The sequence below is a fragment of the Akebia trifoliata genome, chromosome 3, assembly GCF_017979445.1.
Source record: "Akebia trifoliata isolate Shusen 1 chromosome 3, ASM1797944v1, whole genome shotgun sequence".
Lineage (NCBI taxonomy): Eukaryota > Viridiplantae > Streptophyta > Magnoliopsida > Ranunculales > Lardizabalaceae > Akebia > Akebia trifoliata.
This window is the reverse complement of record NC_141377.1, coordinates 26,793,855-26,865,943: the sequence shown is the minus strand read 5'-3', so window position 1 is coordinate 26,865,943 and position 72,089 is coordinate 26,793,855. Positions and strand designations below refer to the sequence as shown.

The 72,089-nt window shown below is 35.9% G+C and overlaps 2 protein-coding genes across 2 annotated transcripts; one reads left to right on the top strand and one right to left on the bottom strand.

Moving 5' to 3' along the window:
• Positions 1-44,477: 44,477 nt before the first annotated feature.
• On the top strand, positions 44,478-56,741 carry LOC147406233 (uncharacterized). Its single transcript, XM_086434202.1, has 4 exons — positions 44,478-44,649; positions 44,817-44,910; positions 54,705-54,914; positions 55,908-56,741. Exons 1-4 carry the CDS (start codon positions 44,575-44,577, stop codon positions 56,621-56,623), a joined length of 1,095 nt encoding a protein of 364 aa, XP_086290328.1. The 5' UTR covers positions 44,478-44,574; the 3' UTR covers positions 56,624-56,741.
• Positions 56,742-57,708: 967 nt separating this feature from the next.
• LOC147406232 (sec-independent protein translocase protein TATC, chloroplastic-like) lies at positions 57,709-70,118 on the bottom strand. Its single transcript, XM_086434201.1, has 4 exons — positions 69,782-70,118; positions 65,814-66,121; positions 59,712-60,002; positions 57,709-58,144 (listed from the first exon to the last, which is right to left on the bottom strand). Exons 1-4 carry the CDS (start codon positions 70,023-70,025, stop codon positions 57,935-57,937), a joined length of 1,053 nt encoding a protein of 350 aa, XP_086290327.1. The 5' UTR covers positions 70,026-70,118; the 3' UTR covers positions 57,709-57,934.
• Between the last annotated feature and the right edge of the window lie 1,971 nt (positions 70,119-72,089).

Below are 72,089 nucleotides of genomic sequence, written 5' to 3'. Positions count from 1 at the left end.
GGGAGGGGCTATGCCCAACTCTGACAAAATTCAACCGGAGATCATGGTCATCTCTAAATCACCAAAAGAGCCACCATCTCACCTCATCTACCCCATCAAGGAAGGGGAGATTTTGAACAATTAGGAAGAATTCCCTCTAACCCTTGAGGCTACTGAGGCCTAAAAAGAAAAATGCCATTAGACAAAATCAATTCACCCGAGGATCATAACGAACCCTCATCCTCGGGTAAAGACTGTTTGGAGGGTTCCTTATCTTTACAAATACATGATTGCTCTTCTTATTTTAGATGTCTAGAAAATGGTACTCAAAAACTAAAAAATTCAAAAAAAATTCAAAAATCAAAAAAATAAAAAACATCTCAAAAATCAAAAAAATAGTATTTTCCAAAAATTAAAAAAAAAAGTTTTCTCAGAATTTAAGGGATTTGTCTCAATCGAATGGACCTTTGGACAGGACAGAATATGAAAGGGATAAGTATGACTTCGATCTCTAACTTGACTTCAATCTCATGGGAATCGAGGAAGAGTCTGAGGACGAAGTGGAATATCCCCCTAAAGAAATCAAAGACCTTCTAGAACGACATGAAAAAGGTGTTCAGCCAAACAGTGAGGATATAGACTCAGTTAATCTCGGCACTGAAGATGACCCCCATGTGGTAAAAATCAAAGCCTTGTTAAACCCTCAGCAGAAAGAAGAAATGATTAGACTACTACAAAACTACCAAGACATCTTCGCCTAGTCTTACTGAGATATGCCCGGCTTAGACACAGACCTCGTTGTTCACAAATTGTCGATCGTTCCTAGGAGCAAGCCGATGAAGTAAAAGTTGAGAAGACTCAAGCTAGAATGGACACTCAAAGTCAAAAATGAAGTAATGAAATAGTTTCAAGAAGGATTTTTCGCAGTCTCCACGTATCCTGAATGGCTAGCCAATGTCGTTCTAGTACCGAAAAAGGAAAGGAAAATGCGAATGTGCGTCGATTATCAAGATTTGAACAAAGCCAGCCCTAATGATGATTTTCCACTACCTCATATCGACACTTTGGGACATGGCATGTTTCCATTCATGGATGGTTTCTCAGGCTACAATCAGATAAAAATGGCAGAAGAAGACTAGGAAAAGACAGTATTCATCACACCCTAGGGTACTTTTCATTATAAAGTCATGCCATTCGGACTCAAGAACGTTGGGACAACCTATCAACATGCAATGACGACTTTATTCCACAATATGATATACAAAGAAATGGAGGTTTATGTGGATGACATGATCGCTAAGTCGAGTTAGAGGAAGACCATCTGATAAACTTGAGAAAGTTGTTCGATCGATTAAGGAAGTACAGTCTAAGGTTCAATCCAGCAAAATACATCTTTGGGGCAACCTCAGGCAAATTGTTAGGCTTTGTCGTCAGTAGAAGAGGCATTGAGATAAATCCAGCAAAGACCAAGTACATTCTTGAAATGAAAGCACCAGTTTCAGAAAGGGACATCAGAGCATTTTTGGGCAGAATACAGTATATTAACAGATTCATTGCGCAACTCACGCCTATCTGCGAACCAGTCTTCAAACTACTGAGAAAAGATGTACCAAAAGCGTGGAACGAGGACTGTCAAGAAGCCTTCGACAAGATAAAGAAATATCTGTTCAATCCGTCAATCTTGGTTCCTCCTACACTAGGACGACCCTTACTAATGTATATCTCGGTGCAAGAAACATCTATAGACTGTGTATTGGGGCAACACGACAAGTCAGGTCGAAAAGAGCAAGTCATTTACTATCTCAGCAAGAAGTTCACCGATTATGAGGCAAAATACTCGGTGCTCGAGAAGACTTGTTGTGCACTAATCTGGGCATCTCAACGATTGCGCCACTACCTCCTCAGCTACTCAACTATACTTATTACTCGAATGGACCCTCTCAAATATCTCTTCAAGAAGTCAGCGTTGACAGGTTGCACCGCAAAATGGCAATTACTATTATCTAAGTTCGACATCACCTATGTCACTCAAAAGACCATCAAGGGATAAGCCATTACCGACTACTTAGCTGAGCATCTCTTACCTGATTATGAGCTACTAAAGACAAATTTCCCAGATGAGGCCATCTTGTTGACAGAAGTTGAAGATAGTGACGAAGAGCAAGGTTGGAAGATGTATTTCGACGGAGTTACAAATTAGAAAGGAAATGGAATAGGGCCAGTTTGGATCAAACCAGATGGATCTCATGTTCCGATCGCTATCCGATTGAAATTCTAATGTTCCAATAACGAGGCAGAGTATGAAACATGTATCGTAGGGTTAAAAGCAGCAATCGATTTGGAAGTGGACGAAATCGATGTATTCAAAAATTCAAGTCTAGTGGTCTATCAGACAATTGGAGAATGGAAGACTCGAGAACAAAGATAGTCATCGATCCTATCAAAATTGGCGTCCAAGACGAACCAGCCTACTGTTTACCAGTGGATATAGCAGAGCCCGAGGAGAAATCGTAGTATTCAAACATCAAGGCATACTTAAAAGATCAAACCATCCCATCAGATATAACGGTAAATGAACGAAAGACCATCCAAAGATTGGCAGGTCAATTCTTCCTAAATAACGGGACTCTGTTCAAAAAATCACATCACAAGGTTCTTCTCTGTAGTGTCACAAAAATAGAGGCAAAACGATTGATCGAGACTGTACATGGTGGAGTTTGCTGACCTCACATGAATGGTCACATGCTTGCTAAGAAGATCATGAGAATGGGATATTATTGGACAACAATGGAAAGCGATTGTTATCAGTACGTTCGTAAATGCCATCTCTGCCAAATCTATGCCAATAAGATCAACGATCCACCTTCATAATTGCACAGCATGACTACTTATTGGCCCTTCACACTTTGGGGCATGGACGTTATTGGGCAGATTTCTCCAAAAGCTTCAAATGGACATCGTTTCATCCTGGTTGCTATCGATTACTTCACAAAATGGGTAGAAGCTGCATCATATGCCAATGTCACCAAAAGCAATGTATTGAAGTTCGTTAAGAACAATATCATTTGTCGATATGGTCTTCCCATCGGATTAGTAATAAACAATGCCAAGAACTTCAAGAACAAGGATATGATCAAGATGTGCGAAGACTTCCAGATCACTCATCACAACTTGGTACCCTACAGGCCTAAGATGAATGGAGCTGTCGAGGTAGCCAACAAAAACATTAAAAGAATCATCGAGAAAATGACTGTTACATACAAGGATTGGCACGACGTGTTGCATTTCGCCCTTCACGCCTATCGGACTTCATTTCGAACCTCAACTGGGCAACTCCGTACTTGTTGGTATATAGAATGGAAGCAGTCTTACCCGTCGAGGTTAAGATTCTCCCCTCCGGATCTTAAAACAAGTAGAGTTAGACGAAACAGAATGGGTTCAAGCACGGTTTGATCAACTAAATTTGATTGAAGAGAAGCGCCTCGTAGCCATTTGCCACGGACATATTTATCGACGACGAATAGCTCATGCCTACAACAAAAAAGTCAAGCCTAGAGATTTATCACCAGGGGGCTTTGTTTTGAGGAAAATCTTGCCAGTCCAAGAAGACGCTAGGGGAAAATTTCGACCAAACTATGAGGAACCATTTATCGTGAAAAAGGTAATGATAGGAGGAGCTCTGATTCTCACAGAAATTGAGGGACAAGTCTTTCCGCAACCGATCAATGCTGACACTATTAAGAAATATTACGCTTAAAATCCAACCCTGAGATGACAAAAGGCCATCTTTGTTATCCTAAAACAACTATCTAACCCTAATTAACCCTTTTAAGCCATCACATTCATTTCTTAACCTAAAACTGGGGCAAGTCAACAGTAAAAAAAAAAATAGAAAAATCAAAGCATCAAAGTACTCCTGACCCGTATGAGGATAAATTGTGAATGACTAAAAAATATAAAAAAAATCAAAAAAGTCAAAAATTGAACACTTGATCTTTAGCTCGACCCAAATCTTTAGCCTAAACAAGTTCGAGAAATACTGGGAGGAGACATAGATCACCTTTTCAAAACAAAATAATCCCCACGTCTAACCTACTCTAGATAGATCCAGATCTTAAACTTTTTGTATCTTTTCCACTACCCTTAACTTAAGCCAACGTTTCGTCCCACCAAAAGTCCTTTCAGATCAGAAAATGTTCTAAGGCTTCACAATGATAATGGTAGCACAATGATCTTGTAACTTGATCCGGATCTTAAGTCTTATTAGTCGTTGGAAGACTCACGAAGGGAGTTCAGATCAGATATTCGAAAAAAAAAGAGTACTCGAAGTTAGAGTAGTCGATCTCACGGCTCAACTTGAGTTGTCGAACCATGAATAGTCGTCAACAAACTCGAGAGGAGAATCTAGATCGATCACTCAAGAAAGACTGCCACTATAAGTGTATAGTCACTGATCTCGCACCAAGCCACAAAGACACAGAGGTTCCAAGCGAGAATTGTAATGTAAAAATTCAAAAATATACAAGCATACTCTGCAAGGGCATATTGAAAACCTGAAAGGGCACTATGAGTAAAAAAATCAGACTATGGAAAGATCAAAGCCATCGGCACGATGAAAACCCAAAAGGGCGTCGATGCGCAAAAATGTGGAAATCGGATTTGGTGAAAACCGTAACTGGCACCATAGGCAATAAGGTAAAGTAAAAAAAAAAGATTAACTCCTGGCCCGCATTAGTATAAACTGTGAACGGCAAAAAATTTTCAAAATCCCAAGTCCTACGCTCAATCGATATTCACCCAGTACTGGGACACTAGGGATGACTCTAAAAAGAGTCAAAGAGCTACTGACATCTATATCCTCAGTAGTTGGCAAAAACACATAAATCATAGAAGTAACAAAGGTTTTTCAAAAACTTTCATATTCTGCATTTTCAATATTTATTCGACAAAGACAAGTCACAAAAATTCAAACATTTTCAAAACTACTATTTTGGCCGATGATGAAAAATCTAGGATTGATTCAAACTTCATTTTTTCAAAGCAATAGATACACCTGAGGCCAAGTAAGTAGAAAAACCTATTTTCTTTTCATTTCAAAAGTTTCACATTACAAAAGGAAAATACAAAAATATATGGTGCCAATCACACGTCTCGATCGAATCTCTCTTTCAAAGTACGAATTTAGATAGCTTGCCCCATCATCACCACCTTGGCGTCCGAAGCATCACGACTCATTAGGTAAGACGCGAAGACATCGAAGCAGGGATCCTGAGCAAGCCCCTCCTGAGATCACTCGCCAAACCTATTGAGGCAGATAAACCATTGATCATCGAACTTGCAGTTGCAGTAATAGAAGGGCTTATAAGAATGGCCCAACTAGGGGAACCGTTGTGGGTGTATAGCCTTAATCATGCTTATGAGATTCTAAGTGAAGATGAGTACATGTAAACATTCTCCAAGAGAATAGGGCCAAAACCATTTGGATTGAAATTAGAAGTTTCTTGAGAAACAGCCGTTGTTATCATGAATCACATTAACCTTGTTGAGATCCTCATGGATATGAATCAATGGTCGAATATATTTTCTAACCTTATTTCAGGAGCCATGACTCTAGAAGTCTTATCAATCGGCGTAACAGGAAACTATAATGGAGCTCTTCAAGTGATGACAACAGAATTTCAAGTCCCTTCACCTATGATTCCGACTCAAGAGAGTTCCTTTGTAAGGTATTGTAAACAACATGCCGAGGGGATTTGTGTGGTGGTCGATGTTTCCTTGGATCATTTGCATCTTAGCCCGATATTAGATGTCGAAGAAGACCATTAGGTTGTTTAATCCAAAAAATGTCAAATGGTTACTCCAAGGTCATATGGGTCGAACATGTAGAAGTGGATGACAAAGCAGTTCACAGTATATATAAAACACGAGTTAACTCAGACCTCGAATTTGGAGCGAAGAGATGGGTTGCTGCCTTAGATCGACAGTGCGAACGCCCTGCAAGTGTTATGGCTAGTAACATGCTAGCTAGAGATATTGGTGTGATAATGAATCCAAAAGGGTGAAAGAGTATGTTGATATTGTAAGAAAGTAGCACCGATACAACAGGCTCTTTCGCAGTATTTTCCTGTTGATATTGTTGCAATGAATGTAGTTCTAAATGGGGATAACTCAAACCATATAGCCCTCTTGCCTTCAGATCTTGGTTGATTCAACTCCAACAGCAAAACTCTCTTGGATTTGTGGCAATTGTTAACAACCTTATTGCTTGCACCGTTGAAAGGATCAAAGGCGTCATTACAAGGGACAATGCATGAATTGAGACGGTTAACTTATGGTAGAAATAGAGTAAGATCAACGAAAAAAATCAAAAGAATTTCAAAAATCCTTTCAAGTTGCACTCAACTCTGATTTGTTAAAACACGACCAAAATTATCCAAATTTCAAAACTCATCAAAATTTCATCAAATCCGAAATCTCACACGAGCTCTTTGTCATCGAGATCAACAAATTAATAAGGCAAAACTTTGTTAGACCCCGTGCTTGAGGCGCCATTTTTCACAAAATTGATCAATTCAATCGGTAATCTGAAGTCGTGTTTTTACAAAGTTTTTATGGCCCGTACAAATAGGGGTTTAGTCTATTCTTTATAGTTCTTTGCACGTAATTCCTGCAAAGAAGGGCAGCTGTAGACATCCCAATTTGAACGGGCCCCCACTAGAAAGGGCCCAAAAATAACAATATTTCAATGAAATTGGCCAACGGCCCTTAAAAGTCCGAATCACTCAAATATGACATTTTGATCGAACCGAGGCCCTTGAGACCTCCTAGTAGTCTAGTGGGCCTACCAAAAAGAATTGTCACACCCCCACCTTCACCGCTCCACTCCCAAACCCAAAAATAACCGATTTTCAATAAAACTCACCAACGGGCCTAAAAAGTCTGACTTGCCAACACGTGGTATTTTGATCAAACCAATATTTTCAAAACCTAAAAAAATGAATAAAATAAAAAAAATGAGACGTGGGACACCTATCATTTCCTCTACCCTCACCGCTCCATCGCCGAAACCAAAAATACCCTAAGACCATCTACGGCCCACCAACCTTCAACTCTCTAAAATCAATCCCTCACCTTACCCCTTAACCTAAACCTAACTCCATATAACCTAAACCCCAAAATATCTCCAACATACCCAACCTTACCCTAAAACAAACCCTACCCCATCTCAAAATACTTACAACCTTCCAAAAACCTAAGCCCAATACCCTTAAATCCAAATCCATATTCAATTTATATCCAACCCACAATCCTAACCCATAAACCACTACCCACATCAAACCAATCATCACTTTTTCATCAAAAATAACATATGTCATCATCCCATCTAACCTCCTTCATCAAACCACCAACTCCCATCACCTTTCTCTAAAAAATTAACTATCACATTATTTTTTCTCTAAAAAAAATACATCAACCCACACCTCCCCTACTATCATCATTCCCTACTAACCAACCATCACATTCCCCTAATCTACCATCTCTACAACCTTAACCTACACCCCTCCTCTCAAATCAAACACCTCTCCTTAACCTACTATCATCACTCCCTACTAACCGACCACCACATTCTCCTAATCTACCATTTTTACAACTTAAACCTACACCCCTCCTCAAATACACATTCTTTCCCATCAATTAATATAAACCCCTAATCTCCACAAATCTTGCCACATGTCACCATCTTTCTCACCCTCCCAACCACCCTCTTACACCCTTCATTCTCTTAAACCAAACGCCATTCAATTACAACCACCATCTTAAACACCCATCATCTCACCTCACCAAACACTCCACCCAAATGGTTTGGGTAAGATCCAAACCATTTGGATCAAAACACAACCCATTTACCTCCATTACATAATTATCCATCTCCCAACTCCTAATTTCATACCTCCCACCCTCAAAACTCATGTCATTCTCTATTCTCCCAACATTTCACCCCATTTTACCCTTAAAAATAACTCTCAAACTCTATAAAACCCCCCTCATTCTTAACTCTCACTACCTAATGAAAATTTGAGAAAAATACTCTTTAAAAAAAATTCTCTACTCACCTCACTACTCTCAACTCTCAAATCACCTTCAACTCTCAACTCTTAACTTCTTCTCAAGCAAATCCGAGAAAGTCAAAGGGATTCATCAAGAAAAGTCAAAAAAAGTCAATAAATGAGCAAGGTGGATTTGGACAAAAAAATACCCCCTCCAAGTTCCTTCTTCTACTCATCCCTTTCTACACACCTTTACACACACCACCATGATTTGAACCATCAAAGTGTCTCTTTTTCAATAAGGGTGCCCTCAATGGGTTGAACCAACATCAAAGCCCCTCATATTTGAGAGCACATATCGGATTTTTCGATTCGTTTTCTTATTTTATTTTTTATTTTCAAAATAAACCGAATCTGAGGTTACCACCATAGTGGATGGAGTATGGTGCCTAACACCTTCCCTACTCCATAAAATGAGCCCCCTTACCTAAAATCAAAAATTGAATCAAATGAGCCATATCCGTACGAGAGTCACCAAAATGCCAAAAATGACATATTTTTCAAAAAAATGTAATCCGGGTGACCATTCATACCCATTTCAAATATAAATGGTGGCGACTCCAAAATCCCTCAAAGTGAATGATATATTCGAAATTGAAAAATCACGTGTCCACACCAGAAATCGTCATTAGTTTTCGGTGCAAAAATAGAAAGCAAAAAAGCTTTTTTTTCACCACAGCACGGGTTTTGCTTAGTGTGCCATGGCAAACATGTAGAAAAATATTTTTTAAAAACTTTTTCTTTTTCATGATTTTGCATATAGTACTAGGTTTTATTTTTAATTTTTCTAAAATCTTCTATAAAAATTTCTATCTACAAATGTTTGTTCAAAATTGTCGTCTTTTTACTTTTTAGTGATTGTTAGTGATCATTAACTAATCATCTTTGTCTATGCCTATCAGGCGTGCATGTGATTTCCAAAGTAAGCAACTCTATTCATATATGACCACCTTTATAATACACGTTCACTAGTAAAGATAGAGAGGAATGGATCCGGATTCCAATTGTGACTCCACTCTTATACGCATCTCATGCCACGTATGAGCTTGGTAGTCCCTACCGTACATCCCAAGATAGTACACCACTCCAGACGTACTTCCCTTCAAGCATTCACGAACTTTTTAACAGCTCACAAAATATATACATAGATATATTATTTTTTTTAAAATAAAAGAGAAATTAACAATACAAGGTTGAGAATGGATATCCAGTTCCTACCATGCAACTGTGGCCCCCCGACTTAAAATAAATAATTCAATTAAGCGTGAATTAAGCGTCTCTGTGCTAAAAAATTTAAATAAACATGCAACCAAATCATTATCCATGAATATCCCTTCACCAACCTACACAGAACATACAATGTCAAATGCAGACATCACCCCTCGGGTGTAATTTTGATATTTTACCATTCATCCCCTTTCTCATTCTTTCAATGTTTTCACTTCTCAACTTTTCAAACCAAACCTTTCTTTTTCAAACTTCCAAAATCACTTTGATCATTCAATCAACAAAATCATAAAATTTTAGTTAAAACAGGGTCTCAATGGGTACGCGAAGACAAACTGTCAAAATTGGAAAAGCTGGTGAAAATTTGACTAAGTGTCAGAAATTCAATTTTTCAAAGTTCTCGAAATTGAAAATGGATTTTTGAAAATGAAAGCCTTGATCATGCATTTGACACCATATAATTTTTATAGCCTAATTCAAAGTAACGTGAAAGATATTAACTTTTAAAAATTTGTCGAAAATGTCAAAATTTACGTTTTGTTCTTGAAACCAAAATTCAGATTTTGATCCTTTAAGATTTGGATCTTGAAATCATTTCCATTATTTTGAAATGGGGGGGTAAAACATTAATTTCATTAAAGAACTTAAAGTAAATGGACATTTACTTAAATGTTTTTAATGAAATGAATGGTGGGAAAGCATGTATAAGTCATGAAATGAATAAATCAAAAGCTAGAAGTAATTTTGATAAAATTATATCGGTGGCAGAAGCATGATTCTATCAGTGGGACCGACAGAATGGCCTTCAGTAGGTGTCGGTAGCACCGTCAGCTCCTGCCGACAGCACTGAACCATTTCATGAATTTTTGATTTATCGATCCATTTTTTTTATTTTTCTTCTGTTCTTCGAACCCTTCGACTCACCCACGAATTTGTTAAAACTTGATAAAAACATATTAAATCTTTAATTCTAACATGAATTTAAAATCAAACATAGGATTTTTACGATTTAAAAACAAACAATAAGTTTTGTTAAAAATCTAAATGCATACTTCAAAATCTAAGGTTACTAAGAATCGAAAGTCCCTTACAAGTTGTGGTTGTTGGACACGATGACCTAGCTTGGAAATCAAGGATCGGTGGTTCGAAGCTTCAATATTGGTTAAAATTGGGTGTCAAACAAATTGGGATGGTTGCGAAACCCTCGATGGAGGTGTCCTTCATACTTCCACGATGAGGAACGACTCTTCCCCTAGTTGGATGAGATTCCAAGTGACTAGAATCGAACGCACTCGCTATTTTTTATGAGGAACCAAGAAAAAGAAAAAGAAAACGAAGGTTGAATGGGGTGAGAACGTAGATCTTGTCGTGGCCGACAACTTTACTTTCTTTACCGATGATCAACTCGGACTCGCTCTCAATAGATCTTGAAGAAAATTAGTCGAAACCCTTAGGTTGGGAGTTGGCTGTCGTTTGGTTCTTTGGAGAAGAAGATAAATAAATAAAAGAAATCAACTTTCTTTTAAATAGAAAGGCTGAGGGTATATTTGTAATTTTCTTTCCATTGTTGTAGTCTTGGCAGTAACATGACTATTTGAACTCGAAAAATGATGAATGAGTATTTCATTTTTGAATATTTTTTCATTGCGAACCTAATGGTGAAGAAGATAAATAAATAAATAAAATCAACTTTCTTTTAAATAGAAAGGCTGAGGGTATATTTGTAATTTTCTTTCTATTGTTGTAGTCTTGGTAGTAACTTGACTATTTGAACTCGAAAAATGATGAATGAGTATTTCATTTTGAATATTTTTTCATTGCGAACCTAATGGTGGAGTCAAATTTTCCTGATTCTCGTTCTAACAAAATTTCATTATTTTGGGTCCCACTTAATGCGAAATTCAATAATTTTATAACTTTTTCATCCGAACTCAAAGTTGAACTTGCTTACAGGCTAAAGTATATATTCTGACCTTTTTGAATATAATGGGGAAGTCAGTTTTTCTTGAAAATGGACAAAATAATATCCGAGTATTTTATTCTAAGACGCTATTTTAGAATTTTTCACAAAATATCACTATTTGATTTCTTCGAGATACGAGTTAAAAATTTGATGTATTACAATTGATGTAAATCATCATCCTAATTTTCCTATATGACTTAAACTAATGGATAGATAAGAGCTCTAGAGGATGACAAATGTCGGATTTAGACATGGTTCAAAGTCTTGGGATCAACTCTATGATGTTAAAAGCCTATCAAGAGTAACCCGTTCTGATACAAATTGAAAATTTTGGGCTTCGTATCGTGTCTAGTCCTATAGGGGGTAAATAGGATAATTAAAATTTCTTTCAATTTATTCAATTTTAACTTAGATTGATTAATTTGACTATATGTTCTAAGTCATTCATCTAACCTCGATTTTGCACTCATGTCTCTAATTTGCATTTAATGAAAATACCTTTGGAATTTAAACGTTCATTTTGTCATGCCATTCAATGGTCCATTCATATAAAATTTATTAATTTAGCATTTATGACATCTTATGACATTCAAAACGTTCAAGTGTAAATTGCAAAATTTTGAAAATATGTACGAGACATTAGACATCTAATGGATCAATAATACGTCTATATCCATTATCACGACTTATTTTTAGTTAGCAATGCAATTGAGATGTACTTAGAGTATAAACATTCATGGCATGTCATAAATAACACAATAACCATTCATGGCATGCATTCATCTAAGTATAAATTGGTAGAGGAATTTTCACAAACACGAGAAAAATATTTTATAGTGGTTTGGCAATGTGCCTACATCCACTCCCAAGGTTCCTACTTGGGAACTTGGTATTCACAATTCTAAAACTTTAAGATCGAGATAAGACATCCTCTCGAAATTGTGAGTTTTGTTCATCGGAAACTTACGAACCTCTACTCTTGTCAATAATCATCAGTTCTAATGAGAGCTTGATTTTTGAGGGTTGAACCAAGTAACCACATACATAGATTTGAAAATGAAAAATCAAAATAATAAGGATTCACTCAATGTTTAACATTTGCTAATGGTGATCTTAAGTTCTTTGAATCCTTGAGCTCACAAGTTCGTCTCGACGATTGAATCTTCTAATTAAGCTTTCGAGTTCGTCAGATCCTTGTGATCACTCCTTCCATCTTCTCCCTTTGCTCTTTGCTTCATGAATGTACCAATGTGTATGCAAGAAAAGGATTTAATGGTAGAAATAGGATCAAGTGAGAGATCTACATAGGTTGAGGGTAGGCTCACCTAATGCTAAGCTCTCACGAAGGTTGTTTGAGTTGAGGGTGCATTCAACTAAGACATAATCCTCCAATAGTATATAGAATGCTCTATAAGAGCGAATCTTCTCTAGCCTATGATCGAACCCATAAATGAACTCAAGTGATGAGTTTTATACACATTTGGGGCTTTTCAAAACCTACCGATGGCACTGGGGTCATTATCGATAGCACCGGAGGTTCAACGGTTGAAAATGTGACTATTCGGTACTTGTTTCTGATGGTGCCAAGAGCCACCGTGAGTTCTACCAGTGGCACTGTGAAAATTATCAAAATATCATTCTTGACCATTTTGGCCATAACATTCTCCTGGAAGCTCCGATTCACAAACCATCCAGGGATATTGTAGATCTTACTTAGTAAAATGGTCCCAAAATTGACACCAAGGGGTGGTACATGGCTTAAATGGGTAAAATTATCAAAAATACCCTTTTTTCGTTTCAATCCAAAATGAGCTCTTAGGGAGTCCGGTGATGAAACGATTCAAAGGTGTAAATAGATATTGCCTACATAAGGCTTCCAAACAATCACCAATGGTGGAGGATGGTTTTAGGGTGGTCAAATTTCTAATATCCCCTTTTCGACTATTTTTAGTTCTAAAAATATTTGATGAGTGAAAGAGTCAATGAATGGGTTTACCAAAATAATATGGGTCGACTTAACAATCATATAAGTATTAAAGAATGGTCTAGGTGGTCTCATTACCTTTTAGGCTTTATGCACACACATTGAGGTTTTTTGTCAAGGTGCGTGACGTTGAGCGACTTTACCGAAGTCTTCATACATCTTCAAATGCAAATCGATTTGACAATTAACATTAGTCTCGGGATTGACAAAATATGGAAATAACAAGTTGAACATCTACATGTTTCCACTAGCATGCATGTTCCATCAATTGTTGAGCACCATAGTTGGAGTTCAAACCTCTACCTGATACTCTCACAAATTGCTACAGTGGCGATTCTAAAACCATGCCTGTAATCATAGCATTTGATCTAGATCCTGAACAAGAGGGTAAACTTATGGCAGTGCTACAAGAGTAACGAGAAGCTATCGACTAGACCATAACATACACAAAAGGAATTAACCCCTTTGTGGTGATGCACCAAATTCATCTAGATAACACGAAAGCATCATGAAAACCACAAAGAAGACTAAATTCTATGTTAAAAGAAGTTGTAAGATCTGAAGTGATCAAACTACTAGATGCGGGTATAATATACCCCATCTTAGATAGTCGTTAGGTCAACCCATTTCAGGTTGTACTCAAGAAATTCGGAGTCATTATCGTGGTAAATAAAGACAATGAGTTTGTCCCTACTTGCGTCCAGACGGATGGCGAGTGTGCATAACTACTGAAGTCATTACCATGACCCAAAAGGATCATTTTCTCCTTCCATATATAGATCAAATGTTGGAGTGCCTAGCTGGTCATTCCCACTATTGCTTTTTAGATAACTACTATGGCTACAATCAAATCCCAATCACTTCTGAATATCAGGAGAAAACCACCTTCACATGCCCATTCGGTAGGTTCGTCTATCGTTACATGCCTTTTGGTTTATGCAGTGCACCTACTATCTTTTAGCGATACATATTAAATATTTTTTCAGATATGGTCGAATGATTCCTAGAAGTCTTTGTGGATGACTTCTCCGTATTTGGGTCTAGCTTTGATGAATGCCTTCATCATTTGACACTCGTGCTCAAACAATGTACAAAAAAGAACCAGTGTTTAACTGAGAAAGTGTCATTTTATGATAAAATTTGAGATTGTGCTTGTCACACCCCGAAATCCCAACACGAATCCCTATGATTCATCGGTTAAAATCTCGAGGTGTGAGGTAATCAATCACACAATCTAACAGAACATTCATAAATAATAATACTTATGAAAAGAAAATACACGCAGCGGAATAAACATTTAACTAACATCTATACGAGAGTCTAGAGCAAACAGAAGAAATCGACAAACACTGACATAAGTCAAGATCTTTAATCTCATAATTCATCAGGTTACAAAAATTTCTAAACTACCATGTTTCTTATCTACAACCAAAAACTGCTAAGATCCTCTACTAGTCCTCAAAGACATGGCGGCGGCAAGACATCAATCTGATCCTCCTCGAGGACCTCCTCAAAGAACGGTTCTTCAAAAGTTGAATAATCTGAAAGGGGAAGGATAGGGTGAGTAACAGGGGAATGTTACTCAGCAGGATGAACGCCGTTCTAACAGCGAGTCATACATGCACGAGTAATCATCAGAACAATTTAATAATGCAAGTTTTCATAATGTAACATACGATAAATGTCTAAGCATACTCAGTAAACAGTTATAATAACTTTCAATCTATCATTTTCAATCATTTAAAGTAACATATGCATCTTTTAAATGAAAACATCTATCAATCATTACAAAATAAGAAAAAGATACATAATAAGAACACGGCGGTGTAATCGATAAGAGAGCAGAGGAACACGCCGATATAACCGCCTCGGCTATGGCAATACGATATTCCAAACTTAACCTCCGATGTGGAATCCCATCGTTATAATCTGATTTTGTGGCCGGTCTAGCATACCACGGTTGGATGACCATTTATCCGGCTCAGACTGGCCGTTGACCAAGAACCCAATACTGAGTTCAACTAACGGTGAGGTCGACCGTTTGACGACTACAGACTAATAGTGATCACTAACTAGCCCAGGAGACCCCTCGCGTCGAAGCCTATCAAGAGGCAATGCATGTGAACCCCGCCTATCTCTACACTATACAGAGACCGCCTTTACACACAACGTTCCCCAGAAAATAAGTAGGAAAAATTCCCGGATTTCATAAGCTGTAATATGCTCTAAGGTATCCCATACTACGAAGAGCATATGACATCTAGTGTTATCCTAGATTGACTCGCCGCTTCCGGATACACAGCAACGCGTCACTCTTTATGGGTTTTCTACAAACCTTTACTGGTAAACAAAATAATTTATTTTGTATATAATATATCATTTCTTTTTAATCGAAAATACAAACAAACTCTGATAGTGCCTTCCAGTGACAGTTATCTGTCATTTCCATCCATCAACCATCTCATCCCTCTATCTATCTATCACGTTTTACGCGGCATGGCCACTACGTAGAACTGGAGGCACTGTCCCATCAATCAGTCGAGAACATACGTTCTCTCTATCTATCCATCAATTAAATCGATTAATCTATCATCTAATTTCCTACATATCTATTAAAGTAATTTTGCTTTTAAAGTAATTCGAAATCCATAAAGCATCAACCAATTCCATTCGATGGTTTTGGTTGAGTCGAGAGACTTGAAAACAAAGATAAAACCATAAGACATAAAAGCTGAAAATCTATGAAAATTTAACTAAGTGTTAAAAAAAAATGATTTTTCAAAGTCGAAATTGAAAACGAACTATTTATTTATTTATTAAAGAACTTAAAGTAATACTTAATTAGTTTTAATGAAATAAATGTAGGAAATGGGTATACATACTATATGGAAGCAACACAAAATAAATTAGAACCAAACTCAACATTCGGATACTTTTCCGAATTGCTGATTTTTCGTTATTTTTCGTTGAAACTCAACCAAAATCGATTCAAATATTATACTAACTATAAAATGATTATATTATATCAAATGAACTAAAACCAATCATAAATAAGCATGCAAACATGATTCAAATCATTCAAATATGTATAAACTTAATTAAACAATCGATTTATCAACAATCATATGGATTTTCTATGAAATTATCGCATAACTAGAAGGTAGAAAGGAAGGCAACCTACCTCAAGCTAATTTCAACGGTTGAACGAACTTTAAAATCGCCTCCGGCCAATCTCTAAAATTTTCTTCCGGCGAAAATCGGATTTCTTTGCGTCCACGCGTAACCCTCGGCGAGAGGAACAACTTTCCTTCTTGCGCCTAAGTTCGGATCGTTCTCGTTTAGTGTAGATCTGAGTTTCAAATATTGAAGGAAAAGAGTTGAGATTTGTTTGGATAGGAGAATAAGAAAAATCTGATTTTTCTAATAGAATTTAGATATTTATATCACTTAAGTTGGGACATACTTGTCATTTTGGGAATTGTTTTTCCCAAATGCCGAATTGGACAAACTTATACTCTATTTCGGGTGATTTTTCGACACGAATCTAATGATATGATCGGTTTCCTCAAATTACGTCTCTAAGGTGTCATTTACCTATTGTAAAATATCTAACGCGAAACTCGAGGATTTGATAACTTTTAAATCAATTCACGGATCTAAAATTTTTTTCCTCGAGATACATTTTAAGATTTCAAGTCATTACAGTGCTAGGCCATATAATCTCCAAGAAGGAAATAGAAGTCGATAGGCCAAAATCGAGCTAATCGTAAATCTTCCACCTCTTAAAAATATTATAGAGGTGCAATTTTTTCTAGGACATGCTTTTGCAGATGATTCATCATAGATTTTAGCAGAATCTTGAATCCAACGAGTTATCTTTTGGCCAATGATCTTCCTTAGGAATTTGATTTCAAATGTTTATATGCTTTCAATGAACTGAAAACTGAGTTGACATCATCACCCATCATTAGACCACTATACTAGAGTATACCTTTCGAGGTGATGTGTGACGTCTCTGATTATGCTATAGGTATCGTGTTAGGATAACAAGTGGATAAATTGCCCCATATTATTCATTACACTAGCAAAACACTGAATGACACCGAACTCAATTACTCTACCACAGATAAGGAGTTGATAGCCTTAGTATTCACATTAGATAAATTTAGATCATATCTAATACGTTTCAAGGTATTGGTTTACACTGATCATGTAGCCCTTAAGTACCTTTTGACTAAGTAAGATGTTAAGGCTCGCTTTATCCACTAGGTCCTTCTCTTACAAGAATTTGATTTTGAAATTCGAGATAAAAAGAGATTTGAAAATGTGGTCGTTGACCACTTGTCTAGTTAAAAGATCGAGCATACTGGGTATTAAATACCTAACCTTTAACCTTGATGAGGCTTGAGAGAACAAGAAATTCATACTCAATGAATTGGACGAAATAAGGAATGATCCTACGACTGTGCTAGGAAATACATGAAAGAACAAAAATGGTACATGATAAGATCATCCTACAAAAATATTTTTATCAAAGGCAAAATGTTCTGTTCTACGATACAAAACTCCACATTTTTCCTGAGAAATTAAAAACTAGATGGTCAGGCCCATACATAGTCTACTTTGTACACCAACATGGATGCTATAGATGTCTAGAACCCTAAGGATTGGTTAATTTTTAAAACCAATAGACAATGACTAAGGCCATATGTAGAATATCCAATCCCAAAAGGCAAGGAGATCCAAATCAAGGAGCCTATTTACCAGGAATATGATTATCTTCGTCTGGCTACGTTAAACTTATCGCTTGAGGGTGTAGACACCTCATTTTTACACTTACCTGATTAATCAACTCGTCAACCTGATTGCGGCGATTCCCAATGATGGATGAATATTCCAATGTTTTTATTTGTTACTAAATATGTTTCAGAAATTCACATGAGGTATCTCAAACTAAAAAAACTGTAAAAGCCACCCTACGCTAGAAAAATATAACCCCAAAAACATAGAAATCATCATTTTTAAGACAAAAAGAAGTTTTACTATAAAAATCACTAAAAAAATGATTAAATTACCAAAATACCCCTAACATCAAAACATCCTTAGAACCCCCTTATGCTTAGGAAAATCCTTTCGAACACATAAAATAACAAAGTGAAACCAAATAAACTATTTCACCAATTTTCACCAGATTCGACAAAATTATGAAAATACCCCTCATAGGATTCGCGAGCATTTCATGCCAAAAAATTTATAAATGACACAAACCAATAATCCCATTAAATTCCTTATGAAAAATCGATTCCAAAACATCTCGGAACATCGAAAACCGACTTGAAACGCAAAAGTTCTCTTCGGGGGCAAAATAGTAAATTTTTAATTTTTAAAAATTTTTTAATTAAAAAATTAATAAATAAAATATTAATTAACGTAAATTATAATCTTAATAAAATTAATTTCAAAATCTAAATCAAGTCAATCTTATAAGACTTAGTCAAAACCCTCATTAAAACCATAATCTAAAGAATCCAAGTCAATCTCATAAGACTTAAGTCAAAACCCTAATTAAAACCCTAATCTAAAAGAAATCAAGTCAATCCCATAAGACTTAAGTCAAAATCCTAATTAAAATCCTAATCTAAATAAACCAAGTCAATCTCATAAGACTTAAGTCAAAATCCTAATTAAAATCTTAATCTAAAAAGACCAAGTCAATCTCATAAGATTAAAGTCAAAATCCTAATTTATCTTATATAAAAGAAACCTAAAAAAATGCTAACTGTACCCAAAAAATCTATAAATAGAGAGCCTCCACAACCTAATTTTGCAGGTCAAAGAAAACCCTAGAAAAAGTAGGTCAAAAAACCTCCCTAACCTTCCCAAAATCCTGATTTTGAAGTCCTAACCCCTTACCTATCATCCAAACCCTAATTTTTGTTCACAAACTCTCAAAAACTCTTCATAAAATACCTAGAAATCCATCAAAAAATTTAGGAAACTTTCATATCTAAGAAGGAGGTACTTCATCTTGGAGATCTGAAGTGGATCTAGTGATAGAAACAAAGCGAGGAGTATCTTACGAAGAACCATTCTACTAGTTCTGAGGGAACAAATCGTTGCGATCCTATAGGTATATTTTTTTATCCTTTTTTATTTTATTTATTTATTTAGGTTTTTTTAGGAATGTAATCTTCTTGGAAAATAGTAGAGACCAGCATTTGTCGGGCAGGATTGGTACCTAACACCTTCCAACCCCGTAACGTGATCGTCGGACTTAGTTTCTTTTTGTATTAGTTGTCTTTATCCATCTTAAGTCAATGCTCGGTTCCTACACTGTAATAACTAGGTGGCGACTCCCAAATCTCAAAAATCAAAAGCGGATCTACACGTCCTGCAGATTGAGGGAGCTTTCAGTGGCGACTCCACTAGAGATTATTGAGGATCAGACTTGAAAAGTCATAAGTATGGGAAGCATTGCCAGAACTACATAGTTTTTTATTTTATTTTTAGTTATTTATTTCTTTGTTTATTTTTATTTTTATTTTTTATCATTCTTTTTTGTTCAATTATTGATTATTTGTTTGAATGGTGAATATTTTGTTTTGGCACATTTTTTATGGTTCAATCTAGGGTAACTTAGAATTACCCTAAATAATACAGGATTTTAAGAGGGTAATGATATGAAATAATGATTGTTAACCCATTTTTTTTATCTAGTTTTTTTATATTTTTGAGTTGTAATATCTTCTCTTGGCATTATTTGGATTGATTTTGGGTATGTTAATTTGGAATATCACTTTCAATGATTCAATCTAGGGCCATTGTGGGATGACTCTAAACAATGAAAGATTCAAAGTGACATATGAATGATGGAATGATGATAGTTAGGGTGAGAGTCATAGAATTTTGTTTTTGTTTTAGAAAATTTTTGGATAAAAATTTTTAACACGTTACTATCATGGGTGCATGTGGTGTAAGTTGTGAAAATAAATGATTTGTGAGTGATGTGCTAAGAAATAAAAAAAAATATTTTTTTACGTGGTGTACCATTAGCAAAAAACATTTTTTATTGTTTCTATCTTCTTCTCCAATGGAAGAAAGAAGAAAGACAGAAAGAAAGGGGCGCCCTCCCTCTCTCTTCTTGTCTCTCTCTCTCTCTCTCTCTCTCTCTCTCTCTCTTCTTGATTACAAGTACAAATTTTTAAAATCAAAAATAAAGGAGAGTCGCATAAGTGAAGATCATTTTCTTCAAAATCAAGAATTTCAGATTTGTGGAAGCAAAATTAATCTTCAATTTCTTACTAGATTGAAAGAATTTCTCCTTAATTTTCATTATTTCTTATTAGGTCCTTGTTGGATCTCTGATTTCTAAAGGGAAGCTTCCATTTAAAAAAAAAAAGAAAAAAAAAAGAAGAGAAGAACTACCAAGTGAATCAACGTGAGGAGGCAAGCTCCATTGAAACTCACCTTGTTTCACCTCTCTCTCTCTCTCCATTGAAACTCATCTTCTGACCAGTGAATCACTTGTGAAGTTGACAATAGATGGGAATTTCATTCTCAAGGTTCAAATGTCCACTTGTTTTTTTCAAGCCTTAAGATCCTTAATCTTTTATCTTTGAAATGTTTGGGTGACTACTCAACCCAACAACTCTTTTCCAATTGCCCAGTTATTGAAGAATTGACGTTAGACCACTGTTCATAGGGGGATATTAAAATTTTCAATATTTTTGGGCTTACGCTAAAGAGATTAGCAATTCAAGGTTTCAAATATGGAGAGGAACAGATTTAGATAATTGTGTAATCAAGATTTATGCACCAAACCTCATATATCTCAGCTATTTCTGTTGTTCACCAAAAGATTTTGATCTAGGCGATTTTCCATCACTAATTCATGCTTCTATTTGTTTTGAAAATGAATATTGGGAAAGGAGTGATAAATAACTAGGTTATGTTGCTAGTAAGTTTCTTAGAAACCTCTTTCTTCTTTCTCTCTTTCTTGTGTCAGATATTAATGGATTTTTGGCAAACTTTAACCAACTTGTAGCCATTCAATCCCAACTATATTTACAAGTTGTTAGCTCCAATGGGATTGACCCTGGATCTTTCAAGATAACCCATCAACATCATATCGGTGGAAATCCAATTTATTCTTTTTTTCCTTAATTTTGTGATCTGTTGGGAGTTGGTGGTGTTGGTAGTGGTCTGTGCGGTGTTCAGATTTCTCTTGGCTCTTTGTGGATCTATTTGGTTTTCTATGCATACCTATACTCTGGTTTGGTAGTTTACAAGACTTCCTGTTTAAGAGAATTCCAAACTAGTAGGTATTAATATCACTCACAGAAATAATTCTAATCAAATTTCAAGACCTCTTCTAGAAAATCCTAGCATTTTTGTCTTAGGAAATCTATCTAAAGAAAGGTTTTTAATTTTTTTTTTAAAAAAACAAAGAAAAACGGGGTACACATCTATCTATTGATAGCCCTCTCTATGATTAAAGATAACCTTTTTTTGTTGTTTTTTTTTGGCACACCAATTTTTCCTTATGTTACCTCAATTATAGGCAATTATTTAGTGACTCACATAAAAATTGGGGTGGCATTAGTAAAAGATTGTATGGCAATATTGACTCACTTGTTGGTTACACAATTTTTTTAGGATTTTGTTTTTTTTTTTTTTTAGTTTTTTCTAGTAGTATTAAAAAAAAAAAAAATCATAACTGCCTATCTCAACAATTCTCATTCTATTTTTTAATTCAATGTTCATTGAAATATCAAATCATTTTGGGTCGCCCAAAGCAATCCTTGATTGGACCATATAAAAAAAAATTGTGCCTATTTCAATGTTGGATCTGATTGATGATTTTTTTGTGATATCTTGATTGATCGCCCATCTACTATGCCATGATCTCTACATATGTATATTTCAATGTGGTTGCTTTGATTTCAATATGATGGCTTGTATTCTTTGATTAATATAATATCCATATGTTGATGATTTGATCTGGCCCACGGGCCCATTCATTTGAAAAAGGCCACGGGCACACCCCACTCTATTTGGCACACACCACTAGCACATTTACTTTATTGCATTGCACGCTTGCATGTCCCTTCTAACCAACGTGGCACTAGTGTATGGTCCAATCTCCTCGTGAAATGCGACGTCATGCATGAAAACCCCAACTCCAGTCACGTACCTTTATGGTTTATAAAATTGGGGCATCAGTACCGTTCGATCAGATGACACTGAAAAGTATATCGATGCACCCAGGCTGGAGTGACCTGAGCCTTTGTCCTATTGTAAGCCACAAAGTCACATGTCCTGGTCGCCAACTCTAGACTCGTACCTATACAATATATCAAAGTTCACCAATTGCACTTCTTAGTCAAAATCAATACCTAAGCGAGATCTTCCCCCGTTGTACCCTATTGTACGAGGGGGATAGACAACGTCTATTCTAAACGAGAGGTATTTAAATGGGCCATTGCTCAGCAGCATGTGCCACCTCTCAACTGGAGATTAAACTAGTTGTTTTTTGACTTCAGAGATTTGAGTTAGAGTCTTAGATTATCACCTATACGGTATATCAAACTAAGTCATCACGTATCGAGAGGTATATAGGTGTACTTGGGCAAGGGTGGCCAGATAAATTGCATTACACATAGTAAACCTAAAGTTTAAGAGCCTCCCTATAGGTCACGACCCGTACCGACTATGGGTGTATCCGGGTTGCTCTATTCAATCCAACCAATAGGTAAGTGGGCGGACCGATCCAGGCCGTTCAAACTAAACCCGCAATATCGGTTCGACCCAATAAAATCAACTTAATTGATTGACTATGCCGGTCCATTGGGTTGAACTTATTTTACATCAAACCAACCAATTAGCCCAATTGAAAATTGGTCTTATTGAATTACATCGAATCAATTAGACCAATTGGTTCTTGGTCATAAAATACTTTATTCCTTCCAATGGATCTGAATAGTTCGTAGCTAATCAATTGGCCCATTTGGAACAAGCATTTTGATCAATTTTTACAAAATCAAATGGATCAATTGATTACAAGCAAGGAAAAGTCTAATTTAGTCCATTGGGTCAGATCGGTCTAAATAGAACTAACAAGTTGATTGGACGCATGGTTTCATTCATGGAACTAGTCAAATCAACGGGTTCCTATTATTTCATTATGTTTGATCTGATCAAATTAATTAAATTGGTCGCATCACTTTGCCCATCAGACTATAGGTCATTATATTAATTTTTCATTTTGGTAAACTTGGTAATGATAAAGAATGCATTCGAATTCAACAAAGAAGGAAATATTTTATTTACTCGAAATTGCTCTAAGACATTTTACATTATCCTATTTTGTGTCTAGTCTTCTAATACATCTTTACCCCGGTCATTCTCTCAAGTCATCTAACTGGTCGCCTAAGCATAGTCTCTATTATTTGGTCAAATTCATTTTCCTTATTGATCCTGATCTCTAATTTGTTTCCAAAGGATCATCAATCTTTAGCAAGACTAATATATGTCAAATCATGCAAGATTGTGTGAACCAGATGAATCATGCTTGCCAACGCCATCCTATGGGAGATGTCAAGATAATGAAGACAGACATGGAGAGGATTCAACGACTAGAATCGATACTTCAAAAAAATATGAATTACTAAGCATGCCTAAATACGATAGAACTTCTTGTCCAAAAACTCATCTATGCTCGTATGTCGGGGACATGCATCTTCGAGGTTTAGGGAGTGAACAAATGGCACAATTATTTTGTACCACTCTCAAAGGTCCCGCTCTTGAATGACTTATATTGCTAATACAGTCTCGACTTCATACTTGGGAAGAAATCATGGAAGAGTTTATGAAGCATTTTAGTCTGAAGGTCGCTAACTCAAATCCAATACAATAGATAGTTAATGTTGTTAAGTGAGCCAAGCCTAGAAGAAAGTTTGATAATCTCGGGATGACCTTGAGTATTGTCTTGAAGATGTTAACAAAGAAAGGACTATTACCCAATGCCCTTCAAAGTAATGACAAAAGTAACCAGTTCTGCGAGTTTCACCAAGTTACAAGTCATTACACCGACAAATGTATATCTCTCCACCATGCTATTCAAGACCTCATCGACGCAAGGAAGATAACCTTTAAGTGAAATGTTGAGTCTGTTGGATAAAATACCATCTAGTTATCCTAGTCTTTCTATTATTTCTTCTCTCTTTAATTTTCGAGTAGTGTCAAGTTTCAAAGAGTATTTCTTTTACAAGAGTCATTTTTCTAGGTTAATAATGGAATCCTTCTATTCCAATGAAATAAAAAGATTCTTTCGATTATCATGTGTTCAACAAGTCTTCAAATTTTTAAAAATGAATTTAATTAAAAATTGAATCTAAGGATAATTCTTGAGAAGTGCGAATCAAAACTATCCAATCCCTAGAGGAACATGAGAAAATAATTGACTTACTTAAGGAGTTTAAAGATGTTTTCGCATGATCCTATGAGGATATGCCTAATGTGAGCACTAATATTTTTCAACAATGAATCTTTGGTCTAATGATATGGGCACGACATATATCTCTAAAATCGAAGGTTATTCTAACAGTTCGAAGACACATCGCACCTCGAGGGAGTCATGATCAAGAGATAGAAAATTTAGAGCATGAATTACACTCACAAAAATTGAATGTCACCATACTCAAAGTAATCCATCAAATTGGATTAAACACTTAAAGATCACAGCGTTCAAAATTTATCATCCCAGGTATCAAGGAAAGGAACACTATATAATGGATGTCAAAAAAGAGGACATCAAGGAAAGGGCAAAGATTTTTCCTTTAGAAAAAATACTATCTCTAAAGCCAGAATTGAAAATCAACAATATAAGAGAAGGCCAGCTCAAGTACTCAATGTTAAAAATGAAAGCACTCGTTCAAAAGTTTGAGCCCAACTAAGGCAGATCAGTTATCATCAAAGAGACCTTACAAGGCAAAGCATTAACTAACCTCAATCAAATTATGTGATACCCCATTTAAGGAGGCCTTTCTTTGGTCGATGCACTTTTTCCAATCTCACCCTTTTTCAAAAAAATATTTTCCTTTGCTAGCCCCTTTATCCAATATGAAAAGATAACCATTTTTTTTTTCTAAACCACACCAACCAACCAACCTAGGGGAGGGTATTTCGAACAACATTTAGACCTGATCCCAAACTAAATTGGGGTACGTAGGCAACCTGAGAAGTTACTTCAGGCTCGGGCTATAAAAAAAAGATCTATACTCCCAATAAACACAAAGAAAAAAATGAATAAAGAAAGGAATATTTTTCAAAGAAAAATTTTTCATCCAAAGTATAGAAGAAAGAAAATCAAGAATGCCAAACTAGGGGCAATTAAAAAAAATAAAAAGTTACTTAGAAATGGAGAGTATATTAGACTAGGGGCATTTTTTTGGGGGATCTTGAACCATATATCCTGTCTTTCTTAACCCTCTTAAGCCCACCTAAAAAGTCCTCTTGGGTATTGTGCAAAATAGTCAAGGTAAGTTCAAGCTATCGCCAATAAGGATCTTTCATGCTAGGGTGAAAACCCGTAAGGACGACTTAGGCAAAAGTCAAGGCAAAAAAAAAATAAAAAAACAAAGCTCGTTAGGTTGAAAATCCGAAAGAGCGGTCTAAGCAAAAAGAAGAGCATATAAAAAATACCCCTGTCTCATGATTTGTTTGGCTAACATTTTTCCACTCATATGCATTCCGCAGTCTCCGGAATGCAACTCTTCCATTAACCGTTCAGCTTGATTTTTGTCAATATATGACAAATGAATTCTATCATAAGACCTCTTATATAAGTTTCATGCGCATAGGATGAATTGGGATGCGAATCTCTGTAGGGTTTGTCGTTCTTTCCTTGACGCTTCAACTAGGAACTCTTGTTTTTCCAATACTTTATGGATGTCAGTGTACCATGACTTTCCGTCAGGGAGTTGAGCAGCGATGTCGACCTGATGGCAATAAGCAGGTTTATCTTTGATTTTTACGGGGATGGGCCTTAATTCCATACTTGAAGGCAAATGGATCATCGAAGAAAGAGTAGCCAGAGCGTCAGCGAACCTATTCTCTTCCCTTGACAGATGTTGGAACAAGATGGCTTTGAACTTTCTTACTAAATTTAGCAGATACTCGTGATAGGATTTCAGTTTCACATCATTAGTTTTCCATTCTTCCAACGACTGATGTATAACCAAAGCTGAATCTCCAAATACTTCAATTTCTGTGATACCTAGATTCAAAGCAGCCTCGAGTCCGATGATGCATGCTTCATATTCAGCTGTATTATTAGTATTGGAGAAAGCTAGCTTAATAGCGATCGGGATGTGACATCCTTCAGGAGAGAACAAAACAACCCCTATTCTAAACCCGTTCTGATTTGTCGCTCCATCAAAGTATAATCGCCATATTCTATCTCGCGATTCTTCTTCAAGGTTCAGGATATTTTCATCTGGGAATTGATCGGTAGGTCTTGTTCCTTCTACCACTGGATAATCAGCCAAGTATTCTGCTACTGCTCTTCTCTTGATAGATTTATGTGTAACATGCGTAATATCGAATTCTGACAATAACAATAACCAACGTGCAATTCTACCTGTCAATACCGACTTCTCGAAGAGATATTTTAAAGGGTCCATCTGAGATAACAGAATGACTAAATAAGAGAGCATGTAGTACCGAAGCCTTTGAGTAGCCCATACTAGTGCCAGGCAAGTCTTTTCGAGAGCTGAATACTTCTGTTCATACTCTAACATGTTCTTGCTGATATAGTAGTTGGCCCTATTTTTGTAATTATTTTTATCGTACTGTGCCAGCATGCATCCCATAGCTTATTCCGTGACTGACAAGTAAAGGAGAAGAGGTTCACCTGGGGTAGGCAGAACCAAAATGGGCGGATTTGAGAGGTATTCCTTAACTTGGTCGAAAGCTTTTTGGCATTGCTCATTCCATACTGTCGGCTCGTTCTTCTTGAGAAGCTTCAATATAGGTTCGCACACATTGGTGAGCTGAGCGATGAATCTGCTGACATACTGAATTCTGCCTAAGAACCCCCGAATATGTTTTTCAGTCTTAGGAGGTGCCATTTCTTGTATAGCTTTGATTTTTCCAGGGTCTACTTCGATCCCCCTTTGACTGACTACGAATCCAAGTAATTTTTCAGAAGTCACTCCAAATACACATTTTTGAAGGTTAAGGCGTAACTAGTATTTTTGGATCCTTGTAAGAAACTTCTCTAATACAGTGATGTGTCCCGATCATTCTTTGGATTTCACTATCATGTCATCCACATAGACCTCGACCTCCTTGTGTATCATGTCATGTAATAAGGTCGTAGCTGCTCTCTGATAGGTAGCACTGGCATTCTTCAAGCTAAAAGACATGACTTTTTAGCAAAAGATTCCACATTGCGTGATGAATGACGTCTTTTGCATGTCGTGAGGGTCCATCTTTATTTGGTTATACCCCAAAAATCCATCTATAAATGAATGTAGACATGAAATGTTCACAATGAACCTCAATGCTACATTATTTGGAGTCGCCACCATTCTTTTTTAGAAATGGGTGTGAATGGGCACCCGAATCGATTTTTGAAAACTATTTTTTTCCATGGCATTGTAGTGACTCTCATTTGTTGGAAAGGGCAAGGTCTACCTAAGATCTAGGTAAGGAGATCCGATTAGAGGATGGGGAAGGTGTTAGGCACCCCATCCTCTCCACCAAAGGTAGTTACCTTGCTTGGCCATTTTATTTTGTAAAAACTCAAGAAAATAAATACTAAATGCATGATAAGGGTGGTGTGTGCATTGTAGTGAAATGTCCCCTTTTTAAAAGGGTCTTGATTTCAAAGTGACATTAAGGGCATTCTATGGAAGAGAATGACTTATGTAGTCACATTGCATTTATGAATATGAATGTAGTTTTGAGCTTTTAGAGCGACTCCATGATGGAGTTCCCTTGAGGCCACAACCTTGATGCATGTATGCATGGCTAGAAACTTAGTGTTTCACCCCATCAAGAGGGTGACACATTTCTTCATCATTGCCATGCATAGGTGGGTGTGTGCATTGTGTACAATATGATGCATGAAACTAAGGTTAAAAGGGCTTCAACCCCCATCCTTTCGATCGAACCTTAGTCCAATCTACCGGGGATGGGAAAGGGTATTCATCACATCCTATAAGATTTCTAAAAAGAAAATAAAATAAAGGGTTAGAAGAAGAATATGCAAGCTTTGAAATAAAATCTACATATTAAACCCCACATTGTCCCTTGATGAACTTGAACCTTGAAAAGAAAACTTGAGAGTTAAGTGAGATGGTTGAAAGTTGGGTTGAAGTTTAGAAGATGAGAGAATGAGTATGAATTTTTGTAGAGTTTTAGGTTGAGAGATGGGGGCTTGAGAGCATGAGTTGATCATAGAAAATGAGGGTATTTATAGAGTTTTTGGAGAACTTTTGGGGATAAAGTAGTCCAACCCTAAAAATAAAGAAAATAGACATGAGATTTATGTTGTTTCTTCTTGAATTTTCCATTTGTATGAGGGTAAAGATGACATTTGTGAAGAAACCCTAAAAGCATTCTTTGATCCTTAATTTTTTGGTAAATAGAGGTGAGAGAACAAAAGTACTTTTGGGAGGATGAATGGGGGAGTGACATGTGTAAAGGTGGAGTGGTAGGTAAAAAGTAGATCTTGGTTTATTTGTAAATAACTCATAAAGGAAGGGTGGAAGTGTAGTTTTGAAATGGACCAATGGGAAAATAAAAGCACATTTGGGAGGGTGAATAGGAGGATGACATGTGTAAAGGTGAAATGGTAGGTGAAAAGTAGACTTTGGTTCATTTGTAAATAACAAATAAAGCAAGGGTAGAAGTATATTTTTAAAATGGACCAATGGAAGAACTCCATGTATGCACTTGAAGATTCTCACCTTTTGAGGGCATAATGGGAAGTCCTCTCACCTTTATGGATTATTACCAAAGACCAAATAACCTTTTTGGTTTGACTAAACTTTTTGGTTTGACTAAACTTTTTGAGAAGGGCATTCTTGAGTTTTCACAAAGAGAAAGTTGACCCTCCAATTAGATGAAGCATTGGGTATTGGGGGCTTATGAGGTATCAACATGTGTCATCATATAAGGGGTGAGAGAATGGACTTGGGTTTGAGTTTGGGATATGGACTTAGATTTGGACTTAGGATGGACTTGGTTTTGGGTTAGGGATATGGACTTGGGTTTGGACTTAGGATGGACTTAGTTTTGGGTTAAGACATGGACTTGGATTTGGGTTTGGGATATGGATTTGGGTTAGGATATGGGTTATGAGCATAGGTTTAAGTGGATTAGGGACAAGGTATGGGCATGCAATGATATGAGATGATGCATGTATGCATGAAAATAATGCAAAATAGCAATGTGGGTCCGTCGAAAATCTTGAGCTCTAAATCGAAATTAATTCGAGAAAATTTGGATTTTCCTAACGGGTTCGTGCAAATTGGGGTGTCTACAATGAAAGCATAGCGTGCCCTGCTGTATTATCGACCAATATATATATGTGAGGCGACGGAAAGTTATCCTTTGGACTGGCCTTATTTAAATCTTTGAAATCCACGCACATTATCACTTTTCCATCTTTTTTGGGAACTGAGACTACATTAGCAATCCATTCTAGGTACTCCACCACTTCCAAGAATTCGGTATTGATCTGCTTAGTGATATCTTCCTTAATCTTCAAAGTCTATTATGGCTTCATACATCGGAGTTTCTGCTTTACTGGCCGAGTATCGGGATGCAATGGAATTCGATGTTGAACAATATCTGTACTTACTCCTGGCATGTCCTCATACGACCACGCGAATACGTCCTTAAACTTTCTGAGCAAATCTACTATCCCTTCGCGTTCCTTAGGAGATAAGGTGACTCCAATTTGAATCTCTTGAGGATTATCTTTAGTCCCGAGATTGGCTAGTTCTGTTTCTTCCACTACAGGTTGAGTCCGACGTTCATCTTCTTGTTCAAGTAGTTTAATTAATTCGATAGGAGTTTCTTCATTAAAAGATTCGTCCTTCGAAGTCAGATTATCAGTTAAATCATTATTGCACTCGGGGTAATCAGAAACTTCTTATATTTCATTAAAGATAGATGGGGTGACAGGACTTACTGCGGACTCGACAGATTTAACATGACTAGACCCGACATACAGCAAAGGACTCATTACATGATAATTGGAAAGAGACCCGACTGCAAGTTTGATTACAGATTGTGGATACCACTCTTGATTGAAAAGACTGGCACATTTCCTTCTTCGAGAAATATCTGAGCGATATTGAGTGAATCCACGGTCGTCTGCCAATCATCTGCTCCTTCGAATTCTTCAGATGCCCTGTCTTCTTCCTTGTCAGGCCAATTCATCCTAAAGAAAATCTCAAATCCCGAGTGGCAAGTACCTGTAAGGTAGTCGATAAAGGGTTCTGGAAAACCACAATAAGGAAAATCTTCCCATGCTTTCATGAAGCGCCCATTAAGGGTTTTGCGATAAGGCTTCATTTAGATCAGATCAGCGACATGACCTTATCTTATCACGTTTACCTTATCTTTTCTTGTCTTCCAATATCGAGCCCAATCTTCTTTGGTAGGTTCGTACCCCAATCTGAATGTCCCAACTACTTCTTGAATGATTGGTGCAGCTTTGATCCCCTGTTGTCTACGACCCAAACCCATGCCTGGGAAGAATCTCATGCTTTTAAACATACTGGCCATGCAACAACTGAACGTATTATCGATAGGTACTAGCTCTTTCGCAGAATCATCCCACTAAATAGCATGAATGTTTTCAAATTCAAACCCACTGAGTTGTATTTCTTCTGTTAGGGTTGAATTTCAGGTAGCGACTTGGTTTCGATTTCGTTCACAATCCCCATAATTTTGGCATCCCCATGAAGTATGATTACTATACCGTGTTTGATGAACTTAATCTTCTGATGCAAAGTAGAAAGTACGGCATTGATCTGATACAACCATGGTCTCCCTAATAATAGGTTGAATAATGAATGAATATCCAAGACTTGGAATTCCACAGGGAAGTCTGTTATGCCCATGGATATTCATAGCTGCAAAGTCCCTAGTACATCTATTTTCGTATTATCATAAGCTCTGACGCCTTAGCTAGTTGGTTTGAAGTCTTCTGTCTTGAACCCGAGGTAAGTCGCGATCTTCAAAGGACAGATATTTAATGCACTTCCATTATCTACCAAGACTAGAGGGACTCTCATTCTGTTGCAGTCAATTGTAATATGTAATGGCTTTGTGTGGCTTGACCCTTCTTTTGGGAGATCTGAATCTGAGAAGGACAGACTATTTTCAGCATGGGTTGCCCCTACTATACTGGCTAGTTGATCGGGAGATGTGTCAAAAAAAACTTGGGCTACGCTTAATTCTTTGAGAACAGCTTCCCTGTAAGCTATAGAGGTCATGAGTAAACCCCAAACTGAAATGTTGGCACCTGCCTTTTTTAGTTGTTTGATCACAACATCATCTTCTTCAATGGTTTCCTGAATGGGGTCCACTTTTTCCTTTCTTTCCAAAGTTGATGGATTGTCTGCACTGAGTTTCGATGGCTTAAAGACTCTCCCTCCTCATGTCATGTGCTTGTTTCATCACAAGAGAGTGTAAATGACTCATCTTCTTCGACCAAAGAATGGGTTTTTCATCTGTTCCAAAGAATGGGTTTTTCGAGATCATTTGTGCCAAGAGGTAGCTGGTATATGATGGGCTATCGTAGCAAGGTGGGGATATACAGTATGATTCATCTTCAGTTAGATCAAATGGCTCATGGTTTGTGGCATAGACCTCATCATTGAAAACTATTCCGATAAGGGGATAACTGGGTGGTTTGGCGTAGATTGGATGGATAAGAGAGACTGGGTTGAATGATAGTTGGGTGTCTGAAACCATATTCAGTGTTGACAGAAGCTGATATGTAGGTAGTAGATTGGTAGTGACATTTGGCAGTGTTGGGGTAGGAATGATGACTTTTTTTTATCATCAATGAGATTTTCAATGGCATGACGGAGAGAGATGCAACGGTCAGTATGATGACCGGGGTTTTGATGGAATTCACAAAAGACATTAGGGGTATGTGTAGCTAGTAGAGGGTTTGGCAAAGGTCAAGGTTGGAGAGGGATTAGAAGCCCTTTTTTCAACAGTTTCTGGAAGGCTACGGTAAGGGTCATCCCTAGATTGGTGAACTGTCGAGGGGGGGCTCTACCCAAATTTACCTGATTATTGGTTCAAGTTGGGGGTTGAACTGGGGTGGTAGAAGTGTTGGCTATATAGGCATGGTTGATGTTGGGTTTGGAATTAGTGAAGGGTTTTTTGGTTTTGTTGTCAGAAGAGTTGGAAAGGATCCCAGAGGCAAAAACATCCTCAAGTTGGCTTCCAGCTTGTAAAAGGGATTCAAATATTGGGAGATACTGGGAAACTAAATGCTGAGCAAACCCCTACGAGAGGTTCTTCATGATGATTGCCACTTGTTCCTTTTTTAATGGTCTATCCCACATCTGTGCAGCCTTAGCCCTCCAGCGGCTAATAAAATCAGTAAATATTTCCCCATTCTTCTTATTAGTGGATTTCAAATCCCTTCGAGAAGTTTCGATTTCAGTGCTGTACTTGTGCTGGTGCTAGAACATCCTTGACATATTTTCCCATATCCCTATTACAGCTGAATCTTGGGATATTAACCATCGTAGCGCTGATCTTGACAGAGTACGCTGGAACAACAGTGTCATCTGTTCGTCACTGAGGCCCATTGTGCGCATGTTTGTGACATATACCTTGAGATGCGTTTTTGCACAACCTACTCCATCGAATTTTTCCATTTCTGGCATTACAAACTGTTCTAGCAGACGGATCTTAAGAATTTGATTCAAAGCCTCTATCCCTGCTACAATTTCGTCAATCCCTTTTATGTTCTTCACGGTTGTTTCCAACTGAGTCATTCTGTTGGCCAACATTGGATTCTCATTATAATGCTCTTCATTTCCATCAAGTTCATAAATCTCATCAAGATTCTTAGCCATACTACCTTCCGGTCCCTTTCTTTTTTGATCGTTAGGATGGTCTCTTGTTAACTCAAAGATCTGTCCTAGCACTTCTACCTTGTTCTTTATGTTGTTCATATCCATTGCAAAGACAGCCAGGATCTTACGAATTTTTGCGAGTTCAGATTCAGAAGCCATATTTAATGGTTTGCTTAACGCAGATGTTCTTTCTAAATGACCTGACTCTCAACTCCAACTAGGTCGCGAACGCTTAAGTTTGGGCGCAATAGTATCCTGAAACCCCATTAAAGGTAAATTAATAATTTGTGGTAGGTACGTGATCCCTTTTGATAGCATTTGCTTGTATTATAATTGATAAGTTGTGCTGGTCAAGCTTATATCTGATGAGATGATTTATTGTTAATTAGGGCCTTATTAAAAGAGACTTCTCATTAAAAATTGTACCAATGAGACAAATGCGAACACAAAAGCAATGAGGAGACTCTCCTCTTAAAGTAAAAACGACTCGATCTAGGACCCTACATGCTCTTCTACTTCTCTATTCTCCTTCTTGAATGCTTGTTAATCTTCTGATTCAATAAGTAACCGATGGTCCCAAGCGATAGTTATGTGTTCTACCAAGTACACAGTCAGCTCCTTAATAGGATGTCGATTCCTCAGGAGTATTGGGATCCATGAAGGGAATCCTATCTATCTTGGTATCATCCTTGGGCAATAAAAAGATGTATTCAGCAGACCAGTGAGCATTACATGATCAGACCCTTTTGAAGCAAGCACGGTGCCTTCATCTATTCTTGATCCCAATCTATCCCAATTTACATCTTTTGTAGTCAAATTTGAGAGCCAGTCCTTCCAGTCTTCTATGGATACAAAGTCCACGAATGTTTCCTTTCTTATGAATTTTTCCCATTTACTTTCCTTGATTTGCGGGAACTCTACAATGCGAAGTCGGATACATAACCACAGATAAAGAAAATGTGGACTTCCTCGAAATCCTTCCCCTCCTGGTGCATTCTCATTTGATAATCCCTCAAAAGTCTCGACGAATATTATGGGGACTGGGTTAACCTTGTTTTTAAGTTGTCCAGCAATATCTGCGAAGAAGCCCGGCAACTGATGACCCATCCTAAATGAAACTAGAAAATATGTTAACAATACCTCTAGGCATAAAGTAAAATCCCTGGCCTTCCTGTGAGGTTCTGGAGCGAAATCCCCAGGATTTTTTTATTCAGGAGTTTGGTGTACTTCTAGGAATCTCCGCATGTTCAGTAAACCGTGATCTGTAAATCTTCTTGTTTTTTTCAACTTAACTCCTAATCCTTTTGAGAGTTCTTTTATGAATTTGGATTTCAATGGAAGACGAATCATTGGACCCAATGTGCTTATCCCCATAATATTGCAATAATCTTCATGAGTTGGACAAAGTATGACTGAACCAAAATGAAATACGTGGTAATTCGGGTCCTAGAAATTGGTTGTAGCACATAAGAGGTTCCAATTGACAGTCACTGAATTGAGAGAAAATACGCTTTGAAGTCCATATACACCAAAATTGTACTTGTCGACTGTGGTGAATGCTTCTAAAGCTCGATCCATCAACCATCATACATGATCATGAGCCATCTAACCAAAAAATTAACTGTCATTACTGACACATTAAAAATAAGCCACGTCTATATTTTGGTACGATCTTTAATGTGATTCAACCATTTTAATTTTAAGAAAGGTCCGATCCATTGAATAGAATTGGTCAGAAAAAGAAGTTCAGTTATTACATTTGGACCGATTCTACCCAATGGGTACAAAAAACGTTATATCACCCCATTGACATTTTTTAAACCAATTAACTTGATCGGCTCGTTTATTGATCTGAAATATCAACTTACCAATCGGGCTAATGAGTTAGAAAGCGATTGGTCAACACAACTTCTCAATTACATTTATTGGGTTAGACCGATATTGCGGGTTCTATTTGAACGATGTGGATCGGTCCACCCACTTACCTTTTGGTTAGATTAAAGAAAGGCAACCCGGGAGCACTTATGGTCGATTCGATTGGTGGCCTAGTGGAACCGCACCTAAGTTCTAGGCTTTCTATATGATTGAGGCTAGGTTAGGATAAAGCTTAGGTTACTTCAGCCCGAAACACCGATATACTATCCCAGTTTTACTTGGTCAAGAAGTACGTGGTGTTCTAGTTTGATATACCCGAGGGTACTGTACTGAAGTTGTAGTGTTCACGGGCGTCCCCTGTGTCCCGAAAGATCAGGTTAGCTTAGATCTGGCTATTGGATTTATAAGGACATGACATGATGCAAATATGCGTATGCATGCTCGTGAGTGTGTGCAAAGGGACAAAGTGCGCCTGAGACATTTTTCGCAAATATCCAACCATACAAATCAAATACATATAATCATCAATCCAATTAACAGAGATAAACAATTAAACATATCTAATCACATGCCAATGAAAAAAAAGACCAAATCTAACCTAATCTAAGATTCTCATTGAGTCAACTGGGTTGACTCGAGAAAAAGTCAACCTAAGGATAGTCTTTGATCGGGTCAAGTTTGACCCTAAAAGTCCCTAGTGGAGTTGCCACTGAAATCGCCTCGACCCTCGCCTGTCCGTTAAATAGCGGATAGGGGTCCAATCTACGTATCTCGGGAATTTTAAAAAAAATTGGGAGTCGACACCTAGTTTAGGTCTAGGAACCAAAATTAACTCCAAATGGATATGGGTCAGTCCGTGGGTCAGAGAGATGGGTAAGGGGTCAGGTTACGGATTTCGGAAGGTGTTAGGCACCGAACCCGCCTAATTAAGATGATCAGTCTCTACTGCGATCCAAAAATATCCTACGGTCAACATTCAAATACTAAAAGTCAAACTAGGATCCAATCATCATCAAATTGCATCGGATTTACTAAATAAATCCTACGGTTAAAATAATTACATGATTTCTCGAATTTCGCATAAATGAATCCTACGATTTAATAACGCTTACGTGGCACCAAAATTAATGGATCAATTCAATCACATTTTGAATAATATGGAATCGATTTTCAAGGTCATGTATACAAAATTAGTGAATTAGCTCATTAACGATATTTTATCAAGAAAATTCGATTTTTAAATTGTCACGTGCATTAAAATCAGTGAGTCGACTCACATGTTTTTAATAAAAGGATTCAATTTTGAATCGCCACATATATTAAAATCGGTGAGTTAACCCGCAAATTATTAATCAAAGAAATCTTGATTTTTTTTAACTACCACGTGTATTAAAATCAACGAGTCAACTCACATGCTTTTCATACAAAATTTTGATTTAGAATTTCCAACGCACAGAAAAAATTAGTGAGCTGATTCACGTGCCCGTTTCATAGAAAATTTTGATTTGAAATTTCCAATATCGCCACGTGCGCCAAAATCATTGAGTTAACTCATATGTTTTTAACCAAAGAAATTTTGATTCTATGAATTGCCACGTGTATTAAAATCAGTTAATCGACTCGCATGCCCAATTTCATGAAAAATTTCAATTTGGGACTTTCAATGCATGCAAAAATCATTGAGTCGATTCCGTATACCCAATTTCATAGAATATTTCTAATGTACACAACATCAACAAGTCAACTCAACAATCTTTAAAAAAATTAAAAAATTCGATTTTTTTTACCCTCCACGTGTGCCAAAATTAATGAATTAGTCCACATATATTTTTTTTTAAATTGATTTTTTTTTAGTCACCACGTGTACCAAAATCAGTGAGTTGATTGATATCAATGTTAGCAAGTTGGCCCAATAACATCATAAATCGATAAATTTACCCAATAATATTACCACCTAATGAGCCGGTCCACCAATTTGATATTAGCGAGTTGGTTCAGTCAATCTATCTACAAAAATGAGCGAATCAATCAACTAATATTTTAAAATTTTAAAGGTTGCCATTAGTGCCACGTGTACCTTATAAATCGGTGAATTTATTCTAATGCATACAATTTTTTAATTATCCTATCAATTGGTAAACATGAATAAAAAAAATAAAGAAATGCATAAACAGAGATTTCACTAATTTTATCAACATGCAAAAAAACGTAGAGAATAATATGTAATCAAAGGAAGATTCTCCTAATTCTATCGATGTGCAAAAGCAATTAAAAATAAAATAAATAAATAATTAAAAAAATATCTACCTATAAAATGAAGTAATATAAATCGGTGAATTTATTCTAATGCATACAATTTTTTAATTATCCTATCAATTGGTGTAAACATGAATAAAAAAAATAAAGAAATGCATAAACAGAGATTTCACTAATTTTATCAACATGCAAAAAAACGTAGAGAATAATATGTAATCAAAGGAAGATTCTCCTAATTCTATCGATGTGCAAAAGCAATTAAAAATAAAATAAATAAATAATTAAAAAAATATCTACCTATAAAATGAAGTAATGGTGAGTAGATTCCTTCAAGTCCAACTCAAAAAACATTGCAAGTATTCACTGTCGTGAGATGCAAGAAATGAGAGCAACGAGATATGTGTTGTAACAGTGCGTGGAGAGGTTGGACAGACGAGAGGGCTTTACTACAGTACTTTGAATGATTGTATTTCAATGATGTGAATGCAACAGCTACATAAAATAGAGAAAGACTGATTGAGAGCAATTGGACAGAGACATTGGTCGAAAACGAATGCTGAAACCGATAATTGCTGGGACATTGGTCGATATGAATAGTAAGAGACAGGTTTAATGGAGGAGGAGAAGATGATGGAGGAGTCAACTGTGCAAAACGTGGATGTTGTAATGCTGATGGATGTAACAAAAAAAATAGAAGTTGTGGGGGTAGAACGTGATGAAGGTGAAAGAAGTTTGCTGATTTTTTTTATTTTATTTTCCAAAAATCAGTGTTGGATGGACTCTTATGGAGAAGAGGGTGCTGGACAATATGATGAAAAGATCGCTAGTTTTGCTCCAACGTGGAGGAGAAGGTGGTGTTCAAAACATGAGGGAGAAGGAGGGGCTGAGAGAGAAAACGATGCAATTTTTTTTTAAGTTGAAGATAGCCAAAACATCCATCTAATGGTGGATGGTTGCTGTTGTCTTATGATGGTATTCCAAACAAAATGTGAGAGAAGTAGAGTGGGGAGAGATGGGATAGAGGGGAGGTTGATGCTATTTTTTTCTTTGAAGATGGATGTGGTGTAGTTGCAGGTTTTTTTATGGAGAAGAAAGTGTTGCAGATTTTTTAAATCTTTTTTATCAATCAGTCAAACCAAAAAACCATCCCCCAAAATGGTTCCATCTCCCTCCTTTTATGGTAGTTCTCCCCACCAACAACGTGAGAGAGGGAAGATATGGGTTGGAAAAGAAGAAGAGCTGAGAACGTAGGTAGAGGGACGTGGCTGCTGTGTGGGTGAATAGAGCAGTTGGAGAAGAAAAAGAGGAACACGTGGGGAAGAAGAAGAAACGTGGGTCTTTTCTCTTTTTTTTTTTTTTTTTTTATTTTCCTTTTAATAGAATGAGGGAGGAATCTCACGCTACTCGTACTACAGTGGCCTATTGTCGCTGAATTCTAATTGGTTGATTTGATTTGAATTTCGAAGTTGTCGACAGTTTGATTTTGAATTTAATGTTTTAATTTGAATTTGCATTTGATTTTATTTCAATTTGATTTTTAAATTTTGATTATTCGATTAAAATTAAAATTTTGATTTTAATATTGGTTGTTGGTCGATTTGATTTGATTTTGATTGGTTGATCGATTTACTTTTTTTTTAATTGGTTAAATGAATTTTTTTTTTACTTGATTTGATTTTGATTTTGAATTTTAATTGCGATTGGATTTTGTCGATATTTTAATTTGATATTTAATTTTGATTTTGATTTTGTATTTTAATTGACATTTAATTTGATTTTAAATTGTTGTTACATTTTGAATTTTAATTTGATTTTGATTAAATTTTAGTTTAATTTTCAATTTGAATCTTATTTTGATTTTTGGTTTAAATTTGATTTGAATTTTAAATTGGTTTCTTGGTTGGATTTTTGTTTGATTTTCTATTTGAATTTTATTTTCCTATGGATTAGGGTCTATATGTTAGAGTTGGATATTGAGGGGTATTTTGGTCTTTTTCATGATTTTTACAGATTTTTCTCAAACTTCTCTTTTTCATCGATTTAGGTCTCGTTAGACTTGAAATCACATTCTGAGTGCAATGGAGGTACTTTCGAGATTTTTTGGAGGTCTGAAGTTTATGAGGGGTATTTTTGTCATTTTGATGATTTTTTACAAATTGTTACAAATTTCTCTGTTTTCATCGATTTAGGCTCTGTTAGACTCAAAATCACATTCTAAATGTTGTGGAGGTACTTTCATGATTTTTCGGAGGTCCGAAGTTTATGAGGGGTATTTTCGTCATTTTTGTGATTTTTCAGATTTTTACAATTTTCAAGCGTGAGGTTTCTTTTGGTTACCGTGTGAGTATTTCTAAGTTTCAAAATTATATTTTCCTACTGTAGCGAAGTCTCTAAGTTGTCGAACTGTTTAGCGAACCTAAGCATACGTGCTTGCTAAATCGGATGTAAGGTGTAGCGATCATAAACGTGCGTAAATTTCTATGTTGATTCATGACGAGTATAGGGGATGAAAAGACTAGAAACAGAAGGGATCAAGCAGCACTCACAAACCTTCGAGTTCTTTTATGCTCATTATTAGGAATCCACAACAGTCGGCTAACAAATTGTCGAATTGGGCAGATGCAAAAATGGGGTGTCTACAATACCTAACCCCCAAGCCCCAATTTTCAACCTAAGAAATATCCATAAACTCTAAAAACACCCCAAAAAATCAGTGAAATATCCAAATCTAAAAAAAAAAGTCTTATCTCGAAGATTAAAAGAAAATCTAACAACAAAGATAAAGCGAGAAAATTCACATGAGGAACATTCATTGCCAGTTTCTGAGGGAATCGATCGTCGTAATTATTCAGGTAAAAGGAAATGTATTTTTTTATTCTGGATTTAAGCTATTTTGCAATGTAAATATTTAGGAAAAGTAGAAATCGATTTTCGCTAGGTAGGATTGGTGCCTAAGACCTTCCAATCCCATAACCTAATCCCCACAACCATAATCTTTTCATGGTTCTATGGTCCTTGTCTATTTATAGTCATTTTTTTTATTCTTAGACCATAAAACTAAGTGGTGACTCCCAAAAAAGTAAAAGCGGGTTCGTACCCATGGATCAAGGGAGCTTTCACATTTTCAAATTTTGATACTAAATTTGATTTAAGTTTGGGAGTAGTAGTACTTAGTTGGAATATTATTTAGTTTTTCAATAAAAAAATAAAAAAATAAGTAAATAAAAATAAAACAACATTGTGGTATTTGTTTTTCAAAATTAAATATTAGCAGATCATTTTTTGAGATTTTATTAAACTTTGAAAAAAATCAGAATTTCAATAATTTACCTTAAAATTTGAGTATTTTTCATTATCATTCATTTAGTAGATCTTGAAATAATTGCATCTCTGAAAAAATTTACTACACATCTTACTAATTCTAAGAATCTAGATTGATTCAAGTAAAGTGAAACCTTTATTTGTCTAAAGTGTTAGGAAAAATCAGGTATAGTGAACTCTAAGTTCCCTTTTAGTTGGTAAGTTAGAAGAAAAATAGAACTAGGTATCTACATCTTGGACAACAACCTTAGGATTAGACTGGGTATCTTAGAAAGGACTATCTACTTTAAAAGTTTAAAAAAAAAAAAAAAATTCAAGTCATATTGATTGAGGAAAAAAAGTTTGAAATATGGAATGCAGAATAAAGTGAAAAAATTCAAAAGAAACAAAAGTCAAAACAATGAAAAAATAATAGAGTCCAATGTGGCCAAATTATCTATATTTCTATAAAGGGTAAAATCGGTATTGGACACGTAACGTAAATAAGACGAATATCGATGACCGATCACATGATAATTAATGCATATCTCGAGGCATTGATATATCCTTGAGTAGATTTTTGGTTAAGATTGTAATCTTACCTAGAAACAAAAAGTCTCCTCATTAACTAAAGAATATCTATTTCTAGATAAGGAAAGATTTTGAAGAAGATACTGATTTGATTTGATTTTTCTTTTAGGATTTGTCTCTCTATCTATATAAGGAGTGAATAGGTAGAGGAAAAGAGGGGCTCGGAAGAGAAAGAAAGTAGAGAAGAGGCTAGGGACTTGTAAATCTTGTAATAGCTTGAAGAATAATAGAATGGCTCTTCGAAGCCTAGGGACATAGTTCGATTTTGAGAAGAACCCCATAAACAAATCTTGCTTCTTGTCTTCTCTCTCTCTTTCCCTTCTTTTTGATCATTTTTTTATGTGATTTTTTATCATTATTTAGTACATCAAGAATCATGAAGATCGATTGTTAGGGGTAAATCTTGAGGAACCGAAGCTATCCGAGATTTCACTTCTATAATTTCAATAGGGTGAAAGTCGTCAATAGTAATAATGTGAGTAAACTGCAATATCACAAATAAAATCCCATAGAAGTATTAAAATGAACATCCACACCTCTCACTGCCCTGAAGAAGATGCTAAGTTTGGAGTTCGATTTTAGGTTTACTCGACCATTTTAGGTAAATTGAGTCTAAATCTACTTTATGAAGTTGAACCTCAAAGTCCTAGTTAGACTTTCATTATACACTCAAGATCTAAACACTTCAAAAAAATTCTCCTAACGGATTTGATAATGGCTTGGGCTTTGTTAAAAAGTAAATTATTAATTTTTGGTAAACATAAGTTTAGTTTAATGCCTTCACATGTTAACTTAGCTAAATTTTGATACAAAATAACATGTGTTGAATTTTGTGGGTATATTCACTGTAAACCCGCACAAGTCAAACTCATCCACTAAGGGTTTAAGGGCTTATTACATTTGTTAAATGCAGTCGACAATCCTACGAAAGTGGCAAAAATTCATGCATTCATTCTAGATTAGATTTAATCATTTATTTTGCTAAGGGACTAGCAGAACTCCGGTTTGAAGGTGTGATAAATATCTAATTAAATATAAATTTATAGGGCACTTATCAGTAGCTTTACCTAAAGTAGTGTTTTTAGTTAATAAATTCTTTATAATAGGTTTTTATATTATTTTAATGGTTTTACGATAATTAGGTCATTTTGCTTATTAAATTTTTGGAGATTTAATTTCGTGTAATATCTATGTTTCAGATATTTGAGGAGACTAGGTAAAACAAGGAGACTTGAAAAACAGACAAAGACCAAAGCTGAAGTCAATCACGAAAATAGGAAGTAAACCGTGCAAAATTGACCACAACATAATGGATACATAGTGCGGTGCGACGAAGAAAGCATGGAAACTAATGTCATTTTGTGTACGTTTTTAATCAATCAAATTCATGATAGAATAGAGTCCTAACATGATTCATCCTATCAAGAGGACTCCGAGCTTATAAATAGAGATCAATCCTTATGGAACTCTCTTTCTTCTTCTCTTATTATCTTCACTTACATATTCTTTTTTACTTCTCTTTCTTTTTTTACTTTTTAGGATTTTTAGATTTAAATTTCTCTAAATTGGAAATACAACTGTCCAAAATTATTCAAAAATTAAGAATTTCTTTCTTATCCAAAATTCATGATAGTATGAATTTCTTTCATTCATTATTTCTTGGAATAATTCTTGGCTAATCTCCAATCTAGGGAGATCAGGAAGCCAATGTAAGTATAAAACTCGAAAATTTTCATGTACATAATATTTTTCATTGGTAAATAGATTTTTCTTCAAAACCTTATTACTTAAGTATTTTTTATTTTTATCTCACTTTATCCTTCATCTCGGCGTGATCCGTTACTATTGGGGAAAACCCATTATATCGGATACTTGCTATGATATCGATTCATTGGGTGATAAATCTTTATTAATTTCATATTTGAAGTAATTGGATCTTTAGTGTTAAATTATCTGAATCAAGAACCTTCGTCGATTTCTTGATTTGAGTAATAAAAGGAACAAAAAATAATCTGGTTTTAATATTTAGTTTGTGGATTCGATTTTCCTAGATATTTTCCTATTGCAATATTTTTTTTTTAATTTAATTTAATTTTTAATTTTTAATTTTATTATTTTTTTGGATTCAAATTCAAATATACCTCCATTAGATTCGATCGATGTCCGTTGACAGACCTAAGAAGGAAATAAAATTTATTTCTTTGGCTTCATTCGAGAAACACAATGTGAAAGCATCTAATTGGAGCGTGAATCCCAATAATCATTTAATGAACTCATTAATTATCAAAATTGATGACATACCCCTTGACTATGGTCTTCTACGAGAGACTAACAAAATGACCAAATTGCCCTAATCTTCATTTTTGTTGCAAAAACCCCCGAGTCCCCTGTTAAACATTTTATTCTCTTCCAAAAAATTTAGATTTTTCCTTGAAAACTCATCTTTTACAAATTTCAACTTCTTTATGAAAGTTTTCTAAGGTAAACATTGTATTTATTTTATTGTCATTAATTTAGAAGAAAAAATAATAGAGAAAAATGTACAGTAGAACAATTGATGATCTTGTTCAGAAGATCGAAAGTTGAAGGTAAAGGGTTCTTATAGTCTGTAAAATTTCAAGGAATTCATTTCAATAGTATATGAATTCCTTGGAAAAGTGTCAAAAAGAGAGTTGATTTTTAGTTTTAGAGTTGGTGCTGTGGGGGTTATCGTGAGTGAAATTAGGGAGTGGGAAAACATTTTTCAACCAAAGGTGGAAAGTCTATGAATAGGAAAATAAATTCAAAGAAAACACGCAATCATACACTTAAAAATCGTATTTTGAGGAAAAATAGTTTTTTTTTTCTATTCGTTTAAAATATTTTACATATGCCTAATTTTGATGTGCACATTTGGGACATTTTATTCTATTCTTTACGAGAAGACCAAATTCAAGGGGTCCATCATCAATATGAAAACTTAGGGAGGTACCTCTAATTTTTATCAAAATGGAGGTGTATCTCAAAATCACCCCTTCAATTATCCAAACTTTCCTTATTTAGTCTATACACAGGACACTCAGCGGCACGTGCCAAAGAAACCTACCAAAAGATCCTCAAAGGAACTATAAACTCAAGCATGAACCATCAGCTCAGAGTCAAAGTTCAAACTGTGTATTTGAAAGCAGAGAAATGGGGAAAGGTGGTGAAGAGCGCCTCAGTAGAGCTCTGAATTCGCATCTGAACACCATCCATGAAACCTTCCAGGTTAAAATTTTCAACCCATGTCTGAACTCATCAAACCTTGCATACCCATCACTTTCAAATTTAATTTTCTGAATCAAAAAACCCTAAAAATCTCACCTTTAAACCCCTATGTTGGGTTCTTTAAATGTTCTTAAGAGTTGTTTCTCATACAATTTTTGTTACAATAGATTTTGGATGAAACACCGGCTTCTTCTATTGATAAAGTGGATTGGGAGGAGGTGATAGTGATGGGGGATCAAATAGCTAAACAAGCAACAATAGGTACTCTTTTGCTATTTTGTTTTCTTGGGTATTTGTTCATTTGGTTACAATATTTTTTATGTTCTTTTGGATAGGTGCATGTGAAAACTTGGTTTTTTAAATTGTTTGAATTTTTTTATTTTTTTTGCTTTCAGTCATGAGGTCTGTTTTTTGATTTCACATGTTATATGAATGGCATCAAAGGGTTTATTATACTTTTAATTCCAAGGAGGTCTATTAGTCTTACTTATTAATATTTTGAGAAGCATGAAATCAATACATGGATGACCCTAGGAAAGAGTATATTCAAAGGGGAATTCAATTTGAGTCCTTTATTAGCTTGTTTTGATTATAAAAGGAGGCATTAATTTGAAGCTTTGCTTGGAAAACTCTTTTTTAAAGTAATTTTTCTACTCTTGATTTTTATTTTTTATTTTATATATTTTAAAATAAAAAAGAAGAAAAAAAGTAAAAAAACTTTCTTTGATAGCAGAGAGGATGATATTTATAGGGTTTCTCTAATGAATAGTTGCTTGGAAATTCTGATGTGTTCATATATTTTGTACTTGGATCATATTTAATTTCCTTGATATCAGAATAAAGTGTATATCACTTCCAACTTAGAGACATTTTAATTCTTATTGAAATTAGTCGGACCTTCCACAAGGTCAAGGAAATCCGACAACTCCATCTCTGAGATTCGACTAAGCCGGACTCAATTCGAAGCTTGTTAAGTTTTTTTCACACCATTGGGAACCATCATACTAATCTTTATTGATTAGCACAATATAAGATGCCCTAAAATGAATTAAAATGATCATGAATAAAATAGCATGTCCAGCCTCAATTTATCTTAAGTATTAAGATGGAATTATTCTATCTCCGCATAGTTCATAAAATTATTTGTAATTTCTCATCCAAATTGCTTCTGCAATTTGAAAATTTTTTGTCTAAAGAAACAAAATTCTGAAATAAAAGATATTGGATTAGAGCTTGTCTCTGTTTAGATATCAAGTAGGGTGAAGAGCGACTGTCAAAAAGAATATGGGAGGACAATCTTCAGATCCAATGACAATATCCCTTCATCATCTTATGGTATGAGTGTTTGAAGAGATGTATCTGACGTGTACGAGTCCTTTAGCAATAATATTTAACTTGTTGTGGAGATAAATGACTGCGAGATTTTGGGAAGACTTTCGGTATTGGATAGCGCGCTTTTTGTATGGACTTTCCATCCATTCATGCCATTTCCAAATTTAAAGGTTCTCATGTTAAAGATTGTTGTCTCCATGGAGAGTGTTGCTTCATGGGACATAGAGCTCATGTGGCATATCAACAATTGAGAAATTGATTCTCTCGCTAACTTCTTAAGTGGGTTGTTTAAGGAGTCAATTTCTCCATATGGTTCCAATGAGAGGGTTTGGAGGTAACATTCCGTTGTCTCTTTTCCAGTTCACTCGTTTCATAAGGTGATTACATCCATAGTATCTTTTCATTTCCTATCAATTTATTGCAAAGAGATTTTACCCTTCTAAGCTGACTTTCATTGTTTGAAATGATGCTTGATAAAATACTCACGGTTGTTCACTTGAGTAGTAGAGGATTTTGTAGCGCTAATCAGTATTACTTCACAAATTTGGTGGAATAAATGGTTATTCATTTGTTGATCATTGCATATTTTCCTGTGAGAGTTGGGATGTTTTTTCTCTTCTATTGGATACATTGGGCACCCCCCAAGATCAATGTTGAAGGTATCTATAGTGAGGCATCCTATGCATAAAGATATTTAAAGGTATCCTTGTTAAGATGGAGAATCCTATGAAAGTTCCATGATTTTCAATTTGTTGGTCTTTATAAAGAAATACACGTAGTATTTGGTTGATGCTAGATTAGAATTGTTTATATTGCAGATTAGAGCATATTTGTATTTTTGGTCTTCTATTTCTTGAGTTTTCTAGGTTTATCAACAAATATATATATATATATATATTCTAGGTTTTCTATTTTGAAAATTTTGATTTTTGTTGGAATGAAACTATATATGGGTATATATCCTTTTCCCCCCTTACGTTGTTCCTTAGTAGCAAAGTATTCCAAAGGTTTGTTGTTTGATGATTTTCTTATGTGGAGTCAATTCTAGATCTTCTTAACCTTGTTTTGACCTATGCGAGACGACTTGACATCTACGTCGTATATTTTGTTCTATTTTCTTCCCTTTTTTCTTAATAAATACTCAATGCTTTTAATCTTGTGCCCAATGAGTTTTTTTTTTTGTCCATCAGTTCCTAGTAACTACTAAGTTCCTTACTCATTGGTGTGGTCTTCATTCCCCACTAGTTTTTGTTGCTCCCTGTATTGTTTGCATTTTTCCCTTTCCTTCAACCTATAATGTGTATATCACATAGTAAAATTGTGTTGTGATCTGTAAATAGATCTAGTTGGGGGTGATTCCACTTCATGGGACCTTAGATATCATTTCCGAAGAGATGAACAAAAGCAATACTTGATGCAGGACGATGAGGGGGAGAAAAGAAAATTTGGGGACTTAGGGAAATCTGGTTGGTGATTGGGTTAAGGATTTGGGCTAGGTCATGGTAAACCCAAAAGTAAAATTATTTTTTTCGCAATATAAATGAAAAGGGTTAAAGGTTAAGGTTCGTAGAATAAGGAGATGATTAAGGGTTAAGATTTGGAAAAGAGATTAATGAAATAAGGGTTAAAGAAAATGGGGTTTGTAGGTTTCAAGAATCAAGAATCAAGGAAGGGGTTTCAAGAATCAATAATCAAGAATTTTAGAAAATCAAGAAAAAAAAAAATAGAAAAGAAAAAAAAAAAAAAAAAGATTGGAAGAAAAGAATGTTATATTGGACTCACTCCAAAATGGCCTCACACCACACTCATTGCTCAAGCTTTCTTTTTATTCATCATTCTTCGTTAAAAAAATATATAATACAATCTATATACAGATAATAAATCAAGAATCCTAGTCAAACTAAAATACCAAATAAATAACTTTGTTTTCATAACTTTCTCCTAATTTTCAAACCATAATAAACTTAAATGAAAGAAACTAAAGTTACTAAATTGCCCCTGAATATTATACTAAAACCATGGGCCAATAAAACAACAAAATAAGCCTAAAAAATATATAATTAAAGCCCAAAACATAAATCTAAATAAAAGATAAAATCTACTCTTCAAGATTTGATGTCCCCGTCAATCCTACTCTAAATAGATGAATCAAAACAGAATAGGTGAAGAAGAGTCCCTAGTGACATGCTTTTTGGAGGCATGATTTTTGGTCACATTAGCTTAATAAATTCTTTTGGCAATCTATTTTCCTCAAGTCCTCCAATTTCAAATGACTGGACTTGACAGGGGATGTATTGGGCAGATTATATCTATTAAAGAATTTTGGTTAAGAATTATTATGAATGTTATCCACTAGAAGAATGAATTGCCTAAGGTCTCAAATAGCAATGGATCCTTCCTCAAGATTATGGTGGTTTTCCCAATGGGGGGAAAACAAAATTTTCGCTCTCACATAGGGTACAACAAAGAGGGATGCTCGTCATGGCTAAAGTTCTCATCACCTACCTGATATGAATTGTTCCAATCTCTAATAAGGTGTGGTCCACATGTCCAAGACTTTCCAATTTGAAAGGAACACTTCATGTTCTCTAAAGGGATGGAAGAGACGATATGACTAGGACAGGGAAGGAGTGACAACATTCAGGCCAAAGCAACCCTTTTTAAAAATTTCCTTTGATATAATGGAAATCGGGAACCAATGCAAATCGGCCTCATCATATTTAAAATTGTTTTGTATTTCATAAAAAAATTTATTGAGCTATGTTCAGTGACCAAGTTTGAACTTTTATTTTGGTGAATGTCTTAGTGATTCAAGTGGTTTGATTGAGTCAATGCAAGGAGTCTCGTGAGGGGTCCTTAAAGTGGTAGTTCATCTCACCTCAAGGTTGAGTCATGGGAAGCGGATCAGGTTGTGGGTCCCAAAAATTGGAGTCGCACCAATTGGGTATGTAAAATACAAAATTTTGCAATAGATTGTTGTAATTAGGTTTAGGGGTATGAAATAAGGTTAGGTAGTGGAGTATATGCTAGTTTTGAAGATGAGATTAATGGTATTGGTGTTTATAGTTTGGGAAGGATTTGATGGGTTCTTGATATCTCACAAAGAAACAAAAAAATGTAGGGAAGATGAAGATAAAAGATAAGAAGTCTCGTTGTGGGGCCGGGACTTTTTCAGGATTATTCTCAATTAGCTCCTATGATCCGTTGATGACTATACAGCTTCTACTTTCCCTTCAAAGTGTGGGGTAAGAATGTGCCATCAAAGGTATCTTTTTTCATTTGGTATGCGGTGTAGAAGAAGACCTTGACTATGGATCAGCTGATGTTAAGAGGTATTCAAGGGCCTAATGTTTGCTACTTTTCTTAGGAGCCAAGGAGACCATAATCATCTTCTTCTCCATTGCATCTTCTTGAGACAAGTTCAGAGATTCTTCCTTAACAGTTTCGTTGTGGAAGGGTGTGTCCTTGCCTTTATTAAGACCTTATTCTTGTCTTGGTGAGAATGGGGGTGTTCTTTTAGCAATGCTGAAAGAGTGTTGTAGGGGCTCACCCTATATGCAATCTGTTGAGTTATTTGGAGGGAATGTAACAATAGGTGTTTTCGAGGAAAGAATTGTCGGTTGCAGAGGTGTCCTTTACAGTGCTTTCGTGCATCTTTTTCTAGTCCAAAGTTTTCTTCAAGTTCAAGGGTGTGTTTTTTGATGATTCTGTGGCGAGATGGGACTGGGTTTGTAGTATTTCGTGTTAGTTGTTGTAGCTTGTTGTGTTTTTTGTTGTCTTTGTATTGCTAGTTGGTCTTCTCGACCACTTTTTCAATAAAATTCTTTATCTATTAACAAAAAAAAAAAAAAAAGATAAAGAGAAATAATTGATAGATTTACCTTGAAATCACCCCAATGATTTTCATGGCATGACCATGTTGAATACAACAACATCCAAACAAGGAAACAAAGACTTCTATAATTATATATATATATATATATACTCAAAATCTTAATCCTAACATGACTTACATTGATACTTGTGATGACCTAATGGATCATCATCAACTTTGAGGATTAAATGCAATTATATAATGATATAATGCCTTAATTATTTTAGAAATGTTTCTGACATAATCTGACTCCATTAGTTCTAGAATAGTTGAAAATATAGATTCAACTATAAACATGACCAAAATCAAGTTCGACACAAAAACTTAGAAATCTCGAGATATGCATTAGGGAACATAAAACAAAATTTTTATAGTGTAATATTGTGGAAAAATTAGTAAGCCAAGTACGTAGATTTCAAAAAAATAGTAAGAATCGGCTATTTAAACGTCGAAAATGGAGTTCAGATTAGGAAATAATGAGCCTCGTAAGTATTGCATCGAGTCATGATTGAATTAACTCGGGTCAGACCAATTGACCAGAGTCAAGGGTATAATCAGCTGCTTCAGCTAAGTCAAAATGAACTTGACACCTAATCACTCGAGATGTCATCTTATTAACATGAGTAATCATGTTGACAATATTTTACTACCTAAGTTCTACATCAATTATAGGATAGCAAAACTTGATCCACTTAACTAAGAAGTAAAAGTCTTTCATTTATGTTATTCTTATAAAAAGGAAATCCAAAAAATGAGAGTTTATCAATCAACAACTTTTCTTTTAGTCTCCATGCAAATCATAGAAGAAGTGGTTTTCATCAAGAAGATGTAACTTGAGAGCTAAAGAAAACTGTTAGAAGAAGATCTTCAAAAGTGTAGCTAAAGAAAACAATATAGAGGGCATAAATTTAGGTAAAACAAAACAACTACCATCTTCAATCACTAGATCTGAAATTAGACATAAGATTTCAATTCATTACAAGTCTTAAATATTAGGAATTACTCCTAACTAACTAATTGATTTCAAATTTCAGATTTCAGGTTTTAGAATTTGAAAAAAAAAATTTGATCAAACCTTGATGGGATTCTAAAGTCAAGAAGACTCTACAACAAAAGACACTTGAAAATGTAGTGGAAGAGTTATTAGAAACCAAATTGTTGAAGGTAAAATCAGGTAGAAGAATTTACCTTTTTTCGTTTTATAGTTGAATCTATATTTTTCAACTATTCTGGAACTAATGGTGGAGTCAGATTATGTCAGAAACATTTCTAAATTAATTTAGGCATTACATCATTATATAATTGCATTTAATCCTCAAAATTGGTGATGATCCATTAGGAAATCTCAACATGATTATTTACGTTAATAACACGACAACTCAAGTGATTAGGTGTCAAGTTCATTTTGACTTAGCTGATTATACCCTTGACTCTGGTCATTTGGTCTAACCTGTGTTAACTCAGTCATGACTCGACACAATACTTGTAAGGCTTGTTATTTCCTTATCCGAGCTCTGCTTTCGACGTTTAAATAGTCGATTTTTACTATTTTTTCAAGATCTACATGCCCGGCTTACTAATTTTTTCACAATATTACTCTATAAAAATTTTGTTTTACGATCCCTAATGCATATCTCGAGGTTTTGGTCATGTTTATAGTTGAATCTATATTTTTAACTATTCTAAAACTAATGGTAGAGTCAGATTATGTCAGAAACATTTCTAAAATAATTTAGGCATTATATAATTGCATTTAATCCTCAAAACTGGTGACGATCCATTAGATCATCACAATAGTTTTGACCTTGAGAAACCAATCCCGTGTAAAACTGATACTCTATTAGTATTTTGATCATACTTTTCTCCATATTCATCAAACTCGCAAAATCTTGGGCTTACAAAAATCAACATAATACAATAAGTTTTTACCTTTCAAAATAAGTTACAAAAGTGGCGTGAATAGTACTCATACTTTAATCAAATTCCTAAAATAACCTAATAATAAACTTCTAAAACAAATGTGAAATAGATTGATAGGGACATCAAATCTTGAAGAGTAGATTTTAGTTTTCTATTTTAGGAATTTAATATTATGTTTTTGGGGCTTATTTTGATATTAGTATAGGTGTTAGGAGGCAATTTAGTAACTTTATATTGATATTTTAATGAGTTTTCATCAGCTGAAAATTCGAGGGAAATTAATTTACAGGATTGGGACATAGATGGTATTTTTGCTTTTGTTTTATTTAAGTTTTATTTACAACCATTGGATCTCATTATTTTAGTTGGATGGTTGAGATTAGATTTAGGATTTAGAGAATGTTATAAATACTTGCTTCTTGCTGTAATTTTTTTAAGATTGTTGAATAAAAGTAAGCTTGAGTTTGATCTTTCCAACAATGGGTGTGGTGGGAGGCCATTTTGGAGTGAGTCCAATATAACATTCTTTTCTTCTAATCTTTAATTTTCTTTTCTATTCTTTTATTTTTCTTGATTTACTTTTAGTTTCTTATTCTTGATTTTCTTGATTCTTGAAACTCCTTTCTTGATTTTCTTGATTCTTGATTTTTGATTCTTGAAACTTACAAACCTCAACCCTTAATCCTTTCTCCATTTTCTTTAACCCTTATTTTATTAATCTCTTTTCTAAATCATTAACTCTTAATCCTTTCCTTATCCCACAAATCTTTAACCATTTTCATTAGAATTATGATCATACTCATACCTACAATCATTGAAATAAAATTTTCATTTTACCTTTTGAGTTTACCCAATCCTAAACCAAATTCCCTAAACACCTTTTTTTCCTTTTTTCCCCAAATTTCCTAAAACCCCTTATTTTCTTTTCTCCCCTCACCGTCTTGTATCATAGATCCATAACTAAAGCCCAATATCTAAAATAAAATAAAATCTTAAAATTAAAATATTACCCAAATAGATTAGGCCCATGAACTCTGATGTCCCCCGTCACTTTGTTCTTGTATCCCAAGGTTACTCATTGGAGGAGATGACACACCCTTCTGGCACATGGAAACGTTGTGATTTGCTCGTAAACGGGTTTGACACCATTGAAGTCTAGGCCATGGTCATTTAGCTTATGGGCTATTGTCTTGTGTTGTCCTAGAATAAAGCCCAAGCAAGTCAAATTCGGTCCATGATTTGGGAGCCCAAATTATTTGATGGGCCCAACTCACCAGCAACGTGTAATAGGCCCGTGGGGGTCCGAAGGGTAAAAAAATCATTGAATATTCATGAATCCTAGGTCGGGACCCATGATCTATGTTACATCCCTTCACTCTTGAAGCCCTCTTCCTCAGAAGTAAGGGGAAAACTTGTTTGAGTCCCCTGTTGTAAGTTCAATAGCTGTTGTGAATGAGGAAGAAGTTTCTCAACTCTCGCTAACTGGGAACCCATGCTAGATGCCATCCTCTAGTCCTCCTCTTTGGCATGTAAATTTGGGATGCTCAACAGCAAATGTACGGAGAATTGTGGACAAATTTCGAAGGGACGGTTGTTGGGTGTGTATCTAGTTCCGACATATCCCAGTTGGCTATATTTGCAAGGTTAGTGAAGGCAATCAGTCTCTGTTTGTATCAAGATTCCACCAATAAAAGATTAAAGGCTGGTTCGCTTCTCACTTCTTGCTTTCAAACTCTCCCTAACATCGTCTCTTTAAGCATTTTTTTTCTATTTCAAGACATCAAAAGTATATGGAAGGCCAAACCACTCATCTGTGCTTATTTATTTAAATTTTGTTTTCCTGTCAAAATCAACATTAATCTTCACATCTTATTTCTATTTCTTATATTCCATAGTTGCAATGAATTTTCTGTATCATTCTTTAATGCCAAAACAAATTTTCATCCAATTTCAAAGATCCTATACTCAGATGGTTTGATTCAGACGAACAGACTTTCAAGTAAGAGAGTTGATGAAGATATTTCTTACAATGTTTTGATGCTTCATTACTCTAGATCGTAGCTTGAATTCATTCATAGTAGCATAGATTTAGCACGATTGTTTTTCTAATTTTCATGAAAAATCATAGTTAGGTGCACACTTCTGTGCACTTCTACTCAGGCGATCATGCATTGGTACTTAGGACTAGATCCCCATGGGTGAGCTTTTCGTATGCCTCATCAGAAGGCATGATAGTTTCAATGAGGCAAAGTCCCCAAGTTAGAGGGCCATGGGGTGAATTTTTGGTAACATTTGTATGAAAGGCACCGAAGGAGCATTAGTTAGGATTTTTTTGGGATGATTCCCTGCTTTCTCCAATCTGTCAGTGCCCACATGGATGTAGTTAATTGGGTTCACCAAGTGGCACCGAGCATGAATCAAGTGAGCTGTGGGTGTCGGTGGAGGGCTTTGTACAAACCAAAACGGTTTTCTTCTTTGAGGCTCTATAGAGATCGGTGAAACTTTGAATTCACAAGTTCTCCAATAGGTTGCAATACATTGGTGTCATTGCTGATTATGCACATTTCCATGAGGTGAGATTGTGCCATGTCCATAACTCGCCTGAATCTTCTTATGTATTCGTTGAGGGGTTCACTTTTATAGTGAAAATTCTCTTTAGATTCGACAAGGTAACCTACTTGCAGACAGGAAAATATTGGTAGAACAGGTTTTTAATTTCTATTCTGAAAACACCATTATATTGGTCTAAATAAAAGAGTGGTTTTCCTAGAAACCCAACTTTTCCAGAACTGTAGTATGTCCTAAGTTTTCTCATCCATCTTAGTTTAGTTTATTGGGTAAGGTCATCAAGAAACACTGAATCATGGATTCAAGTCATTCATTGGCTTGAATCATAATAACAGATATTCTATCGTGCTTGTTTATGCAGCCGGAATGCTTTGCACCGTAGAAGTACCAAGTTTGAAAGACTTGGAAAAGAACATGGACGTATACTTCAACATGCTTCAAGGGTTACTTCTACTTTCCCATGGGAGTAAAGTCGGTGCTGGACCTACTCTTTGTTCCAGTGTCAATGCATCTGTAAAGCAAGTTGTTGATTGCAGTTTTTCTTTGATGAAAGAGGCCGTCTCCTCTTATGGTAATCTCTCCCCCTCTTTTCTACACTATTTGGCAATTATTCTCAATAGTTACAATGTCAGGAGATTGTTGGGGATTCTAGATATGAAATTCAATTATTTCCAAGATAATAATAACCTTTCATCTTTGCAAAACATATGTTGATCTCTTTTCTTGAAAAGCAGTGTTTGGAAATGAAACAGACATGCTAAGGTCAGGGTCATCGTTCTTTATTTCAATCATTTTTGTTCACAAAACCAATGCAGGACATCTTCACCCAAACTGGTTGTAACTGTTAGAAATTGTATTAGTGCTTTACAAATGATCCTCGTTGTATATTGAGAGCTGCTATTGTCACCCTAACTTTTACTTACTACACCTCAATTTCTTAAATTATTTATCACACCCTAGTTAAAGGTTAAAACTCAATATTCAAACATGACAAAAGTTTGTTTGAAGTTGTTATTTATACATTACAAAGCATTATAACACAATGAAACAACTTTAACAGTTGTTTACAATTAGGATTAGGCCCATATAAAATCCTAAATCTAACAAATAGAAATCTAAAGAGAGAGAGAGTTTGTATTGGCACCCGAACTTTTACTTATTCTCAACCATTGACTTATTTTTCAAATTTTAATTGGAGTGCAATAAGTAAAAGTTGGGGTGCCATTAGCAGCTTTCTTTTTTAATTTGTTTATAGTTTATTATTTTTAGTGATATATATGTGAGAGTAGGCAGCGTACACTTCCCTCTCTCATTCTCTTACCTCTCCCTCCCCCTAAATTTTTCTATCTATATTTATTTTGAGAGATTCTATTGCCACACCAACTTTTGCTAGCACCACCCCAATTCATATGTAAATCACCAAAGAAATAGCACACATCTTGGGGGGCATTAGCAAAAGTTGGTGTGGCAATTGAAGCTCTTTTTTTTTTTTCTTTTTTTTTTTTTCTGTATTGTTTTGTACCCTAGATTTGGCTCAATAACTTCTAAATTGGATGTTACTCAGGATCTCGTAACAAAGATCATAAACTGTCAATCCCTCAGTTATCTGGTACCGTCTGGGAAGCATGTAAAGCACTCAAGAAGACTCCAACTACAAACAACACAGCTATCGGGCGAGCAATAATACAGGTCGCAGTGTCCGTGAAGGATGTACTGCGTGAGATGAAGGAGCTGAAACCAGGTTCCGCTGATCCAACAGATGAAACTCCCAATGAGACTGCCGCTGACTCCTCGCATCAGCCCCATGGTGATGATGGTTCGACTGAGGGTGATCTTGGTAACGACTTATCACCCGAGGAGATGAAAATCGCTCAATCAGCTGTCAATGTTGTGTCGGACCTACTTGTAGTCATCAAGGAACTTACCCGTTTCATTACGGGTCTGCTTAAGCAGACAAATACTGATGATAACAGAAACTCTGTTGATTCCTTGGAAAGATTATTGAGTCTATGTCAAGGCATTGGTATTCAGATTGATGAGGTAGGTGCATGTCTTTACCCTCCACAAGAAGTTCTGGCCTTAAAGGTGGCAGCCAAAGAAATATCCAATGTAGTTCATGAAATGCAAACAGAGGTCAGCAACCTTAATAGCTCCTCCGAAGGTTTCTTTCGATCATGTCAAGGTTTGGAGAATTCTCTGAGAAAATTTAAATCCGAACTAGATCATTCTGATACTATTGATTTAGTTCCTGAATTGCAGAATCTTGCAGTGAACAAGTAAAGAACAGTTGATGAAACATTTTATTATCTTATAATTTTGGTTATGTGGTTACATTTTGTATATGTTTTAAAAACTTTTTAAGCTTGGCATCAACTTTGAAGAATTTTATTATCTTAAACTTTTTTGCTTCGTGATTTTCGATGAAGGCTCAGGTCTGTTGACTCACAAAAATATGAGTCGAGAAAAAAAAACACATGATCCCAACCATGTATGTGCAAAATCCAATGGTCATGCTGCATTGGAATTGAATTTCTAACCTTACTCCATTGTCATGCATGCTTCCTTCTCAAACAGATGGTATACCCCCCTCATCCTTAACTCATGCTAAAAATTTAATTTATTTGGCAGCCCTAACCTTTTTTTTCTTCTCTTGAGTGAACTGAAAACTTAATTAATTATTCTTTTCATTGATTCAGAAGATAAAATAAGAGATTATATTGCCACGCCAACTTTTACTTACATAGCAATCCTTTCGAAATTAAGGAGTTGTTTACATATGGATTGATGTGTTGCAAGTAAAAGTTGGTGTGCTAATAGCAACTCTAACAAATAATAGAGAAAACAGAGCAGTTAATCTAATTGTTTGAAGACTTAAGTGACCTTGTCACCAAGACCCAAGGTTGAAAACTAAGGGATATTTTGGGGAAAAAAACCAGTGTTTCTGGCAAGAGGTTGGTAATTGTCAACGGCTTGAGGGATGGGTCTTCAGTTTGAACATGCAGTGTTAAAACCAGATGGGTATGTCACATCAGGCACAAACCTTGGATCCTGTGATTAGTTTTGCAAGAACTACCAAATGCCCTTCTTTATGAAAGGATCGAATCTGTAATCATATGGGTCGAAGAGATCGAACATTGGCCTTTATATGTATTCTACTTTTTGTGCGTATCTTCTTCTCTTTTGTGCAATTGTGAAGGATGTAAGCTAGGATCTACTCTTTTCTTATGGTCAATAATGAAGAATCCACGAAAACCAGGGGAAGATGCTGAAACCAAGACTTTGTGCTTGAGGTGCAGAACATTATTCATCTTTATGTGAATCAAAACACCAGATATAAGTATTTAATTTACAAACATAGATAAAAATGAATATATTACAAACGACATGATATTTATTACAATTTGAACGTGACAAGGGAAGAAACTCCTTACAACAGGTTCAGCAGCTCTAACAGAATATGATATTTTATTATCTGTTTCTGTTTTCTATGGCGCATACTTGCGGGGAATTACATGGCATGTTTCATTATTTTGTGGGAGTGATCGATGAGAAGAAAAATATATGACGATGACGTGATGGTTCGAAACCCAATTAACGCCCGGATAACTTTACCATCCATGCACCACCCAAGTAGAGACCCAAGAGAGGCCCTGCTAACAACATCTGAGTTAGAGGATCAGTCGATGGTGTGAGAACAGCAGCAGCCACAACTGCACCTACCACAACATATCTCCAAATCGACAGCATTTGATCTCCTGAAACTAAACCAACTTGTCCCAATAGAAGCTGTATAACTGGAACCTGTAGAGAGAAAATCATCCATCCAATTAATGATGTTTGTTTCAAGTAGATGTGGAACATTAAAGGTAGTAAATGACACTCGTAGGGTTGAAACACTAGTTATGATTGATGGGCTAGAAATACCTCAAAAGTGACTACTTTCGTTATTTAGTTTCAGCTATGCAAAGATAGCTAGTGGAGAGGATATGACCTATAGAAATAGTGTAGGCAGCTCTTTTAGTTTATTATATGACCTATACCAATCTAACTAAAGAAAAAATTCCAAACGACAATAATAAGACCAGTTATGCTTTATGAAGTTGAATCTTGGAAATCTAGGAATAGCCTGAAAAACGATAAATGGGTAGAAGTCAAAACTAGAAATGAGTACATTCATGGAACTCTAGGAATAATCTCTATTGAAAATAAAATAAAGGAAAGTCAATTTAGATGGCTTAGACAAATACAACAAAAGCTAATGACAACCAAGGAGTCTGTGCAAGTTCAAAGAAGAAAGCCGAGAACGAAGTAAGAAAAGATTTGAAATCACGTGCCTTTGACAGAAGTTATATCTCTAGATGGAGTTAAATGGAGAAAAATGATTCATGTTTCTGACCTCAATATTTGGAATCAATGTTCTAAAAAACGTACGCCTCGCCAAAAAACCTACACCTCAAGGCGAGGCGTAGGCTTCATGCCTTGAGGCTTAAGCCTCATCAAACATTAGTAAGACTTACGCCTTAGAGGTAAGAGGCGTGCGCCTCATGCCTCACACCTCAATAGGTTCGGCAGAACTCAATATCGTGGGTCAAAAAATTCAATTTTTATTTTATTTTCTTCCTTTATTTTACACAAATGCCCCCCTCCCCCCAATGTCTCTTATGTACATAATCCTACTAAATAGAAGTATCTTTTATCTTCTAAACTTAGATTATCAAGATCTCTCTTTGAAACCCTAAAATCTCCCTACACCACGATCTCTTCCAAGGGGCTCTAATACTTATCCGAATTCTAATCCGACGGTTCCTACAACTTTCTTACGAAGATTGTGATCAAATAGAACCAATAAATCAAGGATTTTCTAAGGTTTTAAGCTATGTGATTTTAAATGTACATTCTTGAACTTTTTACCTATTTTTTTCAAAAACTCATATTTCTCTCTTGTTTTTGTGTTTGATTCTATATTACATAGCTACTTCCCTACATTTTTAATGTTTAATTTTTATTTGATGCTTGAACGTTGTTTACTTATTTTTTTATTTTTTCTGAATTTATTATAATGTTTATATATTTTTTAGGTTTTATTTTTAAAATTAATTGAGGCTTACGCCTTGCCTCAAGAACCCAAAACGCCTCAAGTACTTTAAAACACTGTTTGGAATAATGAATTCAATAACCAGTTTTCAATTTTTATTTTTTATTTTTCCAGAAGAAATTTTTGGCAGAAAATATGACATCCAAATCAGTAACCAAAAGTTAACTGAGATCTAACACACAGTAAACACTTGAGAGAATCTCTACTTGGTAAGTAAAAGATATGCCCATGAAGAACTGAAAAAAATAGACATCTTTTCTGTGCAATCCGTACCTGGAAAGACAAGCCAGTGCTGAACATTAGCACTAGTACAAACTCAAAGTACTGATCGATGGACCACAAAGACTCCACCGCCCCTTCTGCATAGCTCACAAAGAAATTCAAGGCTGCCGGAGTGAGAACCAAGTAGGAGAAGGCAAGACCAGCATAGAAAAGCACCGAGGACCCTAAAACAATGGGCCCAAGGAATCTTCTCTCCGCCTTTGTAAGACCTGGGATAACAAAGGCTATGATCTCATAGACAATCACGGGACTCCCAAGGAGAAGCCCACAATATCCGGATACCTGCACCACACCATTAAGATATGTATTGGTCTTAATTTTTATTTTTATTTTTGCGAGAAGCATAGAGATTTCCATCATAATTATTCATATAGTGGTATCCTTCAATCTATTAAATTCAAAAACAATCGAAAGGAGGAACAACAACAGCCTCCAATTTTTCACATTTAACATTAACATGATTGAAAAGTGAACTTAAAACCTGAATATCCCCAACCTCCATAAGGAAAGGTTTACAAAGTATTACAATTGCCTGAATATTTTATGAACTGCAATGGAATTCAAGGCAACAATTTCGTACTGTGTGCAAGTTGTGAAATACTTTACCAGTTGGGGTAAGTAGTTCCATGTGTGTGGACAGGTCTAAACATTGGATGGGTATAGAAGTGATCCATTTTCTTTTATATGTGCTCAAAGGAACCACACAAAGGAGAGAAGTCCTTCAACTAAATGCATCCAGAAATGATGTTTGGGAAAGAGGTTAATGAGAATCGATTCTCATCTCATTTTAATAAGTTACAGAAAAAGAAATTGTTACGAGTTCTTATTTAATGTCGTGTGGGCCCAATACTTAAGCCCACACGACCAACCACATGTTTTTAATATAAAAGAGAGGCCAAACCCAATGGGAATGACCGATTCATTCTCATATATATTTTCCTCCTCTCTTTAACACTAATCTTCTAACATGGTATCAGAGCACTTCTACCATTAGATCTGCTTGATTTCTCTTATTTGCTTCCCTTTTCTTAATCCCTTTCTTTTCCCTTTTCAATCCAGTACTTCTAACCCTAAGGCCTTGGTTCCAAAACGGGGATTAGGTGTTTGAGGTTTGTTTGTTTACTCCTAAATGTTTATCTAGGACTTTTTTTTTGTGTTTGTTTAAGGTATTTGTGAATGATTGAGGAATTGGTGGACAATTTTGAAGTCTCAAAATTCAGATTTTTTTTTTTTTTTTTTAAAGGTGAATAGTGCTTGTGAACAATGCTTTCTGCGTGAATAGTGTTTTCTGCACACAAAATTCTCTTTTTTTTTTAACTTCTCGATCAATAATTTGAAATTTTTCCCAAATCTCAATTTTTTTCCGGGTGTTTTTGAGTTTTGCAATTGTATTCCAATTGTTATTTCGTTGGCCTCTCAACCCAAGTCGCATATCATAGAATATCCCAAGAGATACTCTTTTTTTTTTTTTTTTGAAATTTTTTTCTCCATGTGGGTTTTCAGTTTATTCCTCCCTGAATGGCTAATTAGGGGATTTCTAAGGGTGTTGGTAGAGGAGGTCATGGTGGTGATTTGAAGTGTATCTATTATGATACACTGGTCACATTGAGCAATTTTGTTGGGATAAATGGGGTAAACCTACTTGGGCAAATCAAGATCAAGAAGAACTTCCTCAAAGTTTCATTGATTCCACTTCTCAGACTACACCTAAAACTGTATTTTCCGATCTTACCACACTGTTGGGAGAGATTCTTCAGAAGTTGACTACCTTGACTACAAGACCTAATCCACCCATAACTAGTTCAGGTAATCCCAGATTTATGGCTGCCAAGTCTCTCTCATCTTGGGTCATTGATTTAGGAGCTTGTGCCCACATGTCTGGTATATCTTGTCTCTTTTCTAATTTCTATTTTCGTAATTCTCACATTGTACTAGTCGATAGGTCCACTCACAATGTAGTTGGGAAAGGTGATATTGTTCCACACTTATCTCTTCTCTTATACTCTTTTGATCTCTGGTCTTCCTTTTAATCTACTTTCTATTAGTCAGCTTACAAAATCATTGCAGTGCTCCGTAACCTTCTTCCCTTTTTATTGCGTCTTTCAGGATCTCAAGAAGAGGAAGATGATTGGTTTGGGGCATAAGAAAGATGGATTATACTATTTAATGCGTGATGCGCCTGTGGCATTATCGGTTGGGTCATGTGTCTTTGTATAATTTACATCGTGTTATTCCTAAATTGAGTTCAATGTCAATTTTAGAATGTGAGGTTTGCCAATTGAGAAAGCATCACCGTAGTTCTTTTCCTAGTCATACTGAAAGTCGTCATTGTAGTCTTTTTAGAATAATTCATACAGATATTTAGGGTCCGTCAAGAATAAAAAGTTTATCTGATTTTCATTACTTTATGGTGTTTGTGGATGATAATTCTCGTATGACATGACTCTTCTTATTAAAAAATCGCACTAAATTACCTCGTGTTTTGCTTACTTTTTATAAAGAAATTTCAGTCCAATTGGACAAATTTGTGAAAATTATCCGTTATGATAATGCCTCAGAATACAGGCAATCTTCTATTCAATCTTTTTGTTCAGATAATGACATTATTCATCAGACCAGTTATGTTCATATTTCTCAACAGAATGGTGTTGCTAAGCGAAAACATCGTCATTTACTTGATGTTGCTCGGATCATTACGTTTCAGATGCATGTACCTTAACCTTATTGGGGTGATGTCCTCATAGCTTATCATCTTATTAATCGCATGCCATCATCTGTTTTAAATGATCAATCACCTTTATCTCTAATTTATCATCAAGTTCATCCTTTTGTTGTTGTTCCTAGAGTTTTTGGTTGTGTTTGCTTTGTTCACTCATTTGAACCTGAGTTGGATAAACTTTTCCCAAGATCCATCAAATGTGTCTTTTTGGACTACTCTCGTACATAAAAATGGTATAAGTGTTATTGTCCTGTCACTTAATACAACTATGTAAGTGCTAATGTGACATTCTTTGAGTCTACACCTTATTTTTCTTCTGTTTGTGCCTCATTTGACTTGAATCTTATGTCTTATTGTCAGGGGGAGCTGCCTCCTACAATTTCCTCCTCTCTTGTGCTTCCAATTCTTCCTGCAAGTGACCCTTCCACTGTACCTTTTTAAGAATATCAACGCACTCATTTCTGAGCACCTTCATCTTCTCTGTCAGCCCCAGATCCTTCATCAGCTTCACTTGAGGTTCCTCCACATCTACCAGCATCTACTTCTACCTCTAGTGATCCTCCTATTGCTTTAAGGAAAGGTACTAGATCTTGCACTAAACACCCAATTGCTAATTTTGTGTCTTTTCATCGGATGTTACCTTCATTTCACCAATTTGCTATTTCTGTTGTTATTTCCTATACGCAGGTATTATCCTCCTCTGGATGGAAACTAGCTATGGATAAGGAGATTGCAACCCTTCGTCATCATCATACTTGGGATCTATCTCCTCTTCCACTAGGAAAGCAGGTTGTGGGGGTGTAGATGAGTGTATACAATCAAGTATCTTCCTGATGGATCTGTTGAGAGGTTGAAGACACGCCTTGTAGCCAAAGGTTACACACAGATTTATGGGGTCAATTATAGTGAGACTTTTTTCTCCAATGGCTCGCTTAAATTCTATTAGAGTTCTTATTTCTATTACAATATGTTATACTTGGCCCTTGTTTCAGTTGATATTAAAATTGCTTTTCTACATGGAGACTTACAGGCGGAGTATATATGGAATAACCACCTGGATATGTTGCCTCTAGTAAGACTGGACAAGTGTGTCGCCTACAGAAGGCAAGCTATGGGTTGAAACGGTGGCCTAGAGCTTGGTTTCATAAATTTAGCTCAGTTGTTCTTGCCTAGGGATTTCCTAGGTCTACTTCTGATCATTCAGTGTTTGTGAGGCACTCTTCTCGTGGAATTATTGTGTTGATAGTTTATGTGGATGATATAATTCTCACTGGAAGTGATCCTAGCGGTATCTCTAATTTGAAGACTATCTAGCCAAACAGTTTCATACTAAAGACTCGGGTCTTCTTCGCTATTTCTTAGGTATTGAAGTAGCTCGCTCCAAAGAAGGTATTAGTCTGTCTCAGATAAAGTATGGTATATATTTGTTATCTAAGACAAATACTTGGGTTCTAAACCAGTTAATGGATCCCACTACTAAGCTTGATGCTGAGCAAGGGAAGATTTATCCTGATGGAGTGCGTTACTGTAGGTTAGTTCTCAAACTAATCTACCTGATTGTCACTCGCCCAGATATTACCTTCGTTGTGAGAGTAGTTAACCAACTTATGCTTTTTCCGCGACAGACTCATTAGGATATTGTGTTTAGGATACTTAGGTATATAAAGGACTCACCGGGTAAATGATTATTATGCAGACCTTCACCTCTTATATCCATTACTAACTTCTCCAATGCTAATTGGACAGATAACCGGACTGATCATAGATCTACTTCTGGGTATTGTACTTTTGTGGGAGGAAATTTGGTGAGTTGTGTAGTAAAAAACAACTAGTTGTACCTCGTTCTAATGTTGAAGTAGAATACAGGGCAATGGCACATACTACATGTGAGATGCTTTGGGTTCAGAGTCTTCTAAAGGAGATGGGGATTGATGTTCCTACTCCTATGCCTATGTATTTTGACAATCAAGTTACTAGTTATATAGCTAGTAATCCAGTATTCCACAAGATAACCAAGCACATTGAGATTGATTGCCACTTTATTTGTGATATGGTGAAGGCTAAGAAGATATATACTCCCTATATCAAATCAGAAAATCAGCTGGGAGATGTTTTCTCAAAACCATTGTCTAGGAGTTCCTTTATTACTTTTTCTACCAAGTTGGGTATGTCAGATTTGAATGTTCCAGCTTGAAGGGAAGTGTTAGGGTTCTTATTTAATGTCGTGTGAGCCCAATACTTAAATCCACACGACCAACCACATGTTTTTAATATAAAAGAGAGGCCAACCCCTATTGCAAGTGACCAACTCATTCTCTTCTCTGCTTTCCTCCTCTCTTTAACCCTAATCTTCTAACAGAAATATTTAGGTAAAAGAAATTCACACCACCTACAACCAAGTTAGGTGACTTTTCAATACAGAAAACAGAAAGAAAAAATATCAATACTAGAACAAATATACATATATTGAAAAACCACCATAAAATTGTGTCCCATAAATACCCTAGAGTTTGCCTGTGTTTACAGGCATGGGCATCCTCTTTGGGGTTAAAAGTTAGAAGAAGAAAGATAATAAAGTAGTAGGGGTATTATTGAAAAAGGGTGGGAAGAGGATAGGCAATATATAGAGTTGAAGGGGTATTCTTGGAAAAGGGGGTAGAAGAGGAAAGGCAATAAAGATGGAGGGATATTCTTGAAAAAGGGAAGAAAATGTAAAGTCATCCTTGATTATTGTGATTCATTTGAAAACTGGTTGTTCAACCAGTTGTGCCCCCAAAAAGTAGTAATACAAGTTTCCAGGAGAAAGCAAACAAGATCTGTTGCTTCCAATAACCACCAAACGGAATGTTTCAAGCCATTTCAATTACTATAGCATTGGGAATGAGTAGAAATACCTTTTCTTAATAGGTCGCAGTCGGCAGCCAACGCTTTGTCCTATATGGGTTAGAAGTTTCGGAATGGGCTGATTTTTTGTGAGAATGATCTCTACGGTGAGGAGATCACCCCCACAAAAAACCTGCCCAATTTGAAACTTCTAACCCCATCAAAAGTAGTCTACAAATTAACGGTAAAAATCGATGGTCCATAATTCTTCAACTTGAAAACTACTTTTGATGGGGTTCGAAGTTTCGGAATGGGCTGATTTTTTGTGAGGATGATCTCCTCACGATAGAGATCATCTGCGCAAAAAATCAGCCCAATCCGAAACTTCTAACCCATATAGGACAAAACGTTGGCTTCATGTTGGTTTCCTAAGCGTTGGCGACTGAACGCTACCCTTTATTAATAGTTTTAAAAAATGACGGATAAAAGGGATATGAAAGCAACAAAAAAATTGATCTCATAAATAAGATTTAAATCTCATTTTATATTACCTTCAAAGTTGTAAAGAAAAACTCTCCAGGAGCTAGTTGAAGAAAGCGAACTCCCTGTGATCCAACAGGAGCTTCAAGGATCATTATCAATTCTTTAGAAAATGCAAAGCATCCTAAGATAGCTGCTGCTATTGCCAAAACTGACACGAATAATCTCTGACGCAACTCTTCAAGATGATCAAATATACTCATTTCTTTGTCATCTGGGAGGAGCTCTTTACTAGGATAGAAAAAATTATAAAGGGAACTATCTCCTCTATCTTGGCTGACATTTTCTATATTTTCATCGTTCGAGTTTTCTGCCCCATCTACAGTTCCATTAAAACAAGAGATCAGAACCTTACTGAAAAATGTACAACTACCTGTCTTTAATAAACCATTAAGAAAAACATTGTTAAACATTAGATAGCTCCAAAGTTGTTAATAAGATAAGCATTTCTCCACCAGTGTAGAGAGCTAGGCACAAGGAAGAAAACTATTAACAAGTCATTGAGAAACACATAGGTAAAATAGGTAACACTGTACCAGTACTGTGGTTTCAGAATCCAAGTGGCCGTGGAGTTAACAAAGCACATATAAATACGAGAGAACCTTACCATGAATGTACTAGGTCACACAGATTTTATATAATAGAACCAATATCAGAGAACTAATGTAAATTCTGGATGCCTTGTAAGAGAAAATGCTGAGGTATAATCCCCAAAATTGAAAAATGGAAAACAACTGAAAAGATATATTTTAAGGCTCATCTTCTTTTGGTGCAAACTGTCTAAGGTTTTCAAGGGCCTCTTCTTCAAGGATTTCAAATACAAATCTTTGGTCAACATGGTAAAAAAATCCAGCAATTTATCACCCAATGTCTTGAAATCAGCATGTCAATAGCATTGTTGCCTAATAATGGCCAAAACACCATTGTTGCTGCCATGCTTAGCTGAATAATTGCATCATTCAACACCACCTATTATGTGAAAGGATTGGGCCAAACTCCATTTCACATGTGGATCTCTACGCTATCTCAAGATTACTTTATGCATATCTCCATATTAAACTAACATGCCATGCTAGTCTTATAGCCCCATCATGCCCAGAACCCTAGCCGGTCTGCCAAAATGCCACATTTGTGTCGTACAGGAGCAAGCTTATCCACTCTCTGCCAAGGAGTTGAACCAAACATGATACGCCTATGTGTGCCCAATGCTTAATAATGCTAACCCTCCTCTTACGAGTAGGAGGATTTTCAGTTCTAGCCATAGAACTTTTTAAGAAATACAACCCCCCCCCCCCCCTCCTCCTCCTCCTCCTCCTCCTCCTCCTCCTCCTCCTCCTCCTCCTCTTACTAAAACAATGAGAAGAAATACAAAATGGCAAATGACTAGTAAGGGCTAAGCTAGAAACCCTACTCGATTGTGGGCTAGGCCAAGGTCCAACACTTTTAACCACCTAGGGCACGTAGTTGAGGCTCGAGAGCTTATCTTACAAACTTGAAACCTTTTTGGACCCAAAAAGATCCAAAGTAAAAAAATTATAGGAGAAAAAAGGAGATCCATAGTAGATCAATTGTGGCCTATAGTCTAATCCAGAAGCAAAGTACATGTCCAAACTCCACCTTGGATTCGTAGCTGAGACCCAAGACCAAGGGCTACCATCTCCAATCACATCAGACCATGATGAAGACACATATTTGGTTCAACTCGAGACCATAGCAAATATTGAGGTTGGCCGCCAAAATAATCCAAGAACAATATCCAGTACTAGACCAATTAATGACCCAACCCAAGCTCAATACCCAATTCTCCTAGAACAAAACCTTGGCTCTAACTCAAGCCTTGAACCAAGTCTTAGGCTTCAAATTCCAAACCTACCGAAGACCAAGGCAAAATCTCAACACATCGGAACTCCCTAATCTTCATCTTTATGATTCAACCAAGGATGAAAAAGAAGATTCTTTTTTTATCATCACCATGTGATCAACACCCTTCTTGATTTTTATGCCTAGGAGGGTCGCATTACTTCATTATTGTTGGAGAGTCAACCAACATAATTGCATCAAAATGGCCACAATCCTTGACGCATCCAATTAAGCAATATGGCCCACATACCATCAAGTGCAAATCCATCTTGACTTTCCAAGAATGAGATTTTTCTGCCTTATGAGAGTTATCATCTGATTCTACTTGCGGAGTTGTGGTCAAATGATGACCTAAGAACCACTGTCACGAAACTCCTCCTTAAAGTTTGAAAAGCAGAGCTACTCAGTCGGCACCCAATTTTCCTTGCAAAGTCTTGGGCACATTTGGTTCAGATTCTAGAATCCAATTCTTACTCACATCTAGAATCCGATGTCATGTTTAGTTTGTATTATAACAAAATTTCTTCCATAATCATGTTCAAGAATATGCTAAAATCGTAAACGGGACACGACCTGTTTCTTACGTTATTGGAATTTGTTTCAAGCATATTTAGCTAAAATGTTGTTTCTACGCTTAGATATATAATGTTTAGTATTACAACTATAGAAGCATGGTCATCTAAGCAAGATTATAATTCTATATTAGAAATAAATTACAATAAACATTGTAGCCAAAAACGATTATGAAATTTGGAAATCATTTTCCATAATTTGATTTTACAACCAAAAATTAGAAATTGGAGTCAGAATCTTACCATCCGACCAAACATTATTTGCCGGTCTCCCATGAATTATTTTTTTTGATGGGTATGTTGGACTTGAACCCACGACCTCAAGGTTGCCTTGCAATGTGTCAAACCAACCGAGCTATGGGACTAAGCCCGGTTTCCCACAAATTATGGCTCAGATGATAATTAGCATCACCCAACTCCCTCGAAAAGTAGAAAATTGTAGTTAACTGGAACCCCCTAGAAATTTAGTTGATCAACTTCATTCGAGAAGTTTAAGTTGGGAGTTGTTCTATGACGATGTGATCTTTAATATATCTGAGAAGCTCGACCACGAAGTTTATGCTAATGTCATCCATAACATATCCGAGAAGCACGAGATGATCATCAGTCTACAAATTTTATGTTGGTGTGATCCTCCATATATCCGAGAAGTTTGAAGTGATCACTGATCCAAAAATAGGTTTTGGAAATTAAAATAGTAAAAACTACATGTCTCATAATATATCTCTATATCTCATGTTCTAACACTTAATTCACATTAATTTATGTATGAATGGAAGTAAATCGCCGAAAAATATAATTGTATGCCACACATGGTTTTAAATCTCGTCCAAGACCGAGATGACTCAGGCTAGTCATCTTGGTATCGTTCAGCAACGAGACGGATTCACATGGCATCTTGGACCTCACATTATCTTGCGAGATGAACGAGATGACTTGGATAGTATTTTGAAAATCTCGGCCTTGTCAATCTGGACTTTGCATATTTTGATTAAAATGATTAATTTTTTTAGAATTTACATATTTATTATATAAATAAAATATTATTTAATGACTAAACGACTTCTAATCTAGATTATTTTATTAACAAATAAAAAAAATTCACTCAAATATATATGAATAAATTATTGTAAAACGAGTTAAATGGTTTATCTCTTCCGAGAAGAGTTGAATTGTCCAAGACAACTCGGTCTCATCCACAAACGAGACGAGACATCAAACCGAGTTTTGAAACCATGATCCCACATCTCACAGCATCAAGGGCAACTCATAATTTAAGAGAACTGATAGAAGAACAAAAATCAAATAAAAATAACAGCACATGTAAAGAAATTATCTGAAACTTAACTAAACAACAAGAACTTAACAAATGTATAGTAGGGTTTCTGTATATTTATCCAATATAACTCGTGAGAATTTTCAGAGAACTAATGAGAAATTAAAAGAGAGCCCATTTCTATAAAATAAATAAAAAGAAAAACCCATAAAAGCAAATCCACCTAAACGAAATGAAAAGAGTCTCTCTATTTCTTTTGCAGAAACCTTACTTGGCTTTTCTTCAAGAATTGAACCAACACCATCCACCTGTATCTGCTGCTGCTCTTTCACATCTTCGAGAGCAAAGCAAACGACTCGGCCCAGATTCTTACGGCCGAGTCGGTCTGAAAGTCGAAACGCTGCTCTTCTTCTGTTGATTTGTAGAGAAGTTGGTTGATTTGAGCTCCAATTTAGACGACCAAAGCAGTAATTGCTGAGGTGTAAGTGAGAGATTAGAGCACTTGTGCTTCCCATCTCAAGTCAAAGACCATTTAAAGATAATCGACGGGGCTAATGGCGGGCGTTTGATATTTGTTGATGAAAATCTAGTGCGCAGTTTAGTAAAAATGTGCTCGAGTTTTCTATTGAGAGCCGATAGATGGTGTCCTGTCTCGGGGTAGGATTGTCATTTTGTTGCACTAAATTTTACTATAATTCATAAATTAAATTACATACGGTTTTTTTTTTTTTTCAATAACTATAAAGATTGCAGAAACCTTGAAATTGTAGAGGATAATAATAGTACATTATTTAGACCGTACACGTGTCCAAACCGATTAAATAGTACCTTGAGTGAGCTAGTAAATCTAGTCTTGCCCAACAGCAAGGTAAACCAAAGTAGCAGCGTCTAACCTGGCGGATAAGGCAGGGCAGCACGAATGGAAACCTAGTCTGCTTGGGAGGGCAGGCCTGATTCAAACATCTGCATAATTTCGGAATGCGCCATATTGAGGTCTAAGATCTCGGAAGAGATCTATCAAAAATCTTTGACTCAATCTTAGGGACTTATATTCCGTTTAGGATCCTTAGAATCAGGGGATTCACCATAATCAAATTCCAATTAAGGGAGAAACCCTTATTCGAATGAAGGATATATAAATAAAGAATCAATGAAGGAAAGAGAGTTCGAACTTTCTACTTATTGACTATCATTTTCTCTACAACTCTAACTTAAGCGTCGGAGGATTATTGGCAAGTACCACACCGATGCTTATAGGAGGAACAAGGGAGCTACTTTAGTTCAGTAGAGAATAATTGATCGAGGCATCACCAGATTCCACCTCTACAAATTTAGCGTCGTCCAAGAGAACTCTGATATATATTGATTTTTGTTGAAACAATGGTGAGAGCCACAAGATTAACTGGGATAAACGTTCATCTACCTATTGCGCTTAATGTGATGGTTAATCTCTTGACTCTGTTAGAAGAGATGAGAAATCAACAAGAAGATATGCAAAGAAAAATGGATGACTTAGTCACATAGAACTGAGAACTGAATCGGCGCATGGAGAACCAACAAAAAGAAAAACAAGATATCCCACCTCCTATTTGAGATGATCACGTTTCAAACGCATAAGGCAATTCTCGATCGCGAGACCCAACTGAGAAGGAAGATACTGAAGTCGCGATTGTCACAACAACTCGAGTTGAGCCCATGATGGGTTTGACCCGAGAAGATGTTAGAGATATAATCTAAAAAGAGAAAGAGACAGTGAAGAACATGGATATAGGCCTGGTAACTGCACAGGCCGTTAGGGGAATTCAGAGATTACTCTTTACAACTGAGATCTTATCTGAAGAGATCCCAAAAAAGTTTGTATCACCGCTGTAGACACTCCAATTTGAATGGGCCCCCACTTGAAAAGTGCCCAAAAACATCAGATTTGTAATAAAGTTTACCAACGGGCCTAGACAAGCCCAATTTGTCAAAACATGGCATTTCGATTAATCCGATGATTCCTAAGATCCCTAAAAAGATTAATGAATTTAGAAAAAAACTTAATGTACCCCCATGTTCCCTACCTTTCACCGCTTCACCATCGTGATTGTAAATACTTCAACCCACTTAAGGCTCACGAACCCTTAACTCACAAAAAATTCTTTTCTCACATTATCCAACCTAACCTAAACATAATTCCATATAACTCAAATCCTAAAAATCACCAACTCATTAAGCTCGTCCTAAAATATATCCTACCCAATCTCAAATAACCTACAACTTTCCAAAAACCTAAGCCTAACACATCTTAAAGCCCACAACAATTCAAACTCACATCTATAATCTACAAACAATTACTAACAATCCATTATCCACATCAACCAATCACCCAAGATGATCAAAGTGAGACACATGTCATCACCCCAACTCACCTCCCCTAGTCAACTACCTCCCCCCATCACATTTCTCTAAAAAATCATCTACCCCCATCTCAACCCATACCATTCCTTAACCTACCCACATCATCTCTAAAAAATCATTTACCCCCATCTCAACCCGTACCATTTTCTAACCTACCCTCATCATTACTTGCAAATTCA

What these genes read in the sequence shown, in the direction of transcription:
- LOC147406233 (XM_086434202.1), top strand. Translation starts at nt 44,575, where the DNA reads ATGGGGAAAGGTGGTGAAGAGCGCCTCAGTAGAGCTCTGAATTCGCAT. An exon ending in AGCTAAACAAGCAACAATAG is followed by an intron (nt 44,911 to 54,704) that starts GTACTCTTTTGC and finishes TTGTTTATGCAG; the next exon opens with CCGGAATGCTTTGCACCGTA. An exon ending in AGAGGCCGTCTCCTCTTATG is followed by an intron (nt 54,915 to 55,907) that starts GTAATCTCTCCC and finishes GATGTTACTCAG; the next exon opens with GATCTCGTAACAAAGATCAT.
- LOC147406232 (XM_086434201.1), bottom strand. Translation starts at nt 70,025, where the DNA reads ATGGGAAGCACAAGTGCTCTAATCTCTCACTTACACCTCAGCAATTAC. An exon ending in TTTTCTTTACAACTTTGAAG is followed by an intron (nt 60,003 to 65,813) that starts GTAATATAAAAT and finishes GGTGTGGTGCAG; the next exon opens with GTATCCGGATATTGTGGGCT. An exon ending in GCACTGGCTTGTCTTTCCAG is followed by an intron (nt 58,145 to 59,711) that starts GTACGGATTGCA and finishes TTCTCTCTACAG; the next exon opens with GTTCCAGTTATACAGCTTCT.